Source organism: Lampetra planeri, chromosome 60 (assembly GCF_965212315.1).
Source record: "Lampetra planeri chromosome 60, kcLamPlan1.2.h2, whole genome shotgun sequence".
Taxonomy (NCBI): domain Eukaryota; kingdom Metazoa; phylum Chordata; class Hyperoartia; order Petromyzontiformes; family Petromyzontidae; genus Lampetra; species Lampetra planeri.
Window position 1 is genome coordinate 2370670 of NC_136166.1, and position 60948 is coordinate 2431617.

The 60948-nt window shown below is 52.5% G+C and overlaps 3 protein-coding genes across 3 annotated transcripts in view; 1 reads left to right on the forward strand and 2 right to left on the reverse strand.

Annotated features, from left to right (window-relative positions):
* GUCY1B1 (guanylate cyclase 1 soluble subunit beta 1) overlaps positions 1-18515 on the forward strand; it is a 48939-nt gene extending 30424 nt beyond the window's left edge. The window contains exons 5-17 of the mRNA XM_078618949.1: positions 81-154; positions 1530-1630; positions 4447-4565; positions 5089-5286; positions 6613-6891; positions 7760-7876; positions 8442-8569; positions 8890-9087; positions 11064-11145; positions 13495-13650; positions 15277-15417; positions 16918-17072; positions 18136-18515. Coding sequence (XP_078475075.1) covers positions 81-154; positions 1530-1630; positions 4447-4565; positions 5089-5286; positions 6613-6891; positions 7760-7876; positions 8442-8569; positions 8890-9087; positions 11064-11145; positions 13495-13650; positions 15277-15417; positions 16918-17072; positions 18136-18265 — 1878 coding nt within the window. The 3' untranslated portion in view covers positions 18266-18515. The remainder of the gene's footprint in view (positions 1-80; positions 155-1529; positions 1631-4446; positions 4566-5088; positions 5287-6612; positions 6892-7759; positions 7877-8441; positions 8570-8889; positions 9088-11063; positions 11146-13494; positions 13651-15276; positions 15418-16917; positions 17073-18135) is intronic.
* Positions 18516-24300: 5785 nt separating this feature from the next.
* On the reverse strand, positions 24301-35322 carry LOC144736303 (protocadherin Fat 4-like). Its single transcript, XM_078618950.1, has 7 exons — positions 35299-35322; positions 34154-34900; positions 30676-34030; positions 29514-29659; positions 28267-28381; positions 27572-27818; positions 24301-26953 (listed from the first exon to the last, which is right to left on the reverse strand). The coding sequence occupies exons 1-7, from the start codon at positions 35320-35322 to the stop codon at positions 25501-25503; spliced, it is 6087 nt and encodes a 2028-aa protein (XP_078475076.1). The 3' UTR covers positions 24301-25500.
* Positions 35323-35414: 92 nt separating this feature from the next.
* On the reverse strand, positions 35415-59594 carry LOC144736304 (protocadherin Fat 4-like). The gene is made up of 8 exons (XM_078618951.1): positions 58814-59594; positions 49492-49919; positions 44159-44539; positions 43204-43563; positions 42906-43083; positions 41919-42099; positions 41005-41261; positions 35415-36052 (listed from the first exon to the last, which is right to left on the reverse strand). The coding sequence occupies exons 1-8, from the start codon at positions 59592-59594 to the stop codon at positions 35427-35429; spliced, it is 3192 nt and encodes a 1063-aa protein (XP_078475077.1). The 3' UTR covers positions 35415-35426.
* Between the last annotated feature and the right edge of the window lie 1354 nt (positions 59595-60948).

Consider the following 60948-nt stretch of genomic DNA (forward strand, 5'->3'; position numbering starts at 1 on the left):
CCCCCACATGCTTGTGTGTTTTAATGTGTTTAACCACTTGGCCGCGTAACATGGGAGCGCGGCCGCGCTTGTTTTCGCAGTACGGGTTTGTGAACCACGCACTGGAGCTGCTCATCCTGAGGACGTATGGAGAGGACGTCTGGGAGGAAATAAAGTAATTCACCACTTCGATCGCCTTTCAGTGACTTTGACGGCATCTGATCGACCGTGGTTCCAGGCCTGCACAACGAGATGGCTTTGCGTGTTGTCATCTCGCCATGTCACCTGTCACAATGGCAGCGCTAATTATTTTAGTGCTGTTTCTTGCTGTTTATATATATTCGTCGCCAAGGTTTCGACAACATGCCTTTCATCAATATCGCCGTTTCTTTTTAAATTTCCCTCCTCGGCTAATAGCAACACAATTTTAAACGAATTCTTCATTGTTGATTGGGCGGGAAAAAATAAATAGCCCAACACATTCGTAAATAACACTGTGGCCTTACAAAAAAAAATTACGTCATCGGCGATGTTTGAAGCAATGTCCCTTCTTCTTCTTTGTGGCACAAGAAAGGGCCATTGCCTGAAACGTCACCGACGAAGGCGTTGAGTTTGTGTTGTTACACTGTGCTTGTGGGCTACCACTGCCAACGCAGCAGCAGAATCACCGTCGTTTATATCGGATCATCTTCACGGGACTTATTGTGGGACCCCTGTTATGAACGGACGGACGGAGCAAATGCATTCAAGAATTTCAATCTGAGTTGGAAAGCGTTAAGAAACTTGCTGTTGGATGGACTCCCATTAAAGCATTTCTTTGCAAAACGTCTTACAAAGTAATTGACAAACATAGTTGGTTACGTGACCTGGTACGTCTTTAGTTTATGTAGCGATTTCTCATGTGACTGACATCATGTGTACAATGAGCCATGCCTAACTGCTTGTAAAGTTGCACTTATTGAGATACCTACAGCAGGGACGTGTTGAGCGAACTCCAGTTAAAGGACTGTTTTTTGTATTCGTACTTGCAGTGCAGCAAAACTCATACTGCGATATATACAATTTATGAAGGTACAGTCTGTTCTCCTATAACGCGGTAGTTGCGTTTCTGAAGAACACCACATCATGAAATAATGATGTAATAAATAACATGTGATATAGAGCTCAAACACAGTTCACGATAACGCGTGAGATGCTTATGCAGACCGATCAAAGACTGAGGTGCGTGGGTAGCATCTACAAGAATCCAGCAGCATCCCAATGCCTTGTGTGATGCTAAGCCGAGGCAACCGGACGACCGCATATTGCTACTCGTGCGACGTAGTTCCGTTCACTCGATCGCGTTATATCCAATTCGCATCCGAGGTTATAAAAAAATGTGTTCCCGAATACATCCATATCCAATTCGCGTCGTGAAAACTACGCGTTATAGGAGAACAGACTGTACAATAAACTTTTATCGCGATAATTATTGCATTGTGAAAACGAATGGCACCGCGGCGACCATAATCCGGACCGAGTGTGAGAGATTGTCGCCTTTGCCTCTTTAGGAAGGAAGCCCAGTTGGACCTGGAGGGGCAGTTCCTCGTGAGATTCATCTACGACGATTCCCAGACGTACGACCTTATCTCCGCAGCCAGCAAGGTTCTCGGTATGCTGCGGTTCACAACGCTGCGTATGCTACCACCAATTCTCTATAGGGGCGCAGTGATGGTGGGATGTTAACTACCTCGCCTGGTATACACGAGGTCGTGGGTTCGAGCCCGACCCTGACAACTGTTTGAAGTTTGCGTGTTCTCCCCGCGGTCGTGTGGATTTTTCTCCACATCGTCCAGTTTTTTACTTCCACGTTTATAACCAACATCAAGCGTTTAGAGCTACATGGCAGCTCAGTAAAATAAAAACTAGTTTTCGTTTTTTACAGCCGCATGTGGGGCGTTCACAAGCTGACACCAGATTACTTGCAACAAAAAGCACTCAGCCTTTGTGCGTTATGCAATAACCAATCAACAGTTCCTGAAGAACTGCACGCGCAAAGGCTGAGTGCTCTTTGTACACGTTCCTGCGTGTGTTGTTTGAAGATTATTGTTTCCCAGCCTGTAATATTAATCTGTTATAGATGGGGTTTCTAGACTTTTTACAGATTTGAATGTCGGCCATTACTTATACTGGCCTCTGTGCAGATACAATACATCTTTCTTGCCACAATGCACACAGATGGTAATTGCTTTATGTGCTCTCGAGTGAAATTAATTCCATCGCTCACGATGCACACGGCGAATCATGCACGGTGACAAATAACGGATAAATCTCATGGAAATCGAACTGGTTCCTATGATGAACACGAAACATATGAAAGTGGCGATTCATTTTCTCGTGAATATCTCAGCTGAATTTAGGAGCTTTCGTGACTGCAGGAATTATTCTTTGGTTCTTTTCGGTTAAGTCACGTCTAAAAATAAAATAATAAATTAAAATAACATATTACGACGTTTCGATTGCAACACAAGCAATCATCATCAGGTATAAAAGAAATAGCAACAAAAAATCTAACTAGAAAACTATAGACAGACATACAAGCAGACAGACATCACAACGGCACACAGAGAGAGGACACACATCGGCACAAAGAGAGGGGTTGTCTCTATGACGGTCCCTTAAATATAGAGAGGGGGGGCGAGAACGGAGAGAGGGAGGGGGCAGAGAGAATTAGCATATCAATGAGTGTACGCCAACGTACTGCTGCTGCTGCAAGTAAGATGACAATGTGGAACGCGCACGCAAAATTGAAAACTAGGAGACAGGCACACGAAAATTAAATAACCCAGCAAAATATCGATTGCTTGTGTTGCAATCGAAACGTCGTAATATGTTATTTTAATTTATTCTTTTATTTTTAGACGTGACTTAACCGAAAAGAACCAAAGAATAATTCCTGCAGTCACGAAAGCTCCTAAATTCAGATTGAACCACTTCTACGGGGAAGTTTTAAGCTTATCCTTTTTCTTTCTGGCTATTTGTTCTCTCTGCCTGTGTCCTCTCTTTGGAATTTTCACACTTAAAATTCTAACTTAGCAAATTTTGAAACACGTAATCAACCAGGCTATGCGTTAATTGTGTGTTAACCGACTCTCTGTGTTGTATTACATCACATTTCGATATTTTGCTGGGTTATTTAATTTTCGTGTGCCTGTCTCCTAGTTTTCAATTTTGCGTGCGCGTTCCACATTGTCATCTTACTTGCAGCAGCAGTACGTTGGCGTACACTCATTGATATGCTAATTCTCTCTGCCCCCTCCCTCTCTCCGTTCTCGCCCCCCCTCTCTATATTTAAGGGACCGTCATAGAGACAACCCCTCTCTTTGTGCCGATGTGTGTCCTCTCTCTGTGTGCCGTTGTGATGTCTGTCTGCTTGTATGTCTGTCTATAGTTTTCTAGTTAGATTTTTTGTTGCTATTTCTTTTATACCTGATGATGATTGCTTGTGTTGCAATCGAAACGTCGTAATATGTTATTTTAATTTATTATTTTATTTTTAGACGTGACTTAACCGAAAAGAACCAAAGAATATCTCAGCTGCCCATTTTTTTATGAAAAAAAATCGATATAATCTGTGGCCCAAATAAAAAATGTGCCAAGGCATGCGCTTAGTGAAGGTTATACCACTGGGTGCAACCTCGTCGTGGGAACGGCTGCTCCCTTTTATAGCGGTGTCAGAGGATGCGAAGAGATGGGACCACCAGTCAGCATTCGTACTGTATCATCGTTGTTGTTATGTAACGGGACCCCAAGTTTCTCTCGCCGGGACTAGCTATTGTGGACACGCATTAGAAACTGAAACCTCAGCAGAGACTAGCCTAGACAAAAGCGGTTGTGGCAAGTGCTGTTCGCGGTGAACCTACGAAGGAGAGCACGGCGCACTCTGAGGCGGTGCGGCCAGAACCAGGCCTGGCCACTTTTGCCGACCGACTGTCGATGTTCACACGGGGCACCAGGTAGGCCAAAACTGGCCATATGGCAGCAGCACCATGGGGCAAATACCCGGTGGGCCGGTCCATTCTGACGGCCGATGGACCCGGTCTGTGTGAACAAATTGAAAATGTGATCAGAGTAAAAAAATATTTTTTATTATTAAAATATTTTATTACCTCTAACGTATACGCTTCACTGCTTATTTATGTTCCCAGTTGGCATTGAGTCCCCATATTCGGCTGCCCCAAAGATTATTCAACACCGGCCCCCCATTTGATTTTTTGGACCAGCCCAAATGCGCCAATAAGTGTCACAAGGCAAAATAACGCTAATATGCTACATCGCAAATCCATCTCACTTCATAACCCGAATTTTGGCCGGTGTGTGTTTACAAATGCCTGGTGCCGATTATTTTCTTAGTCCCAGCCCATCAACATTGGCACCAGTAACACATTTTCTCGCGGCCGAGTTGACCCAGAGTGCGCTGTACCGCAGGCGTGGAATCTAGCGAGATCCTGCGCACGTTCGGGCAAATGTTCGTCGAGTTCTGCCAGGAGTCGGGGTACGACACCATCCTCCGAGTGCTGGGCTCCAACGTCCGGGACTTCCTGCAGGTTGGTACAATCAAGGCACGCTGCTTCGCAGCTGACGTTGCAGATGCTGTGACATAGTCCAAAGTTGCAAAAAATGTGACATTACCCCAGGAGAAATACTCAATTGGGAAACGCAGAGCATCATCGCCGCCTCTACTTTGAAGACTTGGCAGAACCCTCTTGAAGAGGAGTCTTGAGGCTCAGCGAGGCTTTCCTGTGTAAATAAATATTCTTGACATGTAGGCTTTCGTGAGCATTATTATCCGTAATAAAGCAATTTTTTGGGGTTAGATTTCGTAAATATTAATGTTGTAACTAACTGGCACGTATTGTCTACGTGCCTAATTGGCCGTGTTGGGTGGTGGCGGGTTCAACGACACATTTATACTTACGCGATTTAACCCCCCAAAAAATAAACCTTTACTGTGAATAACATTCTTGAGTTTTTAATTCCATCGTTGAATTGATTCTGCTGGAAGCTTTGCTTAAACCGACCGAAAACCAGAGATGCCTCTCGTTTCCTTCAATCCCGACCATCGGGCAGAACCTGGACGCGCTGCACGACCACCTGGCGACGGTGTACCCGGGCATGCGGGCGCCGTCGTTCCGCTGCTCGGACGTGCCGGGCGAGCGTGCTCTGCTGCTGCACTACTACTCGGAGCGCCAGGGGCTGGAGGACATCGTCATCGGCATCGTGCGCACCGTCGCGAGCCGCCTGCTCGGGACCAGCGTCGACATGGAGGTCGGCGGGGGAGGGGGGCTGGGGGCGGGCGTCGTCGCGGCCACGAATGGCACCGTCGTAGTGGTAGTGGTCGTGGTTGTCTCTCCAGCTGAGCTTTAATCCAATTGGCGAGGCGATCGATTGCTCTGCCGAGTGTCGGTTTGATTGTGTGTACAGCAAGGCCGTAGCCATGGAGTCAACATTGGGGGGGACCAAATCTTCCAGGGGGTCTGGGGGTCCCACCCCCCCCCCAAAAAAAATAAATCTACATTTGAAAACTCATTTCCTGCCTAAAATAAACAAAAAAATCACTAACATATAGGATGGACTTTTAATACATTTTTTACAATAATGCTAATAGTATATTGTATTACAATGCTCTGTTTTTTTTCTTTTTTACCTTTTCTTGTTTCATTGTATGTAATGGCAGAGATTAGGGATTAATAAAGTACAACCATAACCACAATCATAAAAACAGAAATCTATTTTATAGCAATATATTAGGGGGACATTTTGAGCATATTTGAATATTGGGGGGACACATCCCCCCAAATATTAAAAATTCAAATATGCTCAAAATGTCCCCCCCAATATATATTATAATTACGGCCTTGATGTACAGGATGTTGAACCCCAACTATCGGCGAGTTGCTGGATCGTTAATCACCCTGGCTGCTTCACGATTCATTCTATCGAGTGCGGTGAGCTGGGGACTGGCAGCTGTACCCCGGATACGACAACAGCAGGATTCCAACCTACGCCGAATTGGTGCTTTGTATTCGTACCGTACGTAGCCAACCGCGGCTCACTGGTGGTCGGGGGGAAGGACAACAAACTAAACACAAAAAGCCGTTCTAAAGAAATCAGTTTTCAATCTAGATTCTAGATGTTGCTCAGGATGATGATGACGATTACATTGACTTTGCCGATGATAATGATGATGACGGGAAGAAAACAAGATGATGGGAATGTGCAAATGCGCGGGTAGATTTAACAACACACAAAGGTGTTGCTCACATACAGCAGGAAGGCACAACTCCCATCATGCCGAGTGTTACGTAAAATATATTTGCTTTGAGCATCGCGCCTGTTCCTGTTGTGATGGGCTTTCTCATAATTTTACAGATTTTGGATTTAAAGTGATATTACAGGACAATTTAAATTGATATGCCCGGACAATGAATCACGATGACGATGTTGAATAACGAGTGAACTGCGTGAACAATTCACGCTACGACAATAAAAACGATGGTCCATTTCGCTTGGTCATTGGTGGGCTTTTTTCGCCATAGGTTGACACCACCTCTCGTCCCGTCTTCCTCTCTCGCTCCCCTCGCTATACACCAGGTGGTCACCCAGAAGGGCGAAGACTCAGACCACGTGCAGTTCATGATCCGGGAAAGTGGCAGCAGCAGCGGCGGCAGTGCCAGCGGCGGCGGCAGCGGTGGAATTGGAGGGGCGGTGTCGATCGAGGAGGCCGAGGAGGGACCTCAGGCCCGTGGCCCCAGGCGCCAGCCACGCTTGGGGCCCAGCACCTTCTGCGACGCCTTCCCCTTCCACCTGATGTTCGACCCGGAGCTCGTGCTCACGCAGTGTGGACACGCGATCGCACGTGCGCTGCCGCAGGTCAGGTCAGCCGGCGTTAGTAGCGCCGCTCTCGACTTGCCCCTCACCGAAAACTACACTTGTTTTATTTTACCAGGAAAGGCCCACTGAGCTGTGTAGCTCTTTGTCAGAAGCGACCTGGCCACAAATGATAGCTCAACGAAGTGGATTATCATCACTTGGAAATGTATAGCCGCCAAATACTGAAAACGCGTGATGTTGATTCTAAATGTGGAGGGAAAAACCTGAGGACCCAGAGAAAAATCCAGGCACGCAAACTCCAAATATACAGGCATGCGTCAGGGTCAGGATCGAACCCACGACCTCCTGTAAACCAGACGAGGTAGTTAACATCTCGCCACCGTGGCGCCATTGATCGCATATCGAATGCTCGGCAGGTGTGGCGACTGGTCCCAAGATCTTCGCGCGTGCATTCCCTCGCCCATGCCAAGGGTTGTCTTCGTCTCACCCTTACTTGCGTTCGACCACCACATTGAAATTGCCCCAACAGTCTCTGTGGCTATACGGGGGCATCGTTGGCTTTCCGTGTGTGTGTGTATGTGTGCACGCATGTGTCAGTGCGGTAGCATAGCGGTTAGCGGGCTGTGCTACGAACCCGGCGACCCGGGTTCGATCCTTGCTCACGGCCAACACTGGTGACGATTATCTGAATCGGTCCTGGGCCTTCCCTAGGTTTACTCAGTCTCAAATGAGTATCTGGTGCGGTATATAAACATCGCCACTAGGGAGACAAAGGCGGCCGGGCATGGTGTTGGCTACCCACCTCCTCGTGTGCCATGCCATTCTTCATAGGTGCTCGCTAACAGTACTTGCCCCAACCGTATGTTAAGGCTTTACGGGGGATTTTTGTCTCTGTGTGTCAGTGCAGTTGCAGCCCGGCAGCTGTAATCTGTTGTCCGTGTTCTCGCTCGTTCGACCGCACATGGAGTTCACCTTCAACGGGATCCTCTCCCACATCAACACCGTCTTCGTGCTGCGCACCAAGGTCGGTACCTCCAACCCAAGCGATAATTCCCACTGCTCTCTTATTGACGTTTGATTGTAACAGCGATGAAGCCAAGAGGAAGGTCGTTCAGGCCGCTGTGGACGTGGAGCCGGAGCAATGTGGACAGGCCGAAAGAGACCGTTACCGAGATCTGTCACTCAATCCGATGCAAAATTGTTCTTGAGACGGTTTCAAGAGTTGAAATCAAACTGTCAGCAACTCCATTATCAAATCTAGGGTTGTCACTTACATCATTAGAGCTGCAACATTTATCGGAGGCTCAACCAGGACACACAGTGAGCTGGCATCCCCTCCCTCGATAAACCCCACCCAATTTCTCATCCAAGTTATGTTCGATAAACTGAAAACTCAACGCAGTGGTGGGATTGAAACCCACGCCTCCAAAGAGACTGGAGCCTTAATCCAGAACGTTAGATCGCTCGGTCACGATTTGTGCTGTGCTGTCATGACATTAAAAGTGGGTGTCTTGCGCGCAATGGATGTTCACGTCTATGCGAGGGCCATGTGTGGTCACTGGGGCTGTGTGTGTGGTCGTCGCCCGCAGGAAGGGGTTCTGTCCGTGGGCCCTGATGACAGTGAGCTGTCCGAGGATGAAGTGGGGAGCCTGAGACTCAAGGGGCAGATGGTGCACCTGCCCGAGGCTCAGAACCTGCTCTTCCTTTGCTCACCTAGGTGAGCGGGTTATAACAACAACAACATCATTATCATCATGGCCACCATCGTAGTCATCAGCACCATCATCGTCGTCGGTGGTGGTGGCTCTAATTCTTCAACCTGTGCTGCTGGTTGTGATAGTGCTGCTGCTGGTGATGGCGGTTGTGGCCGAATGTGGTGGTCATAATGGTAGCAGCGATGATGGTGGTGGCGTTGGCGGTGACCGTGGTTACTGGTGGCGGCGCCGGCGGTGTCTGTAATGCGACCACGTCTGCCGCCCTCCGATGCCCCCCCCCCTTTGCAACGGTGGCGCTCCTCCTGCCGGTGGTGGGCGCCAGCGTGATGAACCTGAGCGCGCTGCTCCGCCGCGGGCTGTGCCTGAGCGACCTGCCGCTGCACGACGCGAGCCGCGAGCTGGTGCTGCTGGGCGAGCACTTCCGCGAGGAGTACCGGCTGACAGCCGCCCTGGAGGAGCTCACCGACCGGCTGCAGCACGCTCTGCGCGCCCTCGACGACGAGAAGAAAAAGACCGACCGGTGCGAGACGTCCATTCAGGCGCACGCACGCAGAGACAAGGAGACACAGGTCCCCCCCCCTCCCCACACGGCCGTTAGCGAGCGCCTACGGAGCCCGGCACGAGCCACGGACGGAGGGTGTTGTGGCCAGCGTCGGGGGCCGAAGGCCGCCTTTGTCTCTCCCACCCACTGCCGATGTCGAACAAAATTCGCCGGAGACTCCTCTGAGGCCGAGTCGACTTGGAAAGAGACCCTGGGAGCTGGTTCAGATTATCCATAGTAAAGTAGATTTTTTTGGGGGGGTTAGATTGCATTAAATATATCACCGCTGATGATGGCCGTGGCCAGCAATCGACCCAGGAGGTAAACGCCCCGTTGAGGTGACTGCGGCACTCGGCGCAGGTTGTTGAATGCGGGGAGCTTAGAGGTACAGCACAATGAAGGATATGCTGCACTGCCCTCTGTTGCCCGTAACATAGTGTCCCACAGCCTATAGCATCTTGTTTGTGCGTAATGGTGGTCACACATTTGTTTAATATCCAGGATCATCCTTAAATGTTGACTTAAAACTTTCGTGACTGCAGGAATTCATATTCCTTGGTTCTTTCGGTAAATTCACGTAGATAGAAAAAATGAAAGTAAATCAAATAAAAACTACGACGTTTCGATCACAACACAAGCGATCGTCATTTTTTTGTTTTCTCTTGATGACGATCGCTTATATTGTTTTCGAACTGTCATAGTTTTTCATTTTATTTACTTTTATTTTTTCTCTCTACGTGACTTTACCAAAAGAACCAAAGAATAGGATCATCCTTGCTTAGCTTCCGAGATCTCACAGGTTCGCAAGCGTTATCTCATCTCGATTATTTTGCTGCTATAAATTTCCACGTGGTAAGCCACTTCGTCAAGCTATCATTTGTGGCCAGGTCGCTTCTACAAAAGAAGCTAATAGCTCAGTGGGTTTACCTGGTAAGATGATATCATTGCCCAGGTCGACGTAGCCCTCAAAGGTTTGGGACACAACCCGGCAGACGTTGCAAGATCTGAAATCGCTACTTTTTTCAAAAACGCGAGGAAACCCATTAGAAACATCAGCAAGGACGAGTGTTTTGAACTCGCTCACTTAAAAAAGAGAGATGACATTGTCATCCTCTCAGCCGATAAGGGCAATGCCACTGTCATCATGGATAAAACCACTTACAACAACAAAATGCAGGACCTTCTTAATGATGGCAGCTATACCAGATCCCACCAACCACCTAGCCACGAAAACCAACAATAGCATCACTAATTCGACTTCTCTAATCGAACTGACCAAGCAGCTCTCTCTAAAACCTTCGGCTGCTAGACCACCTAGGTTTTATGGCCTTCCAAATTGTTTGTTGTTGTAACGTTCTGACCCCATGACCCTTACTGGACATCTGTTCAAATAGATTTTTGTAGCTCATCGGATTCCTCCCCCAGTATAAGTAAATATTCCGATGATTCAGATTTTATATCATGAGACCTTTTTGCCAGCATCAAAGTATGAAAATTTAGAGTAGGTTTTACCCCTTCTGGCAGTAAAACAGGAGGCGTGTTAATATGTTCAAACACCAAATAGATTATACCTTTTGCGAAGAATAATCTATGCATTAACCATACATACTTGTGGCAATAACATGCAAACAAACGTGCTCTGATAATAATGTACGCATTGTCTTTGAAACTGATTGGCCTACGCCAAAGAGAGTTTTCTTTATGGCCTAGTCTCACCACCAGTGTCATACCAGAGAACGCCAAAAGGCGAACAGCACAAATATAATGGGCATATCAGAGAATTTATAACTCGGGGTGAGCAGCTATATCATGGGACCTTTTTTCCATTATCAAAGTAGGAAAAAATAGATTATATATTTTGCTGATTCTGTTCCGAGCGATTTGGTCGCCATACCCTGTGGCCGCGTTGCGCTGCGTTAAACCCCTGCGTGTGCACTCTGGGTGGCCGGTCGCAGGCTCCTCTACTCCGTGCTGCCTCCATCCGTGGCAAACGAGCTGCGTCACAAGCGGCCCGTGCCGGCGCGCAGGTACACACAGGTGAGCTCTGCAGCGCGCGGACTCCACCGTCCGCACACACACACACAAACTAAACTATATAAGCTCTAGGGGAAAGGAGGGGGAAATTCGAGGCCAGATGGTCCTCCCTTATACAACAGCTGAAATAAGTTAAGCAGGATGGAGGGGTCGGGAGACATTGACCGAGGATAAGGGGCATAGCCACTGGAAATTATACGGGAGTCGGAATCGGAGAGGTGGAAAGAAAAAATTCTCGTTTGGGTCGCCTCTTGTGTTTTTATTTTCTTTATATCAGGCGTGCTTTGGTTATATCCCTCTCTATCTCCCCTTGTCATCCCTTCCCTCTTACTTAAAAAGTAAAGTTACCCTGTCCCCTTTCGGTGAGACCCAGTATGGTTTGGGGCAGCGAGCCCATTCCCTATCTGCTTTTCACAACCGGTTTGGCTTAATGTTGACGGTGTGTGTACGTGCATCATAAAGTGATGTATCAGGCCCGCACATTGCCTCAATAGAAAAAATATATTTTTTAACTAAACGATAAAAACTATGTTTTTATTGTACCAGGCAAGAAGGCCCCTCTGAGCTGCTATGCAGTTACTCTTTAGTCAGAAGTGACCTGGCCACCACAAATGATAGCTCAACCAAGTGGGCTCATCATCATGTGGAAACTTATAGCAGCCGAATACTCTTAAGCGCACGTTGTTTCTAAAATGTGGAAATGTATAGCAGCTGCCACAATTGATCTACAGGTTTTTGCATTGATCCCTTAGCTTCACGCTGCATTCATTGATGTATGGTTTTAATTTGTTGCATCACAATTATAAAAAAATAACAATTTGTGAACGGAATTATGAGTCTTTAAAAGTGTCAATTAAATAACAAATATGTTGTATATACACCTCTAATGTTGACGCGCGTTGTATTTAAGGGGTACCTGTAAGCACTGTTATTGCATATGGGAATAAATTTGAATTGAAATCCAAGCATGTCAGGAGTAAACATCCTAAACTAGTTCATGCTAAACTATTTTTTATTTTAACCGGTAAGGCCCCCTCAGCTATGTAGCTCTTTTTCAGAAGCAACCTGGCCACAAATGATTGCTCAAGAAAGTGGCTTATCGCGTGAAAATGTATAGCAGCCAAATACTCCAAACACTTGTTTCTAAATGTGAAGGGAAAAACTAGAGACCCGTAGAAAAAATCCACACGACCACAGGGAGAGAGAGACATGCAAATTCCAAATATACAGTAGCTGTCAGGGTCGGCATCGAAACCACGACCTCCTGCATACAGGCGAGGTAGTTTAGATCTCCTAGGGCCTAGGCACTGCGGTGCCTTACGCGAATTAGCAAGGCAGCTGGGCAGGTTGGACTTTGACGCTACCAAGACGTTCCGACGCGGCCAGGATAGTCCTGTTTTTGTGAAATTTTAAACTAAACTCTTTTTTATTTTACCAGGTAAGGCCCACCGAGCAATATGGCTATTTTTCAGAAGCGACCTAGCTATTACAAATGAACTTGCAACGAAGTGGCCTTTTACGTGGAAATTTATAGCAGCCAGATACTATAAACGCTTGATGTTGATTCTAAATGTGGAGAGAAAAACCGGAGGACCCGGAGAAAAATCAACACGAATATGCAAACTCCAAATATACAGGCGTCAGGGTTGAGATTGAACCCACGACCTCTCGTATACCCGGAAAGGTATTTAAAATCTTGCCACCACATGCAGAATATACCCAAGATTGATGATTAATCTCAACTTGCAAATTATGCTGGAATTCCTGTTGTGCTTTACTGTTTAAAAAACCTTAGTTTTTTTTTATCTGAGTGTGATATAATTTATTTCCGGCCTGCACACAGGTTTTACTGTTGTTGAATTGCATTTTCAGCTCAAGAAAAATTTAAGATTGATGTTGGTGTTGTGTACATGTATTACTCTTTGTCAATCCATTCATGGGTGAAAGCCTCTCCATGCCAGCTGTTTGGCAATACTTCACCACACTGGTGAGTGTAGGTGTCCCAGGATCAGTTCAGATATCACTCTCCACTACTGTTAACTGCGGCCAGGAATCAAATTCAGGCCACCAGATCTGTAGCACCGTGCGCTAATTACCACGCCGAGGCTAAGGCTAATACACAGCTGCGATCGAAATCTGAGATGGTATTGGGGCGATCGCTAGGTTGGGTCAGCCTTAAATGAGTACCTGGTACAGTGCTTGAACATCTCTGGAGACAAAGGCGGAGGCCGGGCACACACCGCCCCCTCGTGTGCCATACCGGTCTTAATAGGCACTCGCTAACAGCACTTGCTCCCGCAGCCTGTGTAGGTCACACGTGGGGAGACATTTGTCTTTTTTACCCGCGTGCAGGTGACCGTGCTGTTCAGCGGCATCGTGGGCTTCCAGGAGGTTTGCTCACATCACGCCACTGCCACGGGGGCCATGGTGATCGTGAGGCTCCTCAACGACCTCTACACGCGCTTCGACTGCCTCACCGACCCACGTCGCAACCCTCACGTCTATAAGGCGAGACCCTGACCCTGATCCCGGCTCGAACCCTCACATCTACAAGGCAAGGCCCTGACCCCAGATCGAACCCTCACACTCATGTCTACAAGGCGAGACCCTGACCCTGACCCTAGATCGAACCCTCATTCTCACGTCTACAAGGCGAGACCCTGACCCTAACCCTGATGTTTACAAGGCGAGACCCTGACCCTGGCCCAAACTCTCATCCTCAGGTCTACAAGGTGAGCCCCAGACCATAATCTAACCCTAACCCCCACAAGGCGATATTTTAACTTTAACCATAATATCATGTCAACGAGGTGAGCCGCTGACCCTGACCCTCAAGTCTACAATGTGAGACCTTAACCCTGACCCTAACCCTCACGTCTCCAAGGTGAGACCTTAACCCTCACCCTCACGTCTCCAAAGTGAGACCTTAACCCTGACCCTCACCCTTACGTCTCTAAGGTGAGACCTTAACCCTCACCCTAACCCTCACGTCTCCAAGGTGAGACCCTAACCCTGACCCTCACCCTCAGGTCTACAAGGTGAGACATTAACCCTGACCCTCACCCTCACGCCTCCAAGGTGAGACCTTAACCCTAACCCTCACGTCTACAAGGTGAGACATTAACCCTGACCCTCACCCTCACGTCTACAAGGTGAGACATTAACCCTGACCCTAACCTTCAAGTCTATTAGGTGAGACTTTAACCCTGACCCTCAAGTCTACAAGGTGAGACATTAACCCCGACCCTCACCCTCACGTCTCCAAGGTGAGGCCCTAGCCCTGACCCTCACCCTCACGTCTCCAAGGTGAGACCTTAACCCTGACCCTAACCTTCATGTCTCTAAGGCGAGATCTTAATCCCAGCTGTCACCGAGTGCTGGATCATTAATCACCGTGGCTGCCTCGCGGTGAAGTCTCTCAAGTGCGGTGGGGTAGGAACTCGGCAGAACTAATGCTTTGTATTTCAGCAGTCATAATTGTCTAGAATTTAAGACGAAGGCTTTGTATGGAATTACGTTGAAATTCGTTTTGCACTGTACATAGCCAACCGTGATAATTGGAGGTGCAGTTTTGAGTCTATGGGCAGTGTTGAGTCAATGGGCAGTGTTGAGTCAATGGGCAGTGTTGAGTCTATGGGTAGTGTTAGTCTATGGGCAGTGATGAGTTTATGGGGAGTGTTAGTCTATGGGCAGTGTTAGTCTATGGGCTGTGTTGAGTCTATGGGTAGTGTTAGTCTATGGTCAGTGTTAGTCTATGGGCAGTGTTAGTCTATGGGTAGTGTTAGTCTATGGGTAGTGTTAGTCTATGGGCAGTGTTGAGTCTATGGGTAGTGTTGAGTCTATGGGTAGTGTTAGTTTATGGGTAGTGTTAGTCTATGGGCAGTGTTGAGTCTTTGGGTAGTGTGGATTTTGAACTTCATTCGCACCATACGTAGCCAACCGTGCTAATCGGAGGCGCGGGCAAGGACAACAAACTAAACACAAAGCTCAGCCTCAAAGAAATTAGTTTTCAATCTAGATTTAAAAGTGCTTTGGCCACCGAAGAGAAATCTCAAAGCTTCTTCTGTCTCCTAAAGCCAGATCCTGCTGTTGCTGCCATTGACGACGACTGTGGTGGTGGATTCTGCGTGGCAGGTGGAGACGGTGGGAGACAAGTACATGACGGTGAGCGGACTGCCGGAGCCGTGCCCGCACCACGCTCGCTCCGTGTGCCGCCTGGCGCTCGACATGATCGACAGCGCGGGCCGCGTGACGGTGGACGGGAAGGCCGTGCAGGTGAGCCGCGCGGGGGTCTGGGTGATGCCGGGGAGAAACAGAGAGAGAAAACGAGAGAGAAAGAGAAATGGAGAGAGGGGTGTTCCCTATTTAATAGGAGGAGGTGACTAAGCCTTTGCCATTGCAGAGCCAACGTCTTGAAACAACCGCTGTTTCCTTCATCCCTGAACATCGTAACATCTTCCTTCGAAAAGTATCCTGAAGCAGTGGATTAGTGCCGGACACAACAGCGTTTGTCAATGTGAATTGTAACTCTCATCCTTACCCGTGTATGCACCGATTGTCCAATGTCAATGTGCAATTGTATTGAGGGACTACTGCTGTGTTGTCTTCGTGTGGTCTGGGACTGTTCTTGACGTTGTTGTGCTGCCTTGTGCAAGCTTGGGAATTGGTGTAGTTACGCGATTTGAACTGAAAAACTTTAATCTATTTAATTTTCTAATTTTTAGTGATCTGCTTACCTTTCCTATACTTTGCACTCCTGTCGTGTTTGTGTATTGTTTGTTCGTTGTCACTTTCTGACCCCGTGCCCCTACTGGGCATCTGTAAAAAAATAGCGCTGTAGCTCATCGGATTTATTCAGGCTGAGTAAAGATCCCGATTCTTCTCATTTACTGGGTGAGGCCAATGTGGATCCCGTCGGGCCTCACAAGCTAAGCAGGTTGGTGCCTGGACAGCGCTTGTGTAACAAGACGTTAAAGACGGTCCGTTATCAATTACTGTAGAAATGTCAGTCATTGCCCTTTGGCTGAGTGTTTTTCTCGGGAAGATCCTGATTGGTCAGGCGGAACAGCGACTGATGATCGATGGGTCTGTTGGTCTAGCGAACGAGCGTTTGATGGGCTGGGAGATGAGGCGGGAGTTTGGTTTAAGTTGTTAACTGTTGAGAGAAGCTGCTAGGAGGGGTCCTGGAAGAGGATATAAGTCATGGGAGAGGAGAGAGCTCACGGTGGTGAGATCTTAACTCCCTTAACTGGCATGCAGGAAGTCATGGGCTCGATCCCGACCCCTGACGCCTGTATATTTGGAGTTTGCATGTCTCTCTCCCCGTGCTCGCGTGGATTTTTCTCCAGATCATCTGGTTTTATCCCTACACATTTATAATCAACATCACGCGTTTAAAGTATTTGATTGATATACATTTCCACGTGATTATGAGCCACTTTGTTGAGCTATAATTTATGATAGCCTGGCCACTTCCGAAACCGAGCTACTCATTGGGCCTCACCTGGTAAAATAAAAATTGTTTAATTAGTTTAGTTGTATAGTTTAGTTTAACGGCCTACCCTTTGTTCGAATAACGTCACCAGTTTTCTTAATGTCCACCGCGTTAACATAGAGTGCCTGCAGTAGTAACCAGGGCGTCCGCTCGGCTCGCAACCACAATCCCCCGCAAAACGCGCTGCCGCCCGGCAACGTCGCCAGCCCGCGCTGGGGCTCAACGAGTGGACGAATGCTTCTGCGGTGGCGGTGACGCGTGTGGTGGGGCTCGCGTGACAGATAACGATTGGCGTTCACTCCGGCGAGGTGGTGGCCGGGGTGATTGGACAGAGGATGCCCCGGTACTGCCTCTTTGGCAACACGGTGAACCTGACGAGCAGGACCGAGACGACGGGACGGCCGGGGAAAATCAACGTGTCCGAGGACACTTACCGGTAGCGGACTTACCACCACCACCACCACTCACCATTGCTCGTCGCCGACACCAGCAACAGCACCACCACCAACACTTCCTCCTCCTCCTCGACCACAGCAGCAGAAAATACATCACCGTTGAGAAATCACCATCATCCCCTCCTGAACTTCCTTCCATCATCAATCAGTTGTTAATCTTGATTTTCAGCTTTCGTGACTGCAGGGATCCACATTCTTTGGTTCTTTCGGTAAAGTCACGTAGGTAGAAATAAAACAAAATAAATCACGGCGTTTCGATAGCAACACAAGCCATCGTCTTCAGGTGAAAATCGCGATAGCCGTGATGTCTCCGATAAGCATGGTTGACTACGTACGGTGCGCGAGAAGTTCGATGTACATGCTGAACGCTCTCGGCATGGCGCCATTTGGACTTGGCAGCGCTGTCGCCGTTGTCGCTGCTCGTGTCGCGCCCGTGACGCGCACGAGACAGTCGCCGCTTTTGCGACTCTCGCCACTGACAACCGAACTCACGGTCGGCATCTGCCGCCACGGCCGACGTCGTGTCCACGAGCAGCGTCGCTTTTGCCATTGACTCGGCGGTCATAGCTGCCGCCACGATTACGCGTGCATGTAGACATTCTCATCCCCCCCCCACGTCGCACTCGTCACCTCCACCATGACGCTCATCACCGACGTCACACTCGCCACCACATCGTCATCACTCTCAACTGCACCATCATGCTCACCCACCGACATCGGCATCGCATGCACATCACACCACAGACAGCACACTCACCACAGACATCACACTCACCACTGTTATCACACTCACCGACTGGCATCATGCACGTATGTATGTTAAAACTTCTTTCGCACTGTACGTAACCAACCATGGCAATCGGTGGTGCGGGGAAGGACGACAAACTAAACACACAAAACGCCGTTTCAAATACTCACCCGCTGACATTAGAATTACACACATCGTGATCGCGCACTCACTGCTGCAATCATCACAATGGCACTCACATGAAGCTCACATTCGCTTACGTCACTCATCGCTGCCGCCGCTGTTGCCTTCCGCAGCTGCCTCATGACCCCAGAAAACAGCGACCCCGACTTCCTGCTCCAGCACCGGGGCCCCGTGCCCATGAAGGGGCGAAAGGAACCCATGGGCGTCTGGTTTTTGTCCCGAGTAGCCCCCAGCGAAGCCTAGACCCGTTCACCCCTGCACAGAGAATCAATCGAGCAAGTCCACTCGGCACCCTAGCCCATCGTCTTTGCAGTATTTCTATCTCTTTTTCCACTTGCGTATCCGAGCCGTGCTGGCGCCGGGTCAGGGAGCGTGGGCTGCTATTCCACCGCTCAAGCCGAGTCGTGCCGCTTACGTCACCCCCAATTCGCGACGTCGAAACGCATGTAGCCAACGCGGAGTTGTACACTGACAGGCGTCGTGCCTGCACATGTCATTAGCCCCACCCCTAGCGCGGCTTGGGCCTGAGCCAGACTCACACGTGGTCCTGTGAGGCCGGTGTAGCGTGGGTCGGTAATGCGCAGTGGAAAACCACCCATACCGTGCTGACCCCCTGCTGGCACGGCTCACACGTGCAAGTGGAAAGGGGCTATTAGAGTGTCCCCTTTGCTATCCTAGTGCGTTTTGTATAGGCCAATGACTGAGGGTGGGTTGTTGGATCGCGTCGAGACGAGAGTTGTGAGACTGTTTGGTTTTGAGAGTCGTGATGGTGATGATGATGATGACGACGACGATGGTCTGTGTGAGACTCCCCCCTCTTTGAGTTCATGGGGATTTGTTGGACGATGCTTCACGATGCAGGTCAGCACAGGTTGGTGAAGTGGTGGCGGGGTGAGTGGGTGGGCCCATAACTGGTTCAGATTCCACTCATCTCTAATGGGAGACACGGCCTGGAATCAAACAGTTCGCTGGGTTCATAGAACACTGCACCACTGCTTCTCCCATCTATTCTATATTCTTAAAAACTGTCTATTTTGCCAGTATTATAATCGCATACGATATTTGTGCTCAACTCAGTGCTGTACTATATTATATAAGTGTTCTTTCTTGTCAATAGAGATTATTATAATTATCATTGTTTTTTATATAAAAAAAAATATTTTTGCCCAGGGGGCGCTGCCACAGTGACGTCATGGTGAGCGTCAACGGACTTGCAACGGGGAGGTCGCCGGTTCGATCCTATCTCCCGGCGCGGCAGTTTGAAACGATGCCACGCGATGTTTAATTTACCCCCCCCTCCCCTCCCCTCCCCCATCACCTCCATCCTCCCTGGAAAGCCGACTCGACTAAACGCGTCGTCCACATTCAAGTTCAGCCGCCACCGTGCCTGCCACTCTAGCATACACATCCCCCCCAATATTCAAATATGCTCAAAATGTCCCCCCCCCCCCCCCAAATATATTGCTATAAAAAATTGCTATGCTATGTAAATAAAAACAACTATTTGCTAAACCTTGGCCACAATATCTGGACTTCATATAACAATGCATAGATTTCTGTTTCTATGATTGTGGTTATGGTTGTATTTTATGAATCCATAATTTCTGCCATTACATACAATGAAACAAGAAATGGTAAAAAAGTAAAAACAGAGCAATGTAATACAATACACTATTATACATTATTGTAAAAAATAAATAAAAGTCCATCCCATGTGTTAGTGATTTTTTTTATATTTTAGGCGGGAAATGAGTTTTCAATATTTTTCTGGGTTGGGACCCCCAGACACCCTGGAAGATTTGGTCCCCCCCAATGTTGACTCCGTGGCTACGGCCTTGGTGTACGCACGTTGAACTTGAGATTCGACGCGAAAATTCCACCGTGTGCCGGAGAGAGGCTGCAGAAGGAAAATCGGCGCCGGATTCCTTCTTGAAAATATTTCAAGCATCAACGTATGTTGAACTTCTTTGGCACCGTACGTGGCTCAACCGTGCTAATCGGGAAGTGCCAACAGTGGAGGCGAGGGTTGGTCGATCGATCGCACAACCGTCGTGAAACTCCTTTCCCGAGGTATCATACCCCTGGCTCGCAAGCAGAAGGCAGTGCAGAAAGTTGTCAATAATATAACAGTTTTTTTAGATTGGATCGCGTAAATGTCAATGTGTCGATGAACCAGCCACCACCCGACACAGCCAATTAGGAAGGTTTGTCATGTAAACAAAACGTGCCAATTCGCTACTAGTACAGCACACACCGGCTGTGTGTTGGAGAGTAAACCCACAACAAGTAACTAATTGGCATCTTTGTTCACGTGACAAACCTTACTAATTGACTGTGTCGTGTGGTGGAAAGTTGACCTATCAGCATCTGTCCCCATCTTTACGGGGGGATAGAGTGTTGCCCCCTCGCGTGCGTGGGTTTTCTCCGGGCACTCCGGTTTTTTCTCCCACACAGAAATACACACGAGTCATCGTTCATTGACTGAAAATGTAAAAAAACAAAGTAGGACCCTCCTGAAAATGTGTACAACGAGTCAGTGTGTCTCTCCGGGATAGATAGATGAGTAAATAATGACAGGGACTCCTCTACTTACGAACATTCGACTTAAGTACTCTCAGAGATACGAACAAACTTGCCCGTATGTCCAATTGTCTGTCCGGACCGAGAGTGGTAGATGGCAGCGGTGGCATCTACATCTGCTGAACGTGAAGAACCAGTGGCATCTACATGTGCAGAACATGAAGAACCAGTGGTATCTACATCTGCAGAACGTGAAGAACCAGTGGCACCTATATCTGCAGAACGTAAAGAACCAGTGGCATCTACATCTACAGAACGTGAAGAACCAGTGGCATCTTCATCTCCAGAACGTGAAGAACTAGTGGCATCTACATCCGCAGAACGTGAAGAACCAGTGGCATCTACATCTACAGAACGTGAAGAACCAGTGACATCTACATATGCAGAACGTGAAGAACCAGTGGCACCTATATCTGCAGAACGTAAAGAACCAGTGGCATCTACATCTGCAGAACGTGAAGAACCAGTGGCATCTACATCTGCAGAACGTGAAGAACCAGTGGCATCTACATCTGCAGAACGTGAAGAATCAGTGGCATCTACATCTGCAGAACGTCAAGAACCAGTGGCATCTACATTGGCAGAACGTGAAGAACCAGTGGCATCTACATATGCAGGAGATAATACAACTTTTAAAGCCATTCCCCGTGTTTAGTGCACATGCCGTACAACACGTTTGAAATCGATAGGAGTAAAGTTGGACTCACGAACAAATCGACTTACGAACAGACATCTGGAACCTAAATAGTTCGTAAGTGGAGGAGTCCCTGTACTTGACTTTTTTATCACGCAGGTCATGCAGTAGCCATGTTGTTATATGAATGCTTTGTACGATTTACTTATGGGGTGTTTCATTTAAAGTTGATCCACGTAGTGATGTTCGTAACGATTGTCCAGCTGGCGTTTCATTTCTTCACCGCACGTGCGATGATTCACGGATTGAAATAGATTTACGACACGATTCGAATCGTGCATTTAATTATCAATGAATTATTCTTATTTAAATATCTTGTATGCGAACATTGTATATGTTTAGGCTAAAGCAGGGATCGTGAAATTATTTTTCCTTATTGAGTACCTGGTGCGGTGTGTAAAGTCATCGCCACTGGGGAGACAAAGGCGGTCGGGCGTGGTGCTGGAAACCCATCCCCTCGTGTGCCATAGTGCCGGCCTGCAAAGATGCTCCTCGCGAACAGCAATTACCCCCCAACAGCCCGTTTACAGGCTCCACGGGGGATCTTTGTCTTTGCTTGTAGTCGCAATTTAGTCAACGCGGAGTCAATTTCGAATCTGGCAGAGTTGGACCGTGACGGAGGCGACCGAGCATGCCAAATCGGAGACGATATTTTCACCTCGAAAACGTTCCCTCCTGGTGCCGGATGAAGCGAGTGCGGGGCCTCTTGCATTTGTTATAAAGGGGCCCTAAATAACATTTCAAACATAATTATTAAAACACTCATTTTTAACTTGTATAGTAAAGTAATTGTATTTTTTCATTTCCTGTACAGCCAGATAATACGACAAATCGCGAACCTAAAACACTCAGTCGTTCATAAAAGTTGAAGGCGGTATAGTACTATAGTAATAGAGCAATTTCAGAATCACTGAACCGGAATTGATAGCTTGAAAGCATTTAGCGCGGGGCCCTTAAAAATCCGGGGCCCGTAGCTACATATGTAGCTACTTTTGTAGCCAGTTTTGGTCCTCGGATAATCCGGCACCGTTCCCTCCCCTCTCATGCCCGATTAGTGTGGGGCTAAAGATACTTTTCCCAGGGACACTGTCCCCTTCTCTGTTCGTCCTCGCCTGGGTTACACGAAATGAAACTTGGGATTAATATTGTCCGCAAGAAAAATGTTGGGGCGGCAAGGGTTCGTGTGGGCCTTGGGACGTGTTATGAAGTGAAGTCGCAAGCCCATAGGTTCATTTGCACCGTACAAAGCCAACCGTGCTAATCGGAGGTGCGCCGTAGAGGAATCCAATGATACAAATGAGATTAAAACAGAATGGATTAATTGGAATGTGACTCTACGGATAGTGACACATCAAATTACTGGGCAGGACAGGGGTGGGGGGGGTGAATTGTCAGATGATGTAGCAGCAGCCAATGATTTTACAAGACCTTATTCCCCCACGATGACAGCACAACCGTGATTTATTTAGTCGGACCAAAATAACTCTATATTGTACATGAAGCTTCATTGCGTATAAGATTATATATATGTATGGAAATAAACATGTGCTTGTTACATTTCGATTTATTTTGTCATTTGTACAAAGTGTGTCTCGCAAAATGTTTTGTCAAATCACAGAAGCCAAATTGGAAATACATTAGGCGGTGGTTGCAGTGCAGCAGTGGTTGGTCAGAGCTGAGCGTAGGTGGTGCTTGGATGGGTGGCGACCACCATGCATAACAGGTGCCATAGGCTGCTGCCGTGCTACGCAGCGGACAGCAGACGGCAGTGCAGCAAAGTCCATTATTTTAATCTCGATTTGAAGTTTTCGTGACTGCAGGGATCCATTCTCTTTGGTTCTTTCGGTAAAGTCACGTAGGTATAAAATAAATTAAATCACGACGTTTCGGGCGCAACACAAGCGTCCGTCATCACAGCAAGAAACAGCTGCTGAAGTGGGCAAAAGGGCTGCTGTAACAAGAGGCTATGTAGGTAAGAGAGCACCAACGTATCTGCTCCCCCACCTTCAAACCCGTACTGACCAGCATAGCGAAGTACGGTCACAAAACCCCAACGATCCACACGTGGCACGGGGGAGAGGGCCCTCATCGAGTGGCGGGGTGACAATTGGGCTGTGCGCGCGCTTGAAGTGAACACGTAAGCCATCGCAAGTGTGTGAGAAGATAACGGGCCACGTGCACGTGGTGTTTCGTTTTCATGGCAAAAACGAAACGCCTTGTAGCTTTTATTGTTCAAGGCCCGGTTTCGACACACTTCATCTCGACAGTCAGCCTTGCTTGTGTTTGAATCAATGCTCGGAGTACTTGCCGATCTTAGGCAAGGGCCCTCCTCTCTTTACGGTGAAGGGGCAACGGTGGAAGCTGTGGACCGGGATTCTGGTGAGCCAAGGTGGCATCGACACGGCCGTTCGCGTGCCGGCTAACGAGCAGCTTCTTCGTCTCGCTATCTCTCGTGTATCTCTCTCTCACCTCATCGCTCTTCATCTCGTGTCTCCGTCTGTGATCTTTACTCTTTAACACGTAGTGGTGGTCGTAGTGGGCTTTCGTGACCAATATTACTCATGATAACGTTTTTTGGGTTAGATCGCGTAAAATGTAAAGGGTCCGTCCATAAATGACGTCACGCGATTTTGGACGATTTTTGACCCCCCCCCCTTCGTCACACGGCGTCACAAAAAGTCAGACCCCCCCCTCAAATATGACGTCAAAAAGCTCTGCCCCCCCCCCAAATAAAACATGCTTCAAATCGCTTTAAGCTATTGTCATTGTAGTGCGTATTTAATGTAGCGCTGCACTCTGATGTTGTAGGAGAAAAAAAAAGTATATTTAATTAAGTAGAACGTGTTGTCTATATTTATTTAAAGTTGCGCATTTTGATGTGACGTCACATTTCTCAACCCCCCCCCCCCCCCTCGTCACACATCGTCACAAATGTCTGACCTCCCCCCCCTAGGTGCGTGACGTCATTTATGGACGGCCCCTTACTCGATGGTACATGCGGCCTGCTATGCTCACATTCAAGCGCGCGTAAATACACACGACACAGGCACCCATGACTTGCATGCAGCAGAGTAACTTGTATTGTAAACATCGCGTTTCACAGTTGTTGCAGGGACAGCAATACTTGCAAACACTGTACATTTAAACGTGATTTTAAACGATTATGAAACAGCGGCTCAAAAGTCCAACGGAAATCAATCTCGTGCCCGGTTCACTTGATTTGGGGCGTGGGCATTGATGCAGTGGTTGTTAGCGCACTGCACTACGAACCTGGCAACCTGAGTTTAATTCCCAGCCTCGGCTAGCATCAGTAGCGTGTGATACAGGAAGTCGTGGGTTCAATCCCAACACCTGATGCCTGTTGTATATTTGAAGTGTGTGGAATTTTCTGTGGGTCCTCTGGTTTTTCCCTCCATATTTAGGATCAACATAATCCATTTAGAGTATTTGGCTGCTATAAATTTCCACGCGATAACAAGCCACTTCTTTGAGCTATCATTTGTGGTCCAGGTCTTTGATGCCCCCCCCCCACTCCCCTTCACCAACAGGCACAGACCAGCACGGTGAAGTATGGTCAAGTAACCAACGCGACAACGTTGCTAGACAATTTCTTTTCGATACAAATGTTAACAAATAAAAAAGAAAAGCTTCAGAGTCCAACAAACGTGATTCATCCTTTGCAGGAAGGTACCTGTGATCTCATGTTAGCAGAGGTAGGCAAATACCCATAACGTCATCTTCTAGATTAATACAACATTTTTTTTAAAAATGCTGTTCGTTATAAAAAATTGCGATGGGTTTACTGAAGATGTGCGATTAAAAAATGATCGCATTCAGGCCGAATCTTTTTCCAGTTTTTTTTTCCCCACAGAAGCATTTGACTACTAAACAAAGCACACAAGGCCTTGCTCCTAAACTTAAGGATGTCAGGATATCGTAAATAAATTATATCGTCATATTCAAGTTCATCAATAGAGCCGCAGCCCATGACTTTATAGCACGCAGGGCAAAGTGTCATCCTCTCACCCGGCCCCGGCGCCGGCACAAAAAAATCGTTGAGCCACCGGCCGCCACCGCTGACTCCATTTCCAATTACTCGGTGACACGTTCGCGAGATGGCCGGGACGCCCAGGGGGGGGCACCTCGGGATCACGTCCCGGAACTTCGGCGCCGTCCATCCATGGATCGACGCGCCTAGCTGAGCTCAACTTTCGCTCGGGCGGTGCCTGAACTCGAACTCCATCTCGGATCCGGTGAAGGATCCATCGGGGGACGGGCTGTCGGTGCGTGCCTCCGAGCCCGACTCCTCCGCCTCCACGCGCCGCCGCTCCCGCGCGCGGCCAGGACTCTCGCCGCCCTCGCCGTCTCCCCCCTCTCCGGGCGGGCTTGGTGGCGGTGGGGGTCGCACGCCGAGCCGCGCCACCTCCTCGCGGGAGAGTCGCGAGGGCGGCGCGAACGAGGCCACGGCATCCGGGGAGGGGCGCCGCTGGCCAAATGTCGCCGTCGTCGTCGCCGCCGTGGCCCGCAAGGGAAACTCCTCCGAGCGTCTCGCCCCGGCGACCCCGCCGCAGGGTGTCGCTAGCTGGCGGCCGGCCGCCCTGTGTCGCGACAGATCCCCCGCGCTGGCCAAACCGGCGAGGACGTCCAAGCGGTCCGAAAGGAGTGACGCACCGTTTATGGGCGACCGTGGCCACGAGTCACGGTTGCAGCGGCAGAGAGAGGAGGAGGAAGAGGTGTCAACAGCGTGGCTCTGGAACAAAGTGGCGCCCGGTCGCTTGGCAAGGGGTGGTTCCTGGCCGACGAGGTTGTGGTTCGTCCGTCGACGATGCAGACTGTCGTCAGTGCACTGCTTCCCGAGATGAGGAAGAGGAGGATGAAGAGGGCGATGGTGACACTGACAGATAGAGTGACAGGTGTCGGGTTTCTGACTGAGGCAATCCTGAGAGCAATAAAGACAGTGCCTGTGATGAAGCTCTTCTTTATCCAGCTGCTGCTGCTGCTGATGATGATGATGCAGAGGTGGATGACGATGTTGTGGACAACGGCCCATCGTGGTGTCTGCCCCACGCGCACGCAGCGTCTGGTAGTGCATCTCCACGTCCGCGTCGGACGCGGCGATGCTGCTCGCGTTCTCCAGGTCGTAGTGCTCGGGCCGGATGTGGTGGCTGCCCCTTCTCACCGTCCCATCCTCCTCATCCTCATCGTCCTCCTCATCCAGCTGCCGCCCCACGGCGAACATTCTCCCGTGCTGAAGCTGCCGGGGAGCGGCAGGGCGCAGGGCCCGCTCGTCGACGATGGCGTAAGGCCGGCTCTCGGTTTGCTCCACGATGATGTCGGGCCGGCTCAGGCGCACCGTCCCGCCGTCATGCACGAATGCCTCGTTCACGCTGCCGCCCTTCGGCGCCGGCTTTTCGCACGCCAGGCGTTCCGCCGCCGACTCCGCCGGGCCGGCCGCCGACGCCACCGCTGCGGAGCCCGGAGCCTTGGGACGGCGGCGGCGCCGGGCAAGCAGCGCCAGCGCCGCACCCACCGCTGCAGCCGCCAGGAGAGCAGAGAGCAGCGGCACGGCAGTGACGGTCGCCAGCAGCCACGGTGCCGGGCCGCCATCTCCGGGACCGCTCTCCGCAGGGAGGAGGTCACGGCCCGCAAGCGGACACCTGGCGTGCGGGGAACAAGTTGTTGTTATTTTGTGATTAAGATTATCAACCAATAAGCACGAAGCTCAGAGAGCTGAATTGAGTTCAAGAGAACTCGCAGACAAACACTACGTTGTTGCGAAGGACCTAAAGCAAAAGATACCTGGGGATTTGATCTTCCACGAAGCTGCTCATGGTTCCCACCCCTAAACCGCATCCACTCGCACAGACCATCGCAGTAGATGTGGATATCTGATGATGCACGAATGGAACATTCCAGTAGTGTGACTTATACCTAGGCGCACCCACGCAGTCACTAGCCTTGCCCACACAGTCAGAGAGCTGCTTCCTCGATCTTCCTGACGTTTGTCCCCGCCCACTACTCAGGTAGTGCCGCCCTTCTAAAGCGAAACAAAATCCCGATTTTTACCAATTTCTACGGAACACCGGGACAGCCTCCGTGAAACCACCCCACGGCTGTTCCGGCCAAATCGGGACGCATCTCCGATTGGCAGCACAATTGGCTACGTAGGGCGCGTAAGAAGTTCACCATACATACATACATTTACAAATCTGTGAAATCTCACAGGCCAATTCATGGTTACTATCGCGGCGGGCGGTCGTGCCATTCGGACGCACGTGTCAGCGACGGCCGTGGTTCTGCGAGCCCCCCACGGTGCAAGAGGCAGCGCGTCCACGCTGACTCCGCGCAGGCACCCGTCCAGGCCCCGCGGACGCCCCTGGCGCTTGCCGAGGGCCCCGGGCAGCGTCGCCGTAGAGTCCACCCCCCCAACGCTCACTGAGCCATTGCTAAGCGGCCAGATGATGCTGGGAACAAAACCAAAAACATTATTTGAATAAACTATTTTTGCTTGCATACCCTGTGCTTAATTTCAGCCGGAACGGTCCACAACACTTTTCCGATAATTATTTTGGCATGCCACATTCACCTCACTGTACCCTACTGTATATGCCACACCTCCAATTAGCACGTTTGGTTATGTACGGTGCGAAAGAAGTTCAACGTACATACATACTGTCCATAGACTTACACTACCCATAGACTCAACACTGCACCGCCGATTAGCACGGTTGGCTACGAACGGTGCGAAAGAAGTTAAAAATATTTTCATACATGTTGCTATAAACCTGTTCAGGGGAATACAGGCATTTAAGGTACAATAATATAGGATTATTAAAGAAAGGCAATACCTATTACTCTAGTGGTAGTGCCTTATGCTGATAATCCCTACTCCAAGCCAGTCTAGCAGCTTTCCATAACATATCTGAGTGAGAAATAAATGGCTGCATATGTCAGTAAGTGACGTCTGTACGTGCTGTTAATTTGTCTTGCCTGGAGTTGCCCGCGATGGTCCCTGCGGCCTGGCAGTGGTCCACATCCTGCACCTCGCCTGAATGTTCACAGTCATCTACGTGCACACTCAGGGTCTGTGAATGGGGAACCAGAGACCAGGCATTGGAACAAGACTCAAGAATAAATATCCACAGCGGCTTCGGTTTGCCCAGGACAGCCTCAAAGAATGTATTTGGGATGTTTTGCCAAATGCACATGAACCTTTTCCCATTCCGAGATGCACTGCAAGTTGCAGGGTGGGTGTCCCGGTTCACCACTGATTCTCGGAACGCGCAAGCGGCTCAGCTTTAATTTAATTTAGAGAGGCGTCATAGCCCCTTTGTTTTTAAAGATATCGTGCTCACAGCAGAGAACCGTAGCGACACGACCGCACTCCACAATACCTGGCGCCCAACTGTGCCACACGCCCTCCCGTGCGGCCTTGTGGAAGCCTCGGTACCGATAAAGTTATTTTATAGAAGTTTTTCTTCCGGTTCCGTTCCAATGACGCTCACGGAATCGGAATGAAAACCGATGACGTGTACACGTACGTCATCGGAACGGGAAAGCCAGCTTAGCTGGAGGGCAGCCTCATGCAGTGCAGGTCATGGAGGTTATATGATAACATTTCAGTGCGCCGGTAATTGCTGGTTGGTTGAAGGTTAGGAGAATAGACGTGGGAGCATGAAATTCGGACTGTTGCCGCCATCACGTAAGTCCAACTTTTTATCAAATAACCTTATGCGATCTTCAACATCCAATGCGTAATTTATGGTTAACACAACCACTACTAACCCTTTCCCGTTCCGATGATGTACGTGCATACGTCACAAGTTATTAATCTACGCCGGAGGGCATGCAGCACAGTTTGGCGCCAGCCATCATAGGGTGCGGTCGTGTCGCTATGGTTCTCTGCAGTGATAACAATACAATGTCTTCATTAAAAACAGCGGTGCTACGCCCTCTCTATAAACAAAATTATCGAGGAGGCCCTCGCGCGTTGGCGAGATTCAGCGGGTGAACGAGACACACCCCCACACCGATACCCCGCAATGTGCATTATGTCTCGGAACGGGAAAGGGGTTAAATTAAGGCGGCAGCCGGGGGGGGCCCAATCACAAACCTCCGCTATGCAAGTGGAAAAACGCGCTCCTGCTCGTTTGCCCGGTTTCCGCCACGAGTGACCGCCGGTGCCGTCAACCAAACAAAACAACAGTGGCATAAGACCTTTCCACGACGCAGGGCGGCAATGGTGTGATAGTTGCCGTCGCTTAGGCCTTGCCCTGCCTCCACGGTGATGACCTCTCCACCGAGGTCAAGCGAGACGGAAGCGCGACCTCCCATGAGCCACATGGACAGACACCAACGTCCTCCTGTCGACGCACACAAAGGGGCGTTAAACTAAACTATTTTTCATTTTACCAGGTGAGACCCACTGAGCTACGTAGCTATTTTTCAGAAGCGACCTGGCCACAAATGATGGCTCAAGAAAGTGGTTTATCATGCGAAAATGTATCGCAGCCAAATATTCCAAGCGCATGATGTTGATTCTAAATGTGGAGGGAAAAACCGGAGAACCCGGAGAAAATCCACACGACCACGGGGGAGAGAGACACTCAAACTCCACGCAAACAGCAAGCGTCATAGTTGGGATCGAACCCACGACCTCCTGTTTACCAGGCCAGGTAGTTAACATCTCCCAGCCATCGTGGCGTCCTTACCAGACGTCTTGGAATAGGTGGGAGAGTTACCCACACTTTACCCCACCACTCACAAACTGCCTGCACATCGACTGGGGCTGCGACCGCTTATGCTGCTGGGTAGCCAGAGATGGGGGCATTCAAATAACTGTCCCCGTTGCATCAGCTGCCACATTGGGAGTCCCGTCTGACAACTATTACACTCGGCTTTGCAATGACGATGAAGGGGACGGCGATGATGTTTGTAGTGATGTGATGACAATGTAATGAGGACGGTTGTGAAAATTACAGTGGTGACACAACGTTGTTGATGTTCGTGATGACAATGGCGACAACATCGATCTCGTGATGACGATGATGGAGACGACATTGATGCTCGTGATGATGATGATGAAGATGATAATGGCAATGACGTTGATGCTCGTGATGGTGATGATGGTAACGATGTTGATGCTCGTGATGATGATGGTGACGATGTTGATTCTCGTGATGATGATGATGATGATGATGGCGACGATGTTGATGCTCGTGATGATGATGATGGTGACGATGTTGATGCTCGTGATGATGATGGTGATGACGATGTTGATGCTCGTGATGATGGTGATGACGTTGATGCTCGTGATGATGATGACAACGATGTTGATGCTCGTGATGATGATGGCGACAACTCTCTCCATGGCACACACCGTCGTCGCGGGCGAACAGGAGCAGCTGTGCACTTGTCCGCGTCGTTGCCACCTCCAGCCGAATCTCATTCCTCTCTGGGTCCAGAATCCGCGCCGGGAATTCCATGAATGAGGAGCCCTGGAAGCCGAACCCCCGCTCCTCGCAGGTCGCTCCGCTCCCCTCCTCCTCCACAGCCGCCTCCCCTACGGCCGCTCCGTCCGTGGCCGCCCCCTCCGCGGCCACCCCATTCTCCACGGGCGCCCCCGTTGTCAGTGCCGTGGCGCCCGCGCCCGCCCCCCGCGTCTCCCCGTCGCACTCGGGAGCCGCGGTGGACCCCGGCGGGCACTCGCACGTCCACGGAGGGCCGGTGGCGCCATGCGACACCAAGACGAACGTCTCGCTCTCGGCGACGGCGAGGAGGCCGGGGCCCGCGGCCGGACCCCGGCGCGTGCAGCGCGCCGGCGCCACGCAGTCCGACAGGCGGCACGCGTCGGCCACCACCTCGAACGAGCCCCCGAGCCTGGCGTTCGGGTCCGGGTTTGGGTCCCGGGCCGACAAGGCCTGCAGGAACCTCCGAGCGTCGCGGGCGCAAAAGCCGCGTCCGTCGCCGCCGCCGTCGGTTCTGGCGAGCGCCGCCCAGGCGTAGGAGGCGTTCCCGTGGCGAAACGCGTGGAGCACGCGCAGGTCCGCTCCGACGGAACTCAGCAGCGCCGAGGCGGAGGCGAGGAGCGGCGCGAGGCCGGCGTCGAGGAAGCGGCTGAGCTCCGTGCAGCCGAGCGAGAGGAGCGCGGCGCCAGCGAGGGAGGCGCCGTCGTAGGGCACGAAGCGCAGGCGCGCGGCATTCACCACGGGCACGTGGAGGCCGTCGCTCGCCTCCACCCACAGCACAACTGTCGCCGGCGTGCCGTGGCAGTCGAGCGGCTCAGACAGCAGGTCGCACGTACCTGGCGTGATGCTGAAAGCTCCGGATGACGACGGTGACAAATGAGATGATTGCGACGATGCGGACGATGGCAGCGACTGAACCAAGGACGTGGATGGCCACGGCGGCGGCGCCGACGACGGATCGGCGCCCTCCGCGGTCCCCATGATCCGGCACGTGAATTCGTCATCCGAGTCAAGGTCGAGCGGCCGCACGTCGCCGAGGAAACCGCCGGGGAAGGTCGTACCAAAGAAGCTGACGAGGATGTCGAGGCGGCGCGGTGAGGGCGCGTTGTCGTTCACGTCGCCCACCTCCACCGTGATCTCCACCACCGACGTGAGCCGGGGCATCCCCGAGTCGGACACTGCCACCGCGAGCGCCACCTCCCCTGTCTCCTCGCGGTCCAGCTCGGTGGTCGTGCGCAGCACCCCGTCGCCGCTCAGGGCGAAGAACTGCGACGGCCGCGCCAGGCGGTAGGAAAAAGGCGGCCCGTTCTCCTCGGCGTCGGCGTCGCGGCTGCTCAGCCGGGCCACGGGCGTGCCGGGCGGATGGCCCTCGTCGATGCGCCACCAGACGGACGTCAGCGCCGGCGCGTTGTCGTTGACGTCGTCGACGTCGACCCGCAGGAGCGCCGTGCCCGTGGCCGCGGGGCTCCCCTCGTCCACGGCGAGGACGAGCAGCGCGTAGGCGTCCCGCATCTCCCGGTCGAGCGGCGACGCCGATGTCACGAGGCCCGAGGCCACGTCGATGGCGAACGCCGGGCGCGACGCCGGCGCCGCCGCCGCCGCCGGATCGTCGCCGAGCCGGAAGGAGAAGCGAGCGAATTGCGGGACGCGGTCGGGATCGTGAGCCGTCACGGCGATCACGGGCGTCCCCGGGGGGGCGTCCTCGCGCACTCGTGCCCGGTAGACATCGCGCGAGAAGCGGGGCGCCTCGTTGGCATCCGTAATGATCACCGTCACCGTCGCCTCGTCCAGCCGCTCGGCGCTCGTCACGGCGCCGGGGTTTTTGGCGACCACGGTCAGAGTCACGCGAGCCACAGCGTCCAGCGGGGAGTCTGGGACGGCGGAAGAGGGTGCCGAGCCGGACGCGAGCCTCCCCACCACGACCACCTCGCCCGAGAGCGAGTCCAACCCCAGGCCGTGCCTCCGCGCCGCCGACTCGGCGCCCACGAGGTGGAACTCCACCCGCCCGGCGCGCCCGGCGTCACGGTCGGTGGCCGAGACGGCGCCGACGTGAGTGCCCGGTGCGGCCGACTCGGAGACGCGGTGCACAAAGCCGGCAGTGGAAAACCTCGGCGGGAACTCGTTCTCGTCGAGCAACTCGACGCGCACCAGCGCCGTGCCGCTCAGCCGCGCCGCCGCACCGGGCGGCCCATCCGCGGCGATCACCGCAAAGCGGTAGCGAGGCCGCGCCTCGTAGTCGAGCCGCCCCACCGTGACGACGACGCCGGTGTCCGCGTCGACGGTGAACGGCAGCGCGGGGTCGGCCAGCGAGTAGCGCGGGGCGCCGTCGCCATCGCCGTCGGCGTCGCGTGCGCGCACCTCCACCACGAACGTCCCCGCCGGCGCGGCCTCGCTCAGCTCGGCGCGATACTCGGCATGTTCGAATGCCGGCGCGTTGTCGTCGCAGTCGGCGACGGTCACGGTAACCGCGGCCGTGGCGGCGGCGCCCCCCCAGCCGTCGCGCGCCGACACGACGTACCGGTAGGAGCGGGTCGTCTCGAAGTCGAGCGGCGCGGCCAGGCGCACGACGCCGGCGTCCACCGAGAAGGGCGCCGCGCCGGCGCCCGACAGCGAGTAGACCAGCGGCGCGTCCTCCGCTGCCTCCGCCGCCTCCGCCACCGCGAGCAGCACCGCGGAGCCGAGCGGTGCGCACTCGGGCACGGTGGCGACGAACTCGGCTCTCGCGAACGCCGGCCCCAGGGTGGTTCGGCCGTCCTCAACGACCCTCACGAGCACCGCCGCCTCGGCAGAGAGCGGCCGTGGCAGGCCGCGGTCCTGTGCCCGCACGGCGAGCGAGAGGATGGTGCCGGCACGACCGCGCAACGCCGAGCGGAGCATCAGCCACCCGCTGGCAGGATCCACCGTGAACAGCGCCGGCCCGGCGCTGCCGTTTCCGTCGACGACGGAGAAGACGACTTCGGCGGCGGGGCCGAGGTCGCGGTCGTCAGAAGCCGAGACGCGGAGCACGCGGGAGCCGGCGGGTGCCGAGGTCGCCACGGTGGTGACGTAGAGCGGTGCCGAGAAGACGGGCGGGTGCTCGTTGGCGTAGACGAGGTCCACGGCGAGCGTCGTCTCGGCGGTGAGCGGCTCGGGGCGGCCGCGGTCCGAGGCCACGAGCGTCAGGAGGACACGGCGGCTGAGGAGGGCCGAGGACTGGGTCGGGGGTCGCGGCAGGAGGAGGCGGCCGCACGTCGAGATCTCGCCCGTGGAGGCATCGACGCGGAATTCCTGAAAGGGGCAGTCGGCGTTTCAGGTCAGATGCAGGAGAATCATTCGCGAGTGACGGAGGACGCGTCGGCGCTTGCTGGACCACGCGGCTCCAATGAACTCTCCCCGCCGACATTCACTCACCTCCAGGATGTCGTCGCCGCCGCCGAGCGAGTAAAACACCTCCCCGTTCTCCCCGTCGTCGGGGTCCGCCGCGGCCACACGCGCCACCAGGCAGCCGCCCTCCAGCAGGCACTCGGGCACCGCCAGCGGTGATGACGGCACCCCGACGAACGCCGGCGCGTTGTCGTTGACGTCCGTCACGACCACCACCACGTCCGTGTTGACTGCAAACGCGGCGCCGCGCGCCAGCAGGCGCAGCGCGTGCCGCCCGCCCCCCGCAGCCTCCCGGTCGAGCGGCGCGGCCACCCGCACCACGCCGGTCTCCGGCTCGACGGAGAACGGCGCCGGCGTCGCCGTCGGCACCAGGGAGTAGGACACGGCGGCGTTGTCACCCTCGTCCTCGTCCTCGGCCCACGCGCGCAGCACGGCCGTCCCTGGGGCGGCGTCTTCCGGCACCGCGCCGGCGAAGATGCGCGGGAAGCGCGGGGGATTGTCGTCCGCATCGAGCACCGTCACCGCGACGACGGCGGCGGCGGTGACGCCGTCGCCGTCCTCCGCCAGCGCCAGCAGCTTGTGCGTGGCGCCCATCTCGCGGTCCAGCGGGCGCAGGGTGCCGAGCTGCCCGCTGGCAGGGTCGACGGCGAAGGCCGGGAGGCCGCCCGGGGGCGGCGCGAGCAAGTAGCGCACGGCGCCGCCGGGGCCGGCGTCAGCGTCGGACGCTCGCAGGACACAGCCCGGGATGGGGCCCGCGGGAGAGTTCTCCGGGACCTGGTCCACACGCGTGCAGAAAAACTCGTTTACACTTTGTAATGTACGTTGTGTCTATGCCGCCACCACCACCAACACACCAAGGGTTGTTGATTGACGATGATAAGTATCTTCACTTGAAGGCATTAAAACTGGCTTCTTGAGTGCAGCGAGTTGATGGTCTCAGCCTGGGTGCAAATGACCGTGCGCACAAAAACACCGCATTCATTGCATTGTGCACTGAACGTGGGCAAAATCCAGCTCTTAACATTAACAAATTTCCGTTTGACTTGTGATGTGCCTGATGATGGTGGTGGAGTGGGTGTGAACGCATCGACTCATTTTGCGTGGACTTTGAAATAGCCACTTCTGCAGGCCGTTTTCAAACAGACAAGTTACGGACAGATTATGTGTCTCACGGCATGAAAAATGTAACCGTGCATCTCATAAACGTGACTTTTCCTCCCAATAACAATAACACGATGAGAATAACACTTTGGGGTGGAAAATAAAAACGAAACCACCGCTGTACCACCTTCTCCTAACATCAGCGGCGCGTCTCTCCGCTCGTCACCTGGCACGCAACGGGGTCGCGCTCAAAGCGCGGCACGTTGTCGTTGACGTCCGTGACGGCCACGTCCACCCTCACGTAGCTGGAGAACGGCGGGAAGCCCGCGTCGCGGCACTCCACGAACACGGCCACGCTCGCCCGCTCCTCGAAGTCCAGCGGCCTAGCCAGCGACACGGCCCCGCTCGCCCGCTCCACCTCGAACGGGTTGTCCCCTCCGCCCGCCGCGTAGAACCACACGGGCGCTGCGCCGGGCCGGGATGTCTCGGCCTCCACCCCAGCCACGGTCGTCCCCGCCGGCGCGTCTTCTGGCAGCGCGATGGGCGGCGGCGACCGAAGGCGCACGCGGGGACGCGGGAACGAGGCCGCGTCCCGGAAGCGGACCGTGACGGTGGTGGCGGCGCTGCGGTGCGGAGGGGCGAGCTCGGTGGCCGCGAGGTGCACGGTGAAGTCAGCGGGGCCGCGGAGCGGTGCAGCGGCGCTCAGCGAGCCCAGCGAGGGGTCGAGCGCCAGGAGGTGAGCATCGTCGCCCGACAGCGAGAAGCGCAGGGACGCGTTGGCGCCATAGTCGGCGTCGACGGCGGTGGGGACGAAGATGAGAGCGCCTGGAGAGGTGAGCGCACGCACGCACGCAATTATGGCACACTCGGTTGAACCATTTACCATCAACTTTGTTTTACCAGGTAAGGCCCACTGAGCTACGTAGCTCTTTTTCTGAAGCAATCTGGACAGCAAACGATAGTTCAACAAAGTAGATGATAACGGGTAAATGTATAGCAGCAAAATAATCCAAGATGTCACGCTTGCGAACCCGTTAGTTCTCGGAAGCTAAGCAGATTTTATTCTGGATAGCGCTTGGATTGTACAAACAGGTTGCTGTAGGCCTGGACAGCAAGCGATAGGCAAACAAAGCGGCACTTCATCGTGTGTAAATGGATGGCTGCGACGGACCCAAATCAATATTGTCAATACTGATCACCTTGAGAATAGGTTTTCCACTTTTTTCTGGCAACAAAACAGCTGTGTTAAGATGTTAAAACACCAAACTGAAAGCTTTTACAAGGAATCATGTCTGCATTGACCACAATACTTGGTGGTCAGAATGCAAACAAAAAACATACTCTGATAATATAGGAATTGTCTTTGAAACGGATTGGTCCATACCAGAGACAGCTTTCTTTGGAGCCTCGTCTCAAACGGTATTAGACCAGAGGACGCCAAAAGGCGTACAGCACAATGACAACGCACTATCAGGGGTGAGCAGCTACATCATGGGACCTCCTTTGCCAGTACCAAAATATGAGAAGAGGTTTTCCCCTTTTTTCTGGCAACAAAGCAGGTCACGGCAGGAATTCATACTCATACGGCAGCAATTCATACAGGTGTTAAGATGTTAAAACACCAAACTGAAACCTTTTACAAGGAATCATGTCTGCAAGTATTGTGGTTAATGCAGACATGATTCCTTGTAGAAGGTTTCAGTTTGGTGTTTTAACATCTTAACACCTGTTTTGTTGCCAGAAAATAGGGGAAAACCTATTATCATATTTTGGTACTGGCAAAGGAGGTCCCATGACTGATCACCTTTATTTTGCAAGTCTCAGAAGACTGAATAGACATTCTAATTGCATCAAAATTGGTAACATGGTCCATTAAAGACTGATAAACAGATTTGTTGATTCAAATATAGATTTTAGACGGTTTTATGAGGACCGGTGTTTTATGCTGCACTGGTGGACTGCCAATACGTCCATTTAGTATGTTTTGGTTTAGCAGGTGAGGTCCGTCTAAGGTATGTAGCTATTTTTTAGAAGCGATTTGCCTATCACAAATGATAGCTCAACGAAATTTATAAGCAGCCAAATACTCGAGAAGCATGATGTTGATTTGAACGTGGAAGGAAAAAGTGGAGGAAAAAAGTGGAGGAACCGGAGAAAAATGTACGCGACCACAGGGAGAGAGACACGCAGACTCCAAATATACAATAATGGTAGGTTTTTACCCTTTTAACTGGTACAAAACTGACACCTTTATTCAAGGCATCATGTTTGCAATGACCACAACACAAGTAGTCAATAAAGCAAACAAAAAGAAGCAACTCTGATAAGGATAATAATATGCACTGTCCTTGAAGTTGATTAGCCCACACCCGAGACGGCTTTCTTTATAGCCTAGTCCCCATTGGTGTAGGGCCAGATGACACCAGAAGGCGTACAACTCAAAAACAGTGCAATATCAGAGTATTGAGAGTTCGGGGTAAACATTTACAGTTGTGGTCATTGCAAACATGATGCCTTGAATAAAGGTGTCAGTTTTGTACCAGTTAAAAGGGTAAAAACCTACCATTATATTTTGCCACTGGTAAAAGAGATCTCATAGTGTAAATGTCCAAATATACAGCAGGCGTGAGGGTCAGGATTGAACCCACGACCTTCTGTATACCAGGCGAGGTAGTTAACATCTCCTAGCCATCGTGATGATGATGAAAGACATGCAAACTCCAAATATACAGCAGGCGTGAGGATCAGGATTGAACCCACGACCTTCTGTATACCAGGAGAGGTAGTTAACATCTCCTAGCCACCGTGATGATGATGAGAGGCACGCAAACTCCAAATATACAGCAGGCGTGAGGGTCAGGATTGAACCCACGACCTTCTGTATACCAGGCGAGGTAGTTAACATCTCCTAGCCACCGCGGTCGTAATAATTGAGTACGTTTGGTATCCGTGCTGTTCTCGTCACACGGGGCGATCGTCACAAAGGTAAGACGCGATCTGCGGTCATTTGCCCCGTCGGGGGCGACGTCATTCCGTGCAATTAAAATCGAGTAAGTTGCCGGTAACTTTTTTGTTTATTTGGTCAAATGTGGACGGTGACGTCGGCACACGGTGTCCTGCTGGTTTTGTGAATGACGTCACCGGATGTCTCGCGTCGACTGTGACGGTGCGCGGTATTTTAGAGTGAATGCACGCCACCGTGATAACCAGGGCAGCCTGCCAGATTCGAACAGCACATGGACAAGAGACATATTGGCACACGGCCACAGACTCGCACTTACACACACATGGACAGACAGGCACACACATGTACAGACAAAGATCCCCTGTATAGTCTGTAATATAGTGTTGGGGCAAGTGCTGTGAGCGAGTAGCAGCACCTATGAAGGCCAGCACTGTGGCACACGCGGGGGTGGGTGGGTGGCCAGCACCACGCCCGGCCGCCTTTGTCTACCTAGTGGCGATGTTTACACACCTCACTCGATACTCATTTGAGGCTGAGTCGACCTAGGGGAGGCCCAGGACCAGTTCAGATAATCGTCACTGATGTTGGCCGTGAGTGGGAATCAAACCCGGGTCGCCAGATTCGTAGCGCAGCGCGCTAACCGCTACTACACTACCGCTCTGCACACACACACGCACTCACCCCCACCAGAGACCCAGTTTCACCGTGAAGGCCACGGAGAGCGAGCGAGGGCAAGTACGTTTAATGAGCGACAACGAAAGGACCCGGCCCGGCACGCGGGGAGGTGGCGGTGCAGCAGCCACGCGTGCCTGGCCTCTTTGTCCGTTGACCCTGATCACAGGAGAAGAGGTCACGGCCGGCAGGCAGAGGTCACGCTGGAGAGGATGCATGGGTCCCGCATCACTCGCCATCTTTTTTTTAACAAGTTGGGTTTTTTTCCCGTAGTAAATGCACCCCATCGCATCGCAAGCCAGCCAGGGTTGGTTGGTGAGCCAGGTTAGGGCTCGGACGGGTGACCACCAGGGACCTGCCAGGTGTCACAGGCAGCGACGATTGTCACATCCTCACCCAATTGGCTCATACACCACGACCAATTAAATCAACCAAAACCGCCGCCGCCTATTAATCGTCCAGATTGCTCTTTGGCACAGCAAGGTCGCCTGGCAAATTGGGGCTTCCGCGGCTTCACGAAATAGAACCGCCGGGGTTGAATATCTACCGTACGCGCGACCATCACGCGGACTCCGATGGCCACCCTCGCAGCGGCGGCTTTTTTGGCTCGGCCGTCGAACAAAGACCAACGCCGCATAGTGTGACGCTTTCTGATGCGCTTCTGCGGACGTCTGCAATGATCTTCCTTTGGATATCAGGAAGCCACTGGGGCTGTGCGCTATTAAATCACCTATATTGAAAACGACTCTCTTTAGAACTAATTTTTGTGCGTTAGTTTGTTGTCCTTCCCCGCACCTCTGATTAGCATGGTTGGCTACGTACAGCGCGAAAGAAGTTCAACGTACATATACACACACACTTTCAACGCACTCAATGGAATCCGTGCGTCTCTCGACAGATCCACCCACAGCGACCGTCACAATCAGAGTGTGAACGTGGGAACACTGACCACACAGCAGTGAACCATTATGCAAGTTTCTATACGAATCTACGGGTTTATGTGCGAGTCTAGGGGTCTCTATACGAGTCTACGGGTTTATGTGCGAGTCTAAAGGTCTCTATGCGAGTCTATGGGTTTCTGTGCGATGTAAGTCGATGAGACACGTTGTGTGTGACCGCACTGTGAACTCGAAGCCCTCCAACCGAACTTCAACTGAAGCCACGTCCTGGCTAACAATTTATATGAATGCATTAAGCCCCCCCCCACCCCCTCTGGCCTTTGCACCTGATTGGCTCACAGGTAATGACATCACATGTATCCCTCCATTTAAGACTGAAACAGGAGGATTTTTCCACAACGCTGGCTGTCACCTGACGATGCTGGTTGTAATCACTGGCGAAACGTCACAGTACTCGAATTGTAAATGTTGTGGAATTACTCCCAAACACACCACCGGTGCGCTGTACCGGTAACGAATCGGCACGTTTTTGTTCACGTTGACAAACCTTACTGATTGGCTGTGTCGGATGGTGGCTGGTTTAATGACACATTTATATTTACGCGATCTAACCAAAACCTCTATATTGGCCATGGAAGCCTTACTACGTGTTAAACCAAATCAGAATTTCGCCTTTCAGGTTTTATACGTAACCAGTAACACCCCGATTTACGTCTCCCCCTTTAACGTCATTTCGCAAATACTCTCGTAACATTATTATCTATGCGGCTACCCCGATTAGCGTTGCCTCAACCCCACATGCGCACGTCACTCACAGCATCGTCCATCCTGTCTTGTTATCTGTCGCCTATTAGCCTTCGCCTCCCCCTCCACCACCACCACTACCACCACCTACTACGATTACCATGTGAATCGCTTTGATTGACGTCGTTTCGATATTCGTCGTTGCACCCTTGGGGAACGCATCTACGACGTGAAGCACTGGGTGTGTTGCTGTAAAGCACTGGGTGTGTTGCTGCACAAATACCTCGAATCTGGACACGGACTTATGAGTTCACCATCCATCTAGCCGCACGCAAGGAGAGCGGCTGGCTGCAGCGGCAATACCCTTCTGAGCAGTGGCGTTCATTTCGTACCACGCCACCACGCCACCACTGCGGTCTGGAACACCAGGGCTCCAGGCGCGGCAGCATTTATTCTCACGAGCAGCCGCCCGTCCACGCGTCCGCCCGCCCGCTTACCGCTCGGCGTTGGCGTGGGGACGCTCGCCACGTACGGCGCGTTGAGGAACGCTGGCCCATTGTCGTTGACGTCCGTGACGGTGACGAGCACGGAGACGGACGTGGAGAGGGCGCCGCCGGTGCGGGCACCCCCGTCCGTGGCCCACACGAGCAGCGGGTAGCCGTCGCGCGACTCGCGGTCGAGTGGCGCGAGCGTCCGCAGCTCGCCCGTCGCGGCATCGATCTCGAGGGCCCCCTCGCCCCCTTCCAGGCGGTACCTGCGACGACGCCGTCGGTCGCGGGAGACAGACGGACGTTGACTCGGAGACACGCGAAGGCTCGAACGGGCGAAGGAGAAGTAACACGAGGTGGGTTTGTGTAATGCAGCTATCTCTGTAAGTGCCTCGCTATCCCTCTCCGTGTCCGTCTGTCCACCTTTCATTATCTCTGGGTCTCCCTGTCTCCCTGTTGTCATCTCTCTGTCTCAGGAACCACACGGCAGATATCAAACGGATGTCATAGACACAAACGTTGGGGAGCGGTGAGCGAGCGGATGAGTGAGTGAGTGAATGAGTGAATGAGCGGGCAAGTGAGCGGGTGACCGAGCTGGTGAGTGAGCGGGTCAGTGAGCGTGCAAGTGCGTGAGCGGGTGAGCGAGTGAGTGAGTGGGCGGGCGGGCGAGACAGCGGGTGAGTGAGCGGGCAGGTGAGTGAGTGAGCGAGTGAGCGAGCGAGCGGCTGAGCGAGTGGGCGGGCGAGTGAGCTGGCGAGTGATCTGGCGAGTGAGCGGGCAGGTGAGTGAGTGAGTGAGTGAGCGAGTGAGTGAGCAAGTGAGTGAGTGAGTGAGCGGGCAGGTGAGTGAGTGCGTGAGTGAGTGAGCTGGTGAGCGGGTGAGCGAGCGAGTGGCTGAGCGAGCGGGCGGGCGAGTGAGCGTACATGACGGTGCCGTTAGGCCCCTCGTCCGGGTCCTCCGCTCGCGCCGTCCACAGCACGGTGCCGGCCGCGGCACCCTCCTCCACCTGCAGGCGCACGTCGCGGCCCGGGAAGTGTGGAGCATTGTCGTTGGCATCGCCCACGAGCACAGTGAGCGTGGCGGTGCCGGTGAGAGGCGGGGAGCCTGCGGTGCGGAGAGACGGCGCTGATGAAAATGAAACGCGAAGCGACTCGCTCAGCGCGCTGCCGGTCGCCTACTAAGTTCCCCCGTGCAGCCTACTCGGCTCTGCCGGGGGGATGAGTGCCGTGAGCGAGTGGCGCCTACGAGGGCCGGCACAGCACAGGTTAGGGGTGGCATGGCCAGCGCCGCGCCTGGCCACCTTGGTCTCGCCAGCCGACATTTCCAAGCGGCACCGGGTGGTCCGTTTAGGCCGAGTCGACCTAGGGCAGGTGGCTCAGCTTAAATAGGGCACCACAATAATGAGATGTTAACTACCTCGCCTGGTATACAGGGGGTCATGGGTACGATCCCGGCCGTGATGATGCCTGCTGTATATTTGGAGTCTGCTTGTCTCTCTCTGTCTCATCAACATCACGGTGGCTAGGAGATGTTAACAACCTCGCCTGGTATGCAGGAGGTCATGGGTTCAATCCCGACCCTCACGCCTGCTGTATATTTGGAGTTCATCTATCTCTCTCCCTGCAGTCGTGTGGATTTCTCTCCGGGTCCTTCGGGTTTTCCCTCCACGTTTAGAATCAACGTCGCACGTTTAGAGTATTTGGCTGCTATAAATTTCCACCTGATAAGCCAGTTCGTTGAGCTATTATTTGTGGTAGCCAGGTCGCTTCTGAAAAAGAGATACATAGCAGCTCAATGGGCCTTTCACTGGTAAAAAAGTTTTTTTAAACGAGTGGGTCACACGGCCCACTCAGAGTCGGCGAGGCCGACGATTGGCCGGCTCGTGAACCGAGGGATTCGCTCCCATGTACCGGCGTCGGTGGCCGTGACGAGCAGCAGGTGGCGGGGCCGCGCCTCGCGATCGAGCGGGCGCAGCAGGTCGAGCCTCCCCGAGGCCGACAGTGAGAATGCGTCGCGCTCGTAGTCTCCCCCTACCACGGCGTACGACACCACGCCCGCCGGGCCCAAGTCGTCGTCGCGCGCCGACAGCTGCAGACGGGGGGGGGGGGGGGGCAGAAAAACGCGGGCGGGGGGATTCAACATCGGCTGGCGACGTCGCCGCTGCCCTGCGAGCAGTCGACCCCGACGGTCGGGGGGAAGGGCTCTCACCTGGGCGATCTGGAGCGGCCGCCCTCCGGGCCCGCCGAGGCCCTCCGGGACCCCGGCCACGACGCCGTCGCTCCCGAACGACGGGACGCGGTCGTTGACGTCAGTGACGGAGACCGCCACGGCGACGGCGGACGCGAGCGGCGCCGGCGAGCCCCCGTCGCGCGCCTCCACGACGAGGCGGTACGCGTCCCTGCGCTCGCGGTCCAGGCCGCGAGCGACTCGCAGCTCTCCCGTCACCGGGTCAATGCGGAACGCGGCGTCGTCGTCCCGATCCTCCTCTTCGTCGTCGTCGTTCTCCTCCGTGTCCCCGCGGCGCGAGCCCTCCACTCCGGTCCCGGCGCAGTCGTCGCGCGCACAGAGCTGCCGCCGGTCACACGGCGTCAAGTTGTCATCGGTGTTGTCGCCGCTTCCCGCCGTACCGAACGCCAAAACCGGCACGCGGAGCGCGACGCCGTACGACGCGGCACGACCCACAAAACACGCGGCAGCGCGACCGCGAGGGCCTGCTGCTGCTCCCTCAACGCTGGCCAGATGTCTCAGACAAAGACTCCCTTACAGCCTGTAACAGACTGTTGGGGCAAGTGCTGTTAGCAAGCACTTACGTAGGCTGGCACGGCACACGAGGGGGTCGGTGGTCAGTACCACGCCCGGCCGCCTTTGTCTCCCCAGTGACAATGTTGACGCACCGCACCAGGAACTTATTTGAGGCTGAGTCGACCTAGGGGAGGCCCGGGACCGGTTCAGATAATCGTCACCAGCTAAGCCACCACTCCGTGCGAGTTCCCACGCTTTGCCCTACCGCCACACAATGTTTGCCGATCGACGAACTGTGGCGGGGCCATTTACACCATACGATGAACAGAGCGTGGGGAGATTTAAAAACAAAAATATAAACATATGAATTTCGACAACGCGATATTCGCCAATAAACCTCACGCCCCCGCCGCGGAGCTACCTCGTGTCGCTGTCGACGCGGCACGATCCTGTATCGGACCCGTCCGTTGAGGCCCGCGTCCGCGTCCGCGGCCGACAGGCGCGCCACGACGGCGCCGACACGGGCGTCCTCCGGGACACGGACGCGGTACGCCGGCGCGGCGAAGCGCGGCCGGTTGTCGTTCACGTCCTCGGCGATGACGAGCACCGTCGCCGCGTCTACAGGTGGCGGCTGCGGCGTCGCCGCCGCCCGCGTGCCCACCCGGTCGCTCGCGAGCACCATCAGCTCGTAGCGCCCCGAGGACGCCGCCGACGTCAGGTTCGACTCCCGGTCGAGGTCAGCCGACGTGCGGATGACGCCGTCGCGAGCGCCGATCATGAACGGCGGCGGCGGTCGTGATCCCTTGGGGCCGGGGTGAGGGGGGGGGGGGTGAAAAGAGCGGATTCCTGTTTGATTGATCGAGGAGGAGGGGGGTGGCGGGGGAGGAGGAACTGGGAACACCGAAAAGGTGCGACTCTGAATATTTACTCGATTTTGCTGTACAGCTTGCCGGTGTGATTTCAGGTGATACCAGGGATTGTTTGGCACAATGTCCAACGTTTCGCTCCCAATGCTGCGAGCTACAGGAAGTGGATTCCCGACGAAGCTTCCGGCACGTGAAGTGAAACGTTTCGGACAGGGCTGGAATTTATTGACATTAGCCCAAGCACATATTCACGTGACGGTTTTTTTCCTAAAGTCATTGGTGATCAGGCCACGAGCATCACCTTGATACGCGTGAGAACCCAGTTGAACCATCGGTGGTTGCCCACATTCGAACAGCAGAATCTCAGTGGTGGCGGCTCATCAATCAGACCTCTTGAGAGACCCCACCAATGCCCCGCCGTTTGTTTTTGCAGCCGCGATGGAGAGCCAACTGAGACATCGGACCGGGGGGCACGGCCGATGCGGCCACCTGATGCACAAATGGCGCATCGAAAAATTCGGCTGCCTGTGAGTAGCGCGGCCACGAATCCCAAACCGTCGACCGCTTCGTAAAGACACCGCCGGTGCTGCTGCTGCCTTCACTCCTTTAAAGGAGGAACGGAGGAGATCCACTCTGCGTCTGAACAGACAATTGAGTGGATAACAGTTTATTGAACAGTTGAACAGTTTATTTATAATTGCCCTGTGAGCTAAGAAGCGCTTGAATCGGGTTTCATCAACAAACAAAAAACTGTTAAATAAAAAACACAACGTTTGCAGGTCGCATAAAAATTATAAACACAATAAATACAGCAATGAAAAAAGTCAACACATTAAAACAAATTACAATATATTACTTAATTATAAATGTAATATTTAACTAAACTGAACATTTTTCGATTTAAAGCTTTCGTGACTGCAGGGATTCATCTTCTTGGTTCTTTCGGTAAAGTCACGTAGAAGGGAAGTAATACAATAATAAAAATAAAATAATAATAAAATAATTCTCACGACGTTTCGGCCACAACGCAAGCAGCCGTCCTCATGTGAAGACCAGGTCTGTCGGGGAGACAGCATCTGAATGATACAACACCACGCTTGGAGCGTATATTTAAGCTGGGTTGGAAGGGGGGAAGGGCGCCTTGACAAAATAATTTGCATATCAAGAGGAATTTAGCATATTTATGGGAAATGCAGGTATGTGATTAGTACTACTTGTGAAATGCGTAGGAGGTGGGCGGGGGGGTTTCAAAGTCATATTATGCCCGTGCATTATGCAGGATTAGCAGCATCAAAGGGAGGGAATAGGGGTAGCATTAATAAAGGGAAGGAATGTTAATAGAATGTAGCTGCAGTAACTAAACAACCACGTAAAAACTAAAGTATAAACTACATAGTATCATGAGTATACTAAATATACTCTCCAATAAGCTGAGCTACTAACAGTAAGTAATACATTACAATTCTATGTCGCAAAAATATAATATGCTTTCAGCTAAACTTTTTTCCCTTACATCACACGGGTCTACCCCGTACTATATGCTTCCATAGACAAACCCAGCATTAAATTATATACTGTATTACTATGCACCACCCTATACCTTAGAACAATACATAGTGTAATATTACACTATGTATTATTCTATCCACCCTACTGTATATCACACTACTGTATATTCACAATACAATTACAATACTATATATTGCCTTATACATTGTATTAAACATTACAATTTTATACTATTTATTATCATACAATCTGCTATACACTATACCATTGACCGTCGAGTGAAAGATACTAAGAGGAAGCAACGAAATATGTCAATGGAAGAGTGGTAGTAGGAGACTTGCAGCGGAGCAAAGAACCCATTCCCTGCGGAGAATACAAGATATATAGTCATGCCAGTCAGTGGACTGCGGTCTGAAAGTCACCGTAAACGTGAACACAATCAGTTAAGATCCGAAATGGTTTATTACGTCATTCCAATGATTGCTGAGCCAGAATCCATCTTCTTGGTTGAAATTATCTCTGTGTTTGTATATGTGGATCGCCTCATGAACGAATCTCTCATGGTAGCCAGATGGCTTGCAGAGAACCTATGTCTTGGATAAGTCAATGTCATGTGAGCCCACTGAATTGTAACAGTGATCTGCCACGGCTGAGGTGTTTGTCCTACCGTATTTCAGGTCTGCTTTATGTTCACGGATGCGGTCCGAGACATGTCGTTTGGTTTCTCCAATGTAACTGCTACCACAGAGGCAACTTAGTTTGTAGACGCCAGGGTACTGTATGTCTGGAACCACATCTTTTACAGACGCGACCAGATCACGAATTTTGTGTACTGTGTTGAATCGGACCTGGATCTTGTGTTTAATCAGGATTTGGAGATCTTTTTTGTGACCCCAGCAATGTAGGGTAAGGTGATGGTTTTGAAAGGCTCCTCAACAGGATCCTTCTTGATGGCTGGAGCGATGGCTTTGCGGATTGTGTAGTCAGAGTAACCATTAGCCTTAAGAGCATGGCGTACGTGTTTGAGTTCACTGGCAATGTGTTCCTGGTCGAAGATGCATTGGGCTCTATGGTATAAAGTCTTGATGAGGGAATTCTTCTGGGATGGATGGTGGTGGGAATCCGGTTTAAGGTAAGCATCCGTATGGGTGGAATTCCTGTAGACAGAGTGACTCATTGAACCATCAGGTCTCCTTTTAATTAGGACATCCAAAAAGGGTAGCTTGCCATCTTTTTCGACTTCCATGGTAAATCTGATGGCTGGGTGTATGGAATTGATGTGGTCGATGAATTGGTCTAGAGCAGGCCGGCCATGTGGCCAGATGACAAAAGTGTCATCTACGTACCTCTTCCATAAGGTCGGGCGTAGAGTGGCAGTCTGGATGGCGTCAGTCTCAAATTTCTCCATGAACACGTTGGCTACAACCGGAGATAGGGGAGAGCCCATTGGGGTGCCCTCAGTTTGTTTGTAGAAAGTTCCATTCCAGGTGAAATATGTATTGGTTAAGCAGTGTCTCACCAAGGAGGGGTACCCCAGTATTCAGTCCTTGATGAACCAAGTATTCAATGATTGCGATGGTGTCAGGTACAGGAACTTTGGTGAATAAGGAAACCACATCAAAACTGACAAGCAGGTCGTCTGGGGACTGGGAAATTCCCTTGATTGTCGATACCAGGTCCGTAGAGTTTAGTACCGCAGAGGTGGTTTTTCCAGTGAAAGGCCGCAGGATTTCAGACAAAAAACGAGCCAGTTTATAGGTGGAATAGTTGATAGTAAAGACAATGGGACGAAGAGGCATATCTTCTTTATGTATCTTTCGAAGGCCATATAATCTTGGTGGCCTGGCTGCAGAAGGTTTCAACGAGAACTGTTTGGTTTGATCAATTAATGCGGTTGAATCAGAAATTATTTTGTTGGTTTTAATGACGAGGCTGTTGGTGGGGTCTCTTTTTATTTTTGTATAGCTGCCATCGTTGAGTAGTTCTTGCATTTTGTTGTTGTATTATATTTTTTCCATGATGACAGTGGCATTGCCTTTGTCGGCTGAGAGGATGACAATGTCATCCCTCTTTTTTAATTGAGCTAATTCAAAACGCTCATCTTTGCTGATGTTGCTAGCTGGCATCTTAGCGTTGTTGAGGGTTACAGCGATTTCAGATCTTGCTACGTCTGCAGCGATGTGACCCAGGCCCTTGAGAGCCACATCTACTCGGGCAATGATATCATTAACTGGTATGTGTCTAGGTGTGACTGCAAAGTTTAGTCCTTTAGCTTAAACGGATTTCAGACCATCAGAAATAGAACTGTTACTGCGATTAATTACGACTTTGTTAACGTCTAGCTTTTCAGTGTGTGGGTCTGGTCTCTTATTTGAGAGGCGGTTGAATTTGGAGATCAAGTTGTCCTTACATTTGGTCGACATAGCGGCAGCTGAAGAGGCAGTCATATTGTCTACATGTTCCCAATCCGATGTGGACATTGTTGCAGTCAAAGATTAGTGTGATTTGTAGAGTGTCTTGTCTAACTGATCTAGTTCGGTGCGCGTAAGTCTGATTTTCTCTGAGATAAGAGCTAAGCTAGTTCTAGACAGAATTCGTTAAGCATTAGAAGAAGTTACAGCAGCAGAGGTTAGTGTAAATGCGATTGGTATTACCTTAGAGTCGCGGCATCTCTTCAGAAAGGTGAGAGACTCGATTAGCTGAGCCTTCTTATCACGGAGCTTGTTGAAGGCTCTTAAAGTTTTATGGAATCCCACCCCATAGTGGCGGTTAAATTTCGATTTAAAGCTTTCGTGACTGCAGGGATTCATCTTCTTGGTTCTTTCGGTAAAGTCACGTAGAAGGAAAGTAATAAAATAATAAAAATAAAACATAATAAAATAATTCTCACGACGTTTCGGCCACAACCAACCCAGCTTAAATATACGCTCCAAGTGTGGTGTTGTTTCATTCAGACGCTGTCTCCCCGACAGACCTGGTCTTCACCTGAGGACGGCTGCTTGCGTTGTGGCCAAAACGTCGTGAGAATTATTTTATTATGTTTTATTTTTATTCTTTTATAACTTCCCTTCTACGTGCCTTTACCGAAAGAACCAAGAAGATAAACTGAACATTAAGATTACAGAAACATATTGCAAAATAGTGCATCTAGAGTGAGGAATAATATTCGATAAAATATAGCAAAACGAAGAATAGAAATGCCTTTGGTAAAATATCTAAAATTATATCTTTAATTCTCGCTGCTATTAATCGATACGAAACAAGAAGATCGGGGGCGGGAGCACAGAACGACTCGCGACCTCGCAACAACGTCGCATGCCGGGCTTTAAGATTTCCCACAAGTCCGCGTAAATAAGAACGTTACAACACCGAGCCTCACCTCTGGCCGAGACCACGACAGGGAGAACTCCACCTCCGCATTCTCTCCTTCGTCTGGGTCCAATGCGACGACGGTGGCCACCGTGGACCCAGGGGACACGTCCTCTGGCACGGTCAGCGTGAAGGCCGGCCGGGCCCCGCCTTCCTCCGGCTCCTCCCGTGGGACCAATCCGCGGCCGGACACCCGCAGGGCCACGATGGCCGGCCCGTTGTCGTTGGCGTCGAGGACCCGGACGAGGACGGCGGCCGTGGCGGTGAAACGGGGGGCCGGGGGGGCCGCTCGGTCCGCGGCCGTCACGAGGAGATCGTGGGAGGGCCGCGACTCGCGGTCCAGCGGCCGGGCCACACGGAGGACCCCGCGGGCGTCCACGGAGAAACGGCGCTCGGGGTCGCCCAACGTGATCTCGAAATCCAGCGCCGCGTTTTCACCTGCGCGGACAAAATGTAAAGAGTGATTTTAACTGTTCGGATAGCTGCAGACTTAGTGCTGCTTGGAAGCGAATCATCAAATAATACATTGTTTAAATGCATGCCTATAGACCTCACCATACTTCAATAGGGATGAACATTGGTACGGCTATATTAGTACGCATAATTGACAGGAAGTATAAGAACAATGACCTTACATAATGCATATGCATAACACTACACAACCATTACATTACCATGTAAATGGTAATTTAATGGTTGTCTATGCGCCGCTTCTCGGTGGCAGCCCCAACAGTCTGGAACGATATCCCTCTGCACATTCGCAGCATCACCTCAATCGCCTCCTTCAAGAGAAGCTTAAAAACTCACCTCTACAATCATGCTTTTGAGCGACTCTGAGCTTGGCTCCGCGCCTCTGAGTTGCGGCCACTACGTCTGCAAATTTGCGCGCGTTACAAATTGAACTATTATTATTATAAATAACCCCAATGGCAATGGATACCGATAGGCATTTATATGCATTCATTAATCCCTCCCCCACTTCGTGCAAGAAGAGCACACAAGTGACGTCATCACATCTACCTCTCTATTTACGGAACGCAACAGGAAGATTTCTCCACAAATCTGGCCGTCGTCTGATTGTTGTAATTACTGGCGAAACGTCGCACTCCGATTGTAAATGTTGTGGCTTGGCTCTCCAACACACACCGGTGTGCTGTACTAGTGACGATTTGGCACGTTCTGTGTACGTGACAACTCTTACTAGTTGGCTGTGTCTAGTGGTGGCGGGTTTAACGACACATTGAAATCTAAAGTGTCCGTCGCAAACGCAGTGGAGGGCGTCTGGGAAAGGGCCGACGCCTGGTGGTGGAGAGAAAAAATGGGCTCACGTGAAAACGAATTTCTTTAGAACTGCTTGTTGTTGTTGTTGTGTTTAGTTTGTTGTCCTTTCTCCCCGCGCCTCCGATTAGCACGGTTGGCTACGTACAATGCGAAAGAAGTTCAGCATACATACCGCACTATACACTACTATCCACTATGCTATACACTACACTATCACTACTATTCACTACAAACCCATACTAAATTGAAGACGAACTTCTTTCAAACTGCTTTTTGTATGTACACGGGATGACGAGCTGACTTTAAATAAAAAGATTGAGTCTATGGGTAGTGTTAGTCTCTGGGTAGTGTGTATATATGTTGAACTTCTTTCGCACCATACGTAGCCAACTGCGCGAATCGGAGGTGCAGTGTTGAGTCTATGGGCAGTGTTGAGTCTATGGGCAGTGTTGAGTCTATGGGCAGTGTTGAGTCTATGGGTAGTGTTGAGTCTATGGGTAGTGCTAGTCTATGGGCAGTGTTGAGTCTATGTGCAGTGTTGAGTCTATGGGCAGTGTTGAGTCTATGGGCAGTGTTGAGTCTATGGGTAGTGTTGAGTCTATGGGCAGTGTTGAGTCTATGGGTAGTGTTAGTCTATGGGCAGTGTTGAGTCTATGGGTAGTGTTGAGTCTATGGGTAGTGTTAGTCTATGGGCAGTGTTGAGTCAATGGGTAGTTTTGAGTCTATGTACAGTATGTATGTTGAACTTCTTTCGCACTGTACATAGCCAACCGTGCTAATCGGAGGTGCGAAATCCTCGCTGCCCACCCTCATAATATTATAAGCTCAGCCAATCGGTTAATACTTACGTATCCAATCAATTAGCATTTCAGAGTAGCGCACCTCCGATTAGCATGGTCGGCTACGTACGGCGCGAAGGAAATTCAACGTACTGCACGGACACCTCGGTGGGTACGTGTCCGTGTTCCGACCCGAATCCGTCTCGTCACGGACGGGTCTCTCGCTTCGCCCTCCGGCCGGCGCTCGATGATTCTCGCGTGCTCATCGTAGCCCTGAGAGCGATTGTTTGAGGGCGCTTTACGAATTAAAATTATCATTATTATTCTTCTATCACCAGTTGGACCGATGTAAAACGGAAACCTCGCTTGCGTTGGTGAAAGTTCCTCGTCACCGGTTTCGTTCGCGAAATGAACGCCGGCACGACGCAACGCGATCCAGAATGAGTTTAGGGTAACAAACTCACATTTTAAAACATATATACGTAATATATAAATGCACGCGTGTTGTGCTAAATAAATTAAATAAGCAATACAAACTGCGCTGTTAACTCGGAATCGTATCGTCGCAATCAAGGCCGAAAGCCGAGACGCCGCGGGGTCACGCTCCTCCGGCGCAGAGAAGGAGCCCGAGAAATGTTGGCGGCATTGTGCGACAAACACTGGGCGATTGAGCGAGCGCTCGACACAAATGCGACGGGCAAAGCGGGCCGTAAACGCCTCCGCCGAGAGACGGGATACTTAGCAGTCACTTTACCCGAGGCACAAGCGGGCCAGAATCACCTGCCCATCAATGGCGGGGATTGTTAACGCGTGGACCCCGGCATTCCTCCGCCGATCTCCCCCTTCCTTTCCCGCGGTTCTTTTTTTTTGCGAGCGATGCCGCTCCGGCGCGACACGCGACATCGACGTCGTCGTCGCGCGTCCGTTGCCTCCGCTGCTCGAAGCTCCCACCAGCTCTCCCACAGCGATGACCACGACCGTGAAATGTCAACCAGACGACGCCCGCTTGTGTCTCACAGAGTGATGAGAGTCGTGATGATCATAATCATGACGACAATAGTCATTTTATAATTCGGAACGCGCACAAGGTCAGTTTTCGCTCTCACTCCCCGGGAGAGAGAGGGGGGGGTAGAGAGAGGGGGTACAGAGAGAGGAAAGGAGTAAGAAGAGCGTAAAATATTTTGTGAAATCTTTCATTTAAAAGGGGGGGGGGGGGGGTGGAGCACATAAAGCAAAGCATTGAAAAAAAAAACGAAATGATGAACGAAGCAAAGTGCAGACTACACCGAGCATCTTCTTGTTTCCTCTGATCGTAAAAAAAGAGAGAAATTATTTTTTCGAGGCACATGAGGCCACAGATAAGCGGGAAGGCAGCCAGCACTCTCAACATTTGTCCAGGCTCTCAAACCTAGCCGAGTCCTCTTGTCTCTCCTTCACCACGCTGGCCACAGTGGGATTTGGTGACAATAGCCAGAAAAATGAATACCATTAAATACAGATTTTAAAAAAAAATTCCCTTCACTCTTCACTAATCCGTGCGAATTAGTTTGACTTTAAACGCTGCAAAAAAAAATGATTGTGTGTGTGTCTATATTGTCGCGCACCACGATTAACAATCCATAACAGAGGATTTGTTGGGTTACCTCGCGAAAATATAAATGTATTGTTAAACCCGCCACCACCCGACACAGCCAATTCAGTAAGAATGCATCACGTTAACAAAACGTACCAATTCGTGACTAGTTCACCACACCGGTGTGTTGGAGAGTAAACCGACTACAACGTTTACAATTTACAATTGTAATATTGGTTCGCGAAATCCCCCCCACCCCTTCGTACGTGAAGGGCTCACAAGTGAAGTACCGTTGAAGACGCTTGACACCAAGGTTGAGGCACACGTATGTTTATTCGTGTAAGCGGTCAGAACAGGACAGCACTAGAGGGGGTATCGGCCCCCTCACCCGGATAGCTGGGGATACTTCGCTAGCTATCTTGATCTGCCTCGTAGTCCTCCAGTTACTGGGCTAGGGGAGGCTGTCTGGGCCGACACTGGTTAGCCGGCCTACGGTACCCGGAGTCCCAGAGACTTACTCTGGGTCGCGGGACCACGCCACTGGCTCGGTCCTGCGCGGCCCTGACAAGGGCGGCGTCTCAGGTGAGTCCAGGGCTTCTAGCTAGACGTCTTCAGTCTTCCTTCTCCATCCTAATACTGAGCCCCGATCTCTCCGGCTCATCCCCCTTTATACCCCTCCGAGGATCACAACTCCGGGCCCCCCCCCAGGCTGCCCGGTGCGGACGTCGTTGCGGGCACCTCCCCGTTAGCACTCACGGAGCCCCGCCCCCTGTGCTTGTTTCCCGTGTGATCCCATGCATACAGCCCTACACATACAGCCCCTCCGTAACAGCCCTACATCACCCCCCCCTACACAGCTCGCAGCCGTCCCGGCTGCAACAATTCCAATTAAGGTATATTAACCCCTTGAGCCCCGCGTGTGCCTCAATTTTTTTCAACCATAACGAGAAGAGAACAACAACAACAATAACAACAATAAAAACCCTAAAAACCCCGAAGGGAAAATAACCCGACGCACCCCCCCCCAAATAAATACGAATTCCGTAACCCAACGTATATACAAATCGCCAGGAACCCCCAGCACACACACAACACAACACACACAGTGTGCCAGGAGCACACCACCGACGCAGCACACAGTAACCATGACACGTGAAGGAAAATAAGAAAAAAAAAATTTCTTCCTTTTGTATATTATAAGAGTCTGCGCATTTTAGCGCGCGTCCTTGCCGCAGGCCCGTCACACGGGGCAACCCCGGACGGCGGACCATCCGGTGGCGGCTGTCCCTTTCGAGATGAGGTCGCGATTGAAGTCGCGCGACCGTCGGCATCACCCGTGTGGGTTGTAGGGCGTGAGCCCGTCATTCCCGGTGCACCTGGGGGCGGGACAGCCGGCAACACATCAGGCGAGAGCAGCGACGGACCCTCCGAGTCGGTCGACCCCCCACATGCTTGGCCCTGCGTGTGTGGAGTGGGGCCTCGCACCGCAACAAACGGTTTTAGCCTAGAGGGGTGTACAAACCACCGGCGCCTCCCCCATTTGATTCGAACGCACTGAGGCCTCAAAACCTCGACAACCTCGACGGGGCCCCGCCACGGGCGCACGAGTTTTGAGGAGGTCGCGAGTGGTACCTGGGGACAGTGCAGCCATGCCCTGTCCCCCGGCTTCCACTGCAGCACGTGCGCGCGAGCCAGTCTGAGGCGCTCGTTCGCCTTTTGACGCCTGTCAGAATTTAGCCTCGCAGCATCCCGCGCCTCAGTCAGTTTGTCAAGGTTAAATTTAACGTGTTCGTCCAATTGAGTTTTACCCAGCGGCGCGGGGATCTGCAGCTGTGCCCGAACAGGTGGGTCGGGTTCGCGGCCATACATAAGAAAGAAGGGTGAAAATCCCGTCGCAGCATGGGGAGCCAATCTGTATGCCGCTAGAACCCCTTGAATTTGTAAGTCCCAATCAGTCTGTGAGTCCGAAACTTGCTGCGACAACATAGACGTGATGGTGCGATGCAGACGCTCGACCATCCCGTCCGTTTGCGGGTGATAGGGAGAGGTTCGAATTTTTTTCGTTCCTAGGAGATCACAGACTTGTTTTAGGAGTTTTCCGGAAAAATTTCTACCCTGGTCGGTCAGCAGCCGCTCCGGAGCACCTTTGTCCATGACGTAACCTTGGACAAAGGCGTCCACGATGGCTGCTGCCGACTGATTTGCCAGGGGCCAGGCCATAGGCCAGCGCGTAAAGTATTCCACCCCAGTAAGCAAATATCTATTTCCCCTGGGGGTGGCGGGGAATGGCCCCAGAATGTCCAGCGCGACCAGTTCGTTTACTCTGGAGACCTGGATGGACTGCAAGGGCGGGTTCGACTCCCGTGCCGGTGGTTTGCGCTGCGCACACCGAGGGCATGCTGCCAACAGATCAGCGACATCCCTTGTCATGCCCGGCCAAAAAAAATCAAGCTGGAGCAAGGCGAGGGTTTTCTGGGTACCCAGGTGGAGGAGGCGCTCATGAGCAGCCCACACCACCTTACCCCGTAATCCCGAAGGGACCACCAGCCGGTGACGGTGGGATTTGCTGTCCCAAAGCATGAGCAACCCTGCGTGCATCCCCCAAGCGTCGGCTTTACCCGTCCCCCGCCCCCTCTCCCCGGCGCGACGACGCAACGCGAGGAGGGAGGTATCCTCCATTTGGAGGCGCCCCCATTCATTAACGGGCAACCCAAGCAGGGAATCTTTCCCCTGTTCCGCGATATCATCGGTGACCAATGTTTCGTCATTGGCGGCGGCCGCCAGGACCGGAACCATCATGTCCCCTGCTGGCTTGCAACGCCCCGACCCCAGGAGGCATGCGCATTCGGAGGCGGTTGGCATCCGTGACAGAGCGTCTGCGTTGGTGTGGCGAACGCCCTTACGGTAGGTCGTTTAGAAATCAAACTCCTGGAGGACCTCCAACCATCGGGACAATTGTCCCGATGGCTGTTGAACCCTCAGGGCGTACTGCAGTGCCGCATGATCTGTGCGAACGGTGAAATGCCGACCGTACAGATATGGGCGATACTGTTGGATGAAATGGACAATTGCCAACAGTTCCCTACGGGTGACACAATATCGTTGCTCCGCTGGAGACAACACCCGACTGCCGTACGCAACCACCCGTTCCACGCCGTCAACCACCTGGGAAAGCACGCCCCCAATACCCGTGTTGCTCGCATCGGTGTCGAGCAAAAACGGTCTCGAAAAATCTGGGTAAATCAAGGGAGGAGCTTTCACTAAGGCGTCCCGAAGGGAGCAGAAAGCAGCTTCCTCATCCTGACCCAAGTGGAACCGAACCCCTTTAGATGTTAAAGCGTGTAGGGGTTTGGCAATTGTCACAAAATTAGCGACGAAGCGTCGATAATACGACGCGAAGCCAATGAAACTCCTGACCTCTCCCACCGAGGTGGGAGTCGGCCAGGAGCTGACACACTGCGTTTTGGCGGGATCGGTAGCAATACCTGAGCGCCCCACGATGTGCCCCAAATAACGCACCGAATCACGTAACAAATGGCATTTTTGGGGCTTAAATTTCAAGTTAGCAGCCCGCATCTTTAGGAAAACTGCCCGCAACCTCTGGAGATGTTCGTCAAAAGTTTTTCCAAAGACAATAACGTCGTCCAAATAAATCAAACACGACTCCCATTGTAATCCAGCCAAAACCAATTCCATCAAATGCTGGAAAGTTGCCGGCGCTGAGTGTAAGCCCATCGGCAACCGGTTAAATTGGAACAAGCCGTGCGGTGTACGGAACGCAGTTTTGGGCTTTGAATCATCGTCCAGAGGCAGCTGCCAGAATCCCGAAAGTAAATCTAGTGTGGAGAAGAATCGCGCTCCCGCCAAGGCGTCCAGCGATTCGTCCATCCGTGGGAGCGGGTATGCGTCGGCAACCGAAATTTTGTTAAGGCGCCAAAAATCCACGCAAAACCGCAACGAACCGTCCTGCTTTTTAACCAGGACGATCGGCGCTCCCCAAGGGCTGGTGGAGGGAGAAATGATGTCGGCGGCTAACATGTCATCAATAGCCGATTTGACATGGTCCTTTTCGGCGGGACTTAACCGAAACGGATTTTGGCGAATTGGCGCGCTGTCACCCGTGTCAATATGGTGACGCAGCAGATTAGTGCAACCCAAATCGTATTTATTCCGACTGAAGACGTCGGAAAATTCCCTGAGTAGCGTTCTAAGCTGTTGGCGCTCTGAATTTGATAGGTCCGTCGATCCCACGCAAAGCGCGTCGAGCCACCCTTCATGGGTGTCCGAATGTGGGTGCGCCCGGGAAGCAGTGTCAACGTGGTTCGCGGTAGGTTCCTCGCAGGGCACCGGCGTCGCGTGAGCGAGCACCGTCCCTTGAGGAACCACCACTGTCTGCGACCCCACATTGAGGACCGCGATGAAAGGGTCCCCGTCCCCTCTAACGACGGTCTGGGCCGGAATCAAATGAGGTCCACTAACCCCGGCCCTAGACGGTCCCAGCACAATACCCCGGTCCCCAACGCCCTTAGCGAAAGGCCGACGAAGTTTCAGAGGCACTAACATTTGAGCTCCCGGCGGCACATGAACGGTGTTAACGACGAACGCCGGGACTGTTGCGCACGCCGTTCGAGCCGTAGCAGGGGAAGGCAGGAACGCCATACGTCGTCCCGACGGAAGCTCAATACATCCTTGGTCGATCAAAATACGGATCGGCATTTTGGCCAAGAAGTCCGTCCCCAGCAGGCACGGAACCGCCAGCGAGGAGGAAACAAAAATAGGCCCCGATAATTTGATGTCCCCGATACAAATTTGCGCCCGAATCTGTCCAATGATGCCAAGAGAGCCTCCGTTAGCGGCATAGAATGGAACGTTGACCGGCAGTAAAGGACGGCTCTGGACAGGTAGAATATTGTAAATTAGTTCGGAAATGATAGTCGCCGATGCTCCTGTATCAACCAGGATGCGTACCTCTACCCCGTCAATATGTCCCACCACAGCCGACGACCCCGACGACGCGGCCACAACACGATGGGCTAACACGGACCACTGCCCGGGTTCGATTCGAGTCCCCGCAGTGATGCGTGTTTGCCCGTCGCAGCGCAATGTCGGCCCCCCGTTCGTTGCGGTGTGCGAGTGTGTAACGGGTGTGTGCTTGGGCCAAACATGTGGGGTGCCGCGACTCGCCGGGTTATGTTGGTGGAGCTTGGAAGGAGGAGGACCGGCGTCCCGTCGAGGCGTCGTCCCGCGCTGTCGAGGAGAGCGGCATCCCGAGGCGACATGGCCCCGGACGCCGCAGTTGAAGCAGCGCGGGAGCGCCGGCGGAGATGACGGACGGTCGAGGCGGCTTGACTCGTCCCGGCCCGACCGTGCTCCCGTCGCCTGCTGCCGTCGACGGTCGACGGCGTAAAGCTCCTCCGTCGGAAGGGTGGCTGCAGCCACCGCACGCCCAGCCCTCGCCCTGCTGGCTCTCCATCGCAGCGACAGCAAGTTGGCGTGGAGGAGCCGCGCAGCTTGGAGAGAAGTCATCTCCTTGTCTTCTTGCGCAACGACGGCGATGTCCAAGTCGTCAGCTAACAGGAGAATCTTCTCCGTGACCATCGCGTCTACGCCGTCTTCATCCATACAGGGGAAGGCCGTCTTCGCCAGCGCCAGGAGACTCGTTCTGTACGCCAGGGGCGACTCCTTTTCCCCCCGCTGGCGATCGTAGAACTGCTGTCTGCACTCAGCTGAAGACCCGTAGACCCCGGCCAGCAGCTGCAGCGCCATCCGTAACGTGGAGCGCTCCTCCCTCGGCGCCGACGTGAGAGCGGCGAGTGCATCGCTGTCGAGGAGCGCTGGCAGCGCGCAGAGAGCTTCAGCGTCCGACCACTTGGCCATCTCTTGATGGGCGATGAAGCGTCTCTGGAAGCCGCCCCAGTCGCCCTCCGCAGCAACGAACTCCTTAAGCGGAGGCAGCCGTTGTTGCAGCACAGCGTTCGTCGTGAAAGTCTGCAGGCTGCTGTCCCCGGAATTCGGCAGTGCTTCGGTGCGAACGGCAGATGGGATCGCCTGTCGCAGCCGTGATGACGCTCCCTCCGGCGATGACGCGGCTGCCCCAGCGAGAGCGACATCGGACCCCAGGTAGAGCCCGGCCACGCCCTCTGCAGCTGCCGCGGCGAAGGCGGGAGATTCAAACTTTGAATCAGTCGAAATGGCGGGAAGGCGCACCGGACGTCGGTTGCCCTCGCCCCGTGGTGGTCCACCAGCCCCCAGGCGCGTGATCTTTTCAAGCGTGGCGGCAGCTGCATAAAGCAGCTCCGCCAGCCTCGCGTGCGCCAGCCTCAGTCCTTCTGACGGCAGCTCCTCCTCATCGTGATGCCCCGGTATGAATGCGCCCGGCTCCGGCTGCACGATATCTTGTTGAGCTGTCTCGGGCTCGATAATTTCAGCGTCGTCCTCCCCTTGTGGTACTCCGGCTCGAGCTGTCCGGCGCGTGTCCATTGTTCGTAGATGTTCTGACACCAGTTGAAGTACCGTTGAAGACGCTTGACACCAAGGTTGAGGCACACGTATGTTTATTCGTGTAAGCGGTCAGAACAGGACAGCACTAGAGGGGGTATCGGCCCCCTCACCCGGATAGCTGGGGATACTTCGCTAGCTATCCTGATCTGCCTCGTAGTCCTCCAGTTACTGAGCTAGGGGAGGCTGTCTGGGCCGACACTGGTTAGCCGGCCTACGGTACCCGGAGTCCCAGAGACTGACTCTGGGTCGCGGGACCACGCCACTGGCTCGGTCCTGCGCGGCCCTGACAAGGGCGGCGTCTCAGGTGAGTCCAGGGCTTCTAGCTAGACGTCTTCAGTCTTCCTTCTCCATCCTAATACTGAGCCCCGATCTCTCCGGCTCATCCCCCTTTATACCCCTCCGAGGATCACAACTCCGGGCCCCCCCCCAGGCTGCCCGGTGCGGACGTCGTTGCGGGCACCTCCCCGTTAGCACTCACGGAGCCCCGCCCCCTGTGCTTGTTTCCCGTGTGATCCCATGCATACAGCCCTACACATACAGCCCCTCCGTAACAGCCCTACACAAGTAACGACATCACATCTACCCTTCTATTTAAAGAACGAAACAGGAGGAGGATTTCTCCACAAATCTGGCTGTCCGCCTGATGATGCTTGTTGCGATTACTGGCGAAATATCGTACTCAGATTGCAAATGTTGTGGATTCGCTCTCCAACACACCGGTGTGCTGTACTAGTAACGAATTGGCCACGTTTTGTTTATGTGACAAACCTTACTAGTTGGCTGTGTCGGGTGGTGACGGGTTGAACGACATTTATATTTACGCGATCTAACCCAAAAAAAACAATATTATAAAAAAACCTACGTGTTAAAACGTGTTCAACAAATTATAAGACGCACCGCAAACTTGTGCCTGGTGTCAATAAAGTTGCACACATCTGGTCGCACGCACGCAGCCACCGAATTACGTACGTACGTATGTACGCATGTTGAACTTCTTTCGCAACGTACTTGCTAATTGGAGGCGCGGAGGACACGACAGGGAAGGATAGGACGCACCCCCGGAACTTTTTAAAGTGAAATAAAAAGTAGAGAGTGACTTTCTGTTGAATTCCGCATTGAAGACGGAATCATCTCCTGCGCACAGCCAGTGGTGGAAATTCCACATCCTGATGGCGAGGCCAAGTCTCTCTCCGCGGGCCCGCTCTTGACTTCCCCGCAAATTCGTTCTCATTTTTATCGACCCTGGGGGATGATGATATGGTGGGCTGAGTAAAGCTCCCAACCAGGAGTTGAACTCGCAACCTTGGCGATTGCGAGCCACTCACTCCCACCA

Coding starts and splice junctions, on each gene's coding strand:
- LOC144736303 (XM_078618950.1), bottom strand. CDS start 35,322: ATGCACGGTTACATTTTTCATGCC. Junction 28,382..29,513: donor CCGCCCTGCGTCGTGGAAAG/GTCTTATGCCAC, acceptor CCCCATTCACAG/ACCCTGAGTGTGCACGTAGA. Junction 26,954..27,571: donor ACCACGGCCGTCGCTGACAC/GTGCGTCCGAAT, acceptor CCCGCACGCCAG/GTGTCCGCTTGCGGGCCGTG.
- LOC144736304 (XM_078618951.1), bottom strand. CDS start 59,594: ATGGACACGCGCCGGACAGCTCGAGCCGGAGTACCACAAGGGGAGGAC. Junction 44,540..49,491: donor TGTCGTGGTCTCGGCCAGAG/GTGAGGCTCGGT, acceptor CCCGGCCCCAAG/GGATCACGACCGCCGCCGCC. Junction 41,262..41,918: donor GGGCCTAACGGCACCGTCAT/GTACGCTCACTC, acceptor GCGTCGTCGCAG/GTACCGCCTGGAAGGGGGCG.